At 54.3% G+C, this 70,132-nt stretch overlaps 1 protein-coding gene across 1 annotated transcript; it reads left to right on the top strand.

Moving 5' to 3' along the window:
• The first annotated feature begins 16,269 nt into the window (after window positions 1-16,269).
• On the top strand, window positions 16,270-53,495 carry Kcnj12 (potassium inwardly rectifying channel subfamily J member 12). The gene is made up of 3 exons (XM_046456753.2): window positions 16,270-16,391; window positions 45,231-45,352; window positions 51,366-53,495. Exon 3 carries the CDS (start codon window positions 51,422-51,424, stop codon window positions 52,724-52,726), a length of 1,305 nt encoding a protein of 434 aa, XP_046312709.1. The 5' UTR covers window positions 16,270-16,391; window positions 45,231-45,352; window positions 51,366-51,421; the 3' UTR covers window positions 52,727-53,495.
• The last annotated feature ends 16,637 nt before the right edge of the window (window positions 53,496-70,132 follow it).

The following is a 70,132-nucleotide window of genomic DNA, read 5'->3' on the forward strand; positions in this document are numbered from 1 at the left end:
GATGTCTGGGGCTGGGCCGGTGCCTGGGAAAGGGGAGCCAGATGGAGCTGGATGGAGGATTATTGGGCGGGGGTGGGGTGGGGGGCTCTGGAGCTGGCCTGAGCAGCTTCTCTTCCTCATCTGTGAAATAGAGGAGCTAATTGTCCCTGAGGTCCTGGGGCTGGGTGGAGGCCTCCGGGGAGGGCTGAACCATTATCACAGAGGCTTGGTGGACAGAGCGTGGCTCTTAATGGTCTCAGGGACGGGAGTGGGGGGTGGGGAGTGAGTAGCCCGTGACTCAGAGACTCCTTGAGCCTTCCCACCATCCCTCCCCAGCCTCAGGTGTCCTGGACCTGAGGAAGGAACTCCCTGGCCACTGTCACCAGAGGCTGTAAAAGCCAAGGGTTGCTGCTGGAGACTGAGAGAGAGAGTTCCCAAGGCCCCCTTGGTGGCGGGGGTCATTGTCCCACATATAGGTGAGAAGTGGGTCCCCAGAGGTCTGGACAGAGAAGAAAGAGCAGAGACCCCCCAGCCTCATTCTGTCCCTCCCTCTTTCTTCGATTCCCTCTTCACGTATTTTCAGTTCCCATCACCTGTCCCTCTCACCCTCCCTCTGTCTCCCAATAAGTCCTTCCCCGTCCCCTGACATACGCCAGATCCCATGCTGAATGCTGGGGACCAGCCACCTACAGGCTATCCGGTAGGCATCTCCAGTCACATTCCAGGAACTATGTAAGAGAATCCACCACCACCACCAGCCACCCTGAGGGTCTCGAGGGACTTTCAGGACACTGAAGTCCACGGCACTCCACAAGTTTCTCCTGTTGCCCTTTTGAAATCCATCTCAGCTCAGGTGTCCCCTCTGCTCAAAGCCTTCCAACGATGACTCCCCATTTTCCAGGCCAAAGTTCCTCAAGACTTCCCATGCCTGACCCTGGGTACCTCCCACCCCACTTGCCTTCATTCCCTCTGCCCAACCACACAGGCCTCTGCTGAAACTCACCAGGCAACTTCCACACCAGGACCTTTGCACATGCCGTCCCCTCTACCTGGATCCCTCTTTCCCCGGACGCTCCTGGGCTTCTTCCCTTATCTCCTTCAGCTCTGTCTCAGTGCAGTCTCTGGGTGACCCAACCTAAAATTGCAGTCCCTTCTCTGACCCTGCCTGTTTTGATTTTTCATCTGGACATTCTAATTCCCCACTCATATACACTCTATCGCCTGTACTAGAGCGTCAGTTTTGCAAGGACAGGAAATCTGTCTGTTCTGTTTACTGACCTGTCCCCAACAGCTGGCACAGTGCCTGGCACACGGGGAGTGCCTAATAAATATGGCTTCAATGATTGATTGATGGACAGATTGCCTGCAGGGCACCCTGCCTGCTCCCAGGGAGCCAGCCCTGGGTATGCTGGAGGGCAGGGTGAGCGGGAAGGTGGGTGGCTGCCTTTCCTGCTCCCTGGGGTGCCTGAGCCTGGAGGAGAAGATGAACACCCCACTAAGTCTGAAGTTCAGATTTGATTCTGTCAGCAGAAGTCAGAGGGGGGGTTTACGTAGGGAAAGTTGGGTCAGATGCTAACATTTTAAGTCTTTGGAGAGAGAGAATGGAAGGGTTCGAAAGCTCACGCTGTGATGAAGAAAGGAAAACAGGTGCATGGATGGATGGATAGGTGGATGGATGGACAGACGGAAGGATGGATGGATGGATGGATGGACAGAAGGATGGATGAATGGATGGGTGGCTGGATAAGTGAATGAATGGATAGAGGAGTGAATGGTTGGATGGAGGAATGGATGGATGTGTGGACAGATGGAGAGATGGACAGAAGGATGGATGGAGGGGTGGATCAACGGGTGAGAGGATGGATGGATGAGTGGAGGAATGAGTGAGTGGGTGGATGTGTACATAGATGGAGAGATGGACGGAAGGATGGATGGAGGGATGGATGGATGAGTGGATGGGTGAATGGATGAATGGATGGATGAGAAGATGGATAGACAGACGGACAAGTGGATAGGTGGATAAGTGAATGGATGGATGGGTGTGTGGGTGGATGGAAAGATGAGTGGAAGGGTAGATGGAGGGAGGAGGGGACAGAAGGCCCATAGATGGTGGATCCGTCATTGATGGATGGGTGGACAGATGGAGAGGGTGACCATAATGATGATGATGAATCATTTTCCGAGTGCTATCTGTGTGTCCTGCACTTTGTATCATCGCCCTCCTGCTACAACCTTAGGCTGGAACCATTTCAGTCTCCATTTTTTACAGATGGAAAACCAAAGGCTCAGAGACATGAAATGGCTCACCAAGATGTCACAGCTGAGGAGAAGTGGAGGTCACATTTGCTCTCAGGTAAAGCTGAGTCCCCCTTCTGCTACCCTGAAATTTTGGGGACATTGTCTCTGTCCTGTGAGAGGGTTTATCTTGGGAGCAGGCTTGCCCCCTGGCTGGCCTCTTGGGGAGGTCTGTGAGGTCTAATCTGATGTTGGCAGTCATGTATGGTCCCAGGAGAGTGAGACGGGGGAGACTAACCCACAATCCTCCACGGGACTCTCGGCACTGGTGGCCCCCAGTGGAGAAAGGGTGTGGGTGGGAGAGTGGCTGGCAGGATTCACTGAGGATGAAGACAGCCTGTTCCAGCAAGAATCCTTGGTGCCCAGGCCTCTGAGCACAGCACAGCCACAGTCAGTCCACAGACCCACGGTGTAGGGGGCATCCCACTCCTCAGCTGGCTCAGGGAACACTGTGAACAGATGTGCTTCTCCTACTGGGGACCATCCCACCGGCTCTGCCACATGACCCCCAGGCACAGCGATCCTTCCAGAGTAGTCTGATGTTCCCGCACTCTAAAATGGAGGCGTAGATACCTGACTTGCAGCTTCATTAAGATGATTCCAGTCTTGTTAGCAGAGATTTATTTCCCCAGATTTATTTTCTAGGAGTTAGGGACACAGCAGTCAATCAAACGGACAAATGAGACAGATACAGCAGTGCACACCTGTACCCCCGTGACTAGGGAGGCTGAGGTAGGAGGTTCACTTGAGCCCAAGAGCTCTAGGTCAGCCTGGGCCACATAATGAGACCCATCTCAAAAAAAAAAAAAAATGAAAACGAAACAAAAATCAAAACAGTCAAATATTCCTGCTTTAGGGGATCTGATAATGAACACAACAAATTAAGCAAATTATGCACATGTCATGTGGGGTAGGATAGAGAAAAATAAAACAGGGGAAGGAGGGTGAAGAAAAGGGTACAATTTTAAATAAAATATCTAGAACAGGTATATCCCTGAGAAGAGGCCTTTGAATAGAGACCCCAAATTGATGAAAAAGTGAGCCATACTGAAATCTGGAAGGGGAGAGTATCCATTGGTGGGTGTAGCAGGTGCAAAGGCCCTGGGGTCGGTATGGACCTGGTATGTTCAGGGATAGAAAGGAGGGGTGAGAGGGAGAAGGCTAGGAGCCTAAGACCTGAGAGGTGATGACAGCTTAGAGGTTGTAGCTGAGCTGGAAGGAGGGCTTACAGCCGAGATTCGAGATTCGAACAGGCTCCCCAGGGCTGTCATGTGCGGGGAAGGGGCTGTCTGTCCTCGGTGACGGAGCGTCCCTTCTCCTGGGAACTTGGTGGGGTTGAGCCCTGCCTCCCCCTTCCCCAGTGGAGGTTGCAGGGAGCTGGTCACTGTCTCCACTGGGGTCCAGGCAAAGGTTGACTTTAACTCATGGGGCCCCAACTTGGAGAAGCACCTGAGCCCCCAAACCTGGGCTCCTGACTGCCAAATGCAAGGAGGGTGCCGGGGGCACCCAGATGCGTGCCGGGGGTGGATGCCCTACCCTGTGGTGTGGAGCCTGCATCCCTTTCAGAGCTGCCTTCAGAAACTTGGGGTTTTTAATTTGGAAACAGTCTGTGGCCCGCTTTTCCCGCGGTGGGAACCCCCAAGGGTATGCATGGAACATAAACCCAAATTGTTCAAAAGCAAAAGGATGAAAATCCTTTCTCAAGCTCCCACTGGTGTCCCCAGCTGGTGCTGGGGGTGGGGGTGGGTGGGACTGGGGGGGTCTGATGGAGGGGTGGTGAGGGGTGGAGGGGGAGCCGCCTCACCCCGCAGGAGCTATGTGCTGACACAAAGCCCCAAATTCCGCATCTGGCTTCCCTTCATTGCACTCATTCTGTGCCTAAGCCCTGGCTCAGCGGAAGGCCCAGGGGGGATCCCAGGACAATGGTGTCCAGCCCTGGCTGCTGACCTCATGGTCGTGCCCGGATGGGCTTCATGGCAGTATCCCCCCCAGCCTCCCCCCGCCGACAGGGTGAGCAGAGTAGAGTCTCCCACTCAGGCCTGCCATTCGGGGACAGAGTGTCCCTGCTACTTGCATGCTTCTTGTGCTGTGGGGCTCACTACCTCCCAGGGCAGCCGTGCTTGGCTTTGAGCTGTTAGGATCACAGGAAAAAGCTGTTCTTTCTTCTGTGCCAGCGGTGGAAAGAGGCCGAGTTTGGGGCTTCCAAGGGCGCTAACCATGTGTCCCTCCGGGTTCCCACGGCCAGCCCTCTGTGCCCACTGATCTCCCTGCCCTGAATCCCTTCCCCGCCACCCTCTCCCCTGCTGCAATGTTGGGCCTCTAAGCAGCAGAGGACGGGGTGGGGGTGGGGCTTCAGACCTTGAATGACTTCTTCAGGCAGCGGGTGTGACGGGCCCTCTCTGTCCAAGGCTCCACAACCTTGGGCCCAGCCAATAGCAATTGAAGAATTAAAAAAAAAAAAAAATTGCACCTGTCAGTAGCAGCGGCAAGGCCTGGGATCCCAGTCACTCAGAAGGCGGAGGCAGGAGGACGGGAAGTTCAAGGCCAGCCTGGGCAACTTAGTGAGACCCTGTCTCAAAATTTAAAAAAAAAAAAGTAAAGGGTTGGGGTGCAGCTCAGGGGTGGAGGGCCGGTGGGTTCAATCCCCAGCTCCCCGCACATGCACAAAAGTGTAGCCCACACGGAACCTGTGCAGACGTTTCCCGCAACTGTGCAGCATGACTACCAGGTACACACAGCGTTCCTGTGGTCCTGGGTTTCCCTTCTTTGCAAAATGGCAACATGTTTCCCTTCTTTACAAAAATGGCAAAATGCTTTAGATGAGGGGGTGAGTGTGGCGATCTGGCTATCTGGAGAAATCAGCATGCTGGTGGCCCCGGATGAGCTGATAACCTGGGATTTGGGGACCTCTCTAAGAGGTGGGGGTACTGGGCCTCCTGTTCAGCTCAGCCCCCAGATCTGGGGGAGCAGGGAGGGGCTGCTTTCTCCATGCCACCCTCCTGCCTCATTCTGGAGCCTCTTGCTGTGGACACCCCAGTTCCCTCGCCTCCTTTACCCTGCCCTCAGAAGCCGGATCCTGCAGGGGCTCACCCCATCCTGAGGCTTCTCTTCTCACTCCTCCATTTCCGTAGTTTCTGCCTGGCTGTTCCAGAGGGCTGGAGACGGTGGCGGACTTGCAAGAGATTCTGGGAGGGAGGGAGAGGTGCAGCTGGAGGTGACAGGGCTCTCTGGGCAGACTTGGAAACTGGGGTTGTGGGGTTGAATGCCTGTTGTCTCCCCAGGGCACAAGGTGGGCAGAGGCACCCCAATCCCAGCACGCCTGCCCAGCTCCCCCTAACGCCTGTCAGGACTCAGATACCTGCTGAGCCCCCTGATGGTCACAGAGATGCCTGCTCAGATGGATTTGCAAGGTGCAGACAGAGGATGGGTTGGCTCAGGGTTCTGTGGCCAATGGTGTCAGGGCCAGGACCTGAGCCGTGGAGTGTTGGCTAACAGGGGACCAGCACCACCTGGGGGCCATTCCTCTGGAGGTGGTGCCTAACCTTCTCTGTGCTACAGACCCTTGCTCAGAACCCTGGTCTTAAAGCATCCACTGGTGCACAGAAAGCCAGGCATCAGAGTAGTCAAGAAGCACACTTGTGATCTGGGGAAATGTGCTCCTGCACGGAGATTGAATAGCAGATCAAAGCCTGATAATCATACCTTTGAATCAGAAATGAACTGTTAAAGGACATTTGGAGAAGTCTGTGAGCCTGGAGTGGGCTGTGACAAAGTCTCAGGCTGGGGCTTGTTGTCTCCATTCAGAGTAGAAGGAAAGGCTAAATTTCAGGTGGAGGTTGCTAGAAATAAGGATACTTATTTTTTTTTCTCTCATTCAAATTCATGTGCCCCTAAGTCCCATCCCTTACATGTCTCCTGTTCTAGAACTTCCTGCCAGGAATAGAGCCTCAGCAACATCAGTAAAGTCACATGCAAGAAATGACGGTGACAAAATAATAGCCACTAGTCTTCATTGAGGGCTTGCTCTGTGCCAGACACTAGGCACAGTGCTTCCCTCATCTGATCCTTACATAGATCTGTGAAGCAGCCACTAGTGTAGTCCCTATTGTGCAGAGGAAGAAACTGAGACACAGAGAGGCTAAGTAACTTGCCTAAGGTCACACAGCTCATGAGCAAGGATGTCAGGATTTGAACCCCAGGTTGTCTGACCCAGGGAGCTTGTGCTATTTGATCTCCCACTGCCCACAATAGAATAGTGGGCACACAAGTGGAGTTGAATAGATGTTTGGCCTGTTTCAAGGGTCATCGCCGAATCCTCTGTGTTCACAAAGGGACGTTTTCTGGGCTGGGCTGGGCTCTGTGGATCCACAGTGGTTCCTAAAGTCTTCAGGCCCATTCCTGGGCAGGTTAATGGGTTTTAAATGGAGTCGATATGAGTTGCCCTCATGCTGTGGATGAGGCAGCCTGGCGGGGGGTGGGGAGGGTTTCCTCCAGCTCTGGGACCAAATTTCTGAGCAGGGACCCTCACGGGGACCTACATCACCAATTTAAATAGGCCAGGATGCGAGCAGGGAGGATGCTGGGTAAAAGGGACAGCCTGGGCAAGGGTGCCCTGGTGGGATCTCCTGACCTACTACAGAAACCTCCAGAGTGTCCCTGGTATCAGTAAGCCCTCCTGCTGCAGGGGCATGGAACAAGGCTGTCCCCAAGAAGAGGATGTACCACTCCCTAGAGCTCCTGTGAGATCCAGGCCATCACTGTGTGTTCATTAATCACCTCAGACAGGATGGGGTCGGGCCTGCTGAGCAACTCCACGGGGCATCGGCCCTGGGAGGGAACCCCGTGAGCAAGGAGGCCTTGGGGGGAGGTGGGTTTTGGAGTTCAGCGCAGGAGAGCAGGGGCTGGGGCGTCGGGGCCAGCCTCCTCCCACGGAATGGGGCGGTCTCTCTCTTCTTTTGGCTTTAGCTGTTTTTAAAATTAATTAATTTGGGGGGAGACCACATGGAATCACGGAACATGGTCTAGAGATAAATGACTCGTCTCTCTCTTGTCCTCCCTTAACCTCCTATTTCCCCTCCCAGCAACCAGTTTCTGGTGTCTCCTTCTAGAATATTCTATTAAACACACCCTTGTATGTGTCTATCTTGCTTTTTTTTTTTAAAAAAAAAATCTCAAGGGTGGCACCCAAAGCCTGCTCTTTTGTACTGGTTTTTCCACCATGTCTTATGACACTTCTATGTGAGATGCATCCCACAGACGTTTATGGAGCACCTACTAAGTGCCAGGCAGTGCTGTCACGTGGTCAGGAGGGCAGCCCTGCCCTCAGAGTCCTGGCGGCTGGCTGTTCTGCTCTGCGGCACTGACGCTGTGCCCTGGTGGCCTTCGCCTGGGGGGACACTGTGCCGCTCTGTCCTATCACAGCGTGAGTAAATTTGGATGCACAACTTGCAAGATTATCAGAGGGATAAATTCCTAGGCCTGAATTTTCCAGGATTAAGGGGATGAGTCTGAATGTGGCCAGCTGTGACCAGATTTTGGTTGCAATGTCAGGTGTAGGTTGTGGACAGGGAGGTGTCCCAGGTTGGGGACCCAGGTGACCCTGCGGGAGATGGGGCTGATAGGGATTGAGAGGCACATGCGAGGACTGTGAAGGGATCGTGTGCTGGGGAGGGAGGAGCCCCCGGGGAGCCCTCAGGCTGAGGGAGAGCAGAAGTAGAGAGGGATAATGTCCCTGGAGAGCTGTGATAGAGGAGTCCGGGAGGCTGAGTGTGCCTGGAGGAGGCCTGAGACTCAGCCTGGGCCTCCCTGTGTGCTGTCTTGGGAGCTCTGGGTGGTCCCTCCACTCACCCAGTGAATACTCTGAGTACAGACCTGGCACTACTGCCACTAGTCAGTGCACAGAGCACTGGAGGGGAAGCAGTTCACCTTTGGGGGGAAACATCGTGCCCATTCTGCAGCTCAGGAAACTGAGGTTTGGAAGGAGAAGGCAAAAGCTTTGGTCCCCCACATCCCATCTCCATCCTTCCTGCTTCCCACCCCTGAGAATTGCCTGAGCTGAGGATGCTCCTATAAGTAGGCGCTTCCAGCCCCAGTTGATTCCTGGGATTGGGCTTCAGCTGGCCAGTCCATCCCTCCTGTCCTGCCTATGGCCCCAGATACTGGGGCTGGGCCCCCACAAAATCTGCTCTGGCCTGGCAAGATTTCCAACCCTGGGCTGGGACTGTGGCTCAGCGGTAGAGCGCTCGCCTAGCACAGGCGGGACCCGGGTTCGATCCTCAGCACCACCTAAAAATAAAGGCATTGAGTTGTGTCCATCTACACCTAAAAAATAAATATTAAAAAAATAAATAAATAAGGAAGATTTCCAGCCCTGTTCCCGTGGCTCCACAGCTTCTGAGACAAAGATGTGTGGTTTATCTTCAGCTCCTGCTGGGGTGGGAGGCCCAGCACCTCCTCACCTGACTCTCACAGAGTGATGACCCCTTGGAAGGTCAGACCCGAGCACATGGAGGCCCAGGGCCCAGAAGGCCTTAGCTGGCTGAGCTCTCTGAAGCACAAATTTGTTTTACCCCAGAGAGACCCACTCCCCAGACTCTGCTCAGCCTTAGAGCAGACAAGGATCAAGTCGGCAGTTAGGAAATCTCCCCTGCCCAACAGGACAGCAGATTCCTTTGGGAATCTCAGCCAGCCACCTGGGGCAGGCCCACTTAGATGGTGCTCAGGATGTTCTAGAGTCCAGCCTGACCACAGGGCAAGTGGGAGATCAGAGGCCTCAAAAGACCCAGGAATGGGTGGGTAGGGGCAGAGCTGAGTTCCAACCAGGCTGGATTCCTGTCCTGTTGACCACCATGAAGCCTTATCCCTCCCCATCTTCCAGTTATCCAGCTTATTCCATTCACAGAGTAACTGGACTTAAATTTTTTTTTTAAAAGTGCCTCACACACTCCTCATCACTGAGCAGAGGCCCCCCGGGGTGGGGGTGGGGGTGCTGGGCCTGGAGAGACCTGTCAGTGGCCAGAGAAGCAGTGGGATCCCCACCCTTCCAAATCAGCTGGAGTCTAGAGCCCTCAGAGTCAGGTCTCAGAAATGAATGAGCAGAAGTCCCCTCCTGGGAGGACAAATCACCAACAGTTTTTGGTCTCCAAACTCTCAGATTTCTCCATTTGCTGATGCAAATACATTTGTAGTTTTCTTTTTTTCTTAACATAAATAGGATCACATAGCAGTCCCGAATCTGCTTCTTGATTCCTGTGGGAGGGGGCAGTTTGGGACAATTCACGGACTCAGATGAAACACTGGAGGCCAAGGGCTTTGCCCGCAGCTGAGGAAGGAGGACGAGGGCCAGGGCGAGGAGGGCCAGTCCTGGCTTTGGGGCAGAGTCCCCCGGGGTCTGTGGAGTGATGGCCCCACGTGGGGACCACAGAGGGGGAGGCCGGGAGGGGGGCAGGCAGTGCCCACCAGGGTGGAGAGGGGCTGGGTAATTGGCCGGATTATCCCAGCGGGAAGGCCTCCTTGGGGGACAGCTATTTTTAACTCTGAGAGACTGAAGCCACTTCCCTCCCTCCCATTATTGCCCTTTATTCCTGTCCTCCTGGGGCCTGAAGGCCTGGCCCGCCTTCCTGGAAGCTGTGTCCCTTTAGGGGAGGAGACAGGATGAAGAGGGGGCAGGGAGAGGGGAAAACATCCCTCTGCATGGACCCACATCTCTGGTCCCCACGTGCTTCTGCCCGGGTGCCTCTTCAGCGCCCTGTTCTAGAGCAAGAAAGAGGTTTTGGGGAAGCTTAAGGGATGTTTTTTTGGAGGCCTCGGGCTTTTTACCCTCTGTGGCCTCCACCAGGAGCCCCTCGAGGGTACTGGAAATTTCTTAAATTAAAAACAGGAGGGGGCTGGGGATGTGGCTCAAGCGGTAGCGCGCTTGCCTGGCGTGCGCGGGTCCCTGGGTTCGAGCCTCAGCACCACATACAAATAAAATAATGATGTTGTGTCCACCGAAAACTAAAAAATAAATATTAAAAAAAACCCCAGGATTGTTGGGTTCATAACTAAAGGTCTAGGGGTAGATCTATGGGACTCAAAAGATGGGGCTAGAATCTTGCTTCTCTCAGTATCTCAGCTCTGCTTTCCTCTGAGTGGGTGTCATCGCAGGTGGGTTCACCCAACGTTGGGGTCCCCAGAGGCTCCGTTCCAACACTCTAGCAGCCCTGGGAAGTAAAACGCCTCCTTTTTCTGCAGATCCAACAAAAGTCCTACGGCTGAATCTTGCTGGTTGGCGAATGTATCATTCAACCAATCACTGTGATGCCTACTGTCAGGCCTCGGTCACTTCTTACCCCTGGGCCTGGGGATGGCCCCAAGCCCACAGGAGGTATGGGGTGGAGGGTATGGGGTCGGAGGAGTGGGTGAGATCCCCAAGAGTAAGGTTCTCAGAAGAGGGGGGCCTAAACAATGGCAGGACTTGGGACCCATGATACCTCTGAAAGTTGCCCAGCCTGGACAAAATCCTAAAAATCCAGACCCTCCTGATGCCCAGGAGATGCAGGATGTAGCCCAATGGAAAGTCTTGGCCTTCCACTTGGCCCCCTGCTGCCTGCCTGGCCACTGTGAGAGCATCCTCCTCAAAGCCAGAGCTCCAGGGGAGGAACCGGGGGAGGAGAGGTAGGCTGAGGGACTGTCAGAGCCCAGCACAAGGGAATCAGTCAGCGCCAGCTCCCAGAGCTGATCAATGCCTGCTTCCGGCAGGCGGGGAGGGGCGGGAGGGACTCAGTGTCCTGTTCCCCAGGCTGCCATCATTCCTGAAGTTCTGCACGCCTCAGATCAATGCTTCAGGGTCAGCCTGGGGCCTTCAGGCACCTGGGTGGGGGAGGGGTGGATGTGCATGCCTGTGTGACTGGCTGCAAGGTCCTAGCCACTCCCCACCCCCACCCCACCCCCACAGCATCTCTGGGGACAGGGCCCTTGTCTTCCCTAGGCAATCACTCCCACCTGTGTGTTGCCTAGCACATGCCAAGAGCACAGCTGGCATGGGCCATTGTCACCATCAGTTTTGGTCATTATCATCACAGACTGTCTTGGGACAAATGGTGCTAAGGAAAGAGACCAGGCTGTGGGTAAAGCTACGGGGCCTGGGTTCTGCTTTGTGGCTTCTTGTCCGAGAGAGCTGGGAACCTTTCTTTCCAGCTCAACTGGCCTTTGACACCACCCCCTGGGGTGGGTGGAGCTTAAGTGGAATGCAACCCTGCCCTTCTGGGCTTCCTGCCCTGGGCTCAGAACAGAAATGTGTATTCTGGAACCAGCCAGCACACAGGTCTCTCTGGCAGGGTAAAGCACTGAGAAAGAGGGTAAGGCTCCGACCCTGGCCACCTGCAAGTTTTGTGCTGACAGGTAGACTATGATTTCACACAGGGTCAAGTGCGGGTCTACAATAGTACAGGTGCAGGGAGGCATGGCTGTAAGAACTCAGCAGAGGAGATCCATTCATGCATTCTGCCATTCTCATTCTGTAGACACTTATCACACTTATCACACACCCATGTTGTGCTGAACCCTGGGCGGCACCCAGGGACCTGTCTCTGTCCTCAAAGAGCTGATCGGCCAAGGGGAGAGAGAAATATTAAACTTGACACCTCAGAGTAGTGAGGTGGAAGAGTCCCAGGGGTAGATCTCTTCCGGGGGAGCTGGCTGAACTAGCTGCTCTAAAGGAAGAATGATTCTAAGAAACACCATTCTTTTTTTTTTTTTTTTTTTAGATTTTTTTTTTTTTTGAGAGAGAGAGAGAGAGAGATAATTTTTTAATATTTATTTTTTAGTATTTGGCGGACACAACATCTTTGTTTGTATGTGGTGCTGAGGATCGAACCCGGGCCGCACGCATGCCAGGCGAGCGCGCTACCGCTTGAGCCACATCTCCAGCCCAGAAACACCATTCTTGACCCAGCACAGTCAGTGGGTGCTGAGACCCAGCTGGTAGCCGGCCTGCATGACCAGCCAGTGGGTCTGGAAGAGGGATTCCCAGGGCCCTGGGTGTCCTGAGAGTGGCAGGTCCCCAGCCTGGGAGATTTTGACTTTCAGACCCATTTCGCATTTTGATGGTCTTCTGCTGGCCAGGAGAGGCCCTGAGTGCTGAGTCCAGGCCATGGTCTAGGGCAGGCAGGAGAAATCCTGACATCTCTCTGCAGGAAGCATTCCTGGGGAGCACCAGGTAGGTGCAGCTGTCTGGCTGGCTGAGAAGAGATACCGGACAGGGGTCGTCTGGGTTCGGTATCTCAGTTGATAATAGCGAATGCTTGACTTATGCCTAAAACAAAAGCAGTGGCGTTTTATGAAGATGTGACGACCCTAAGAGCCGGCAGCTAGCCAGGTATGATGGCACATACCTGTAATCCCAGCAACTCGGGAGGCAGAGGCAGGAGGCCAGAGTTGGCAGTTTAATGAGACCCTGTCTCCAAAGAAAATTAAACAATAAAAAGCGCAGTATAGGGTGCTCCTGGGTCCAATCCCCAATATGAAAAAAAAAAAAAGGAAAATAGAAAGAAAGAAAAAGAAAAAGAGAACTGGCAATTGCAGCATAGAGAGCTGAGGCTCCGACCCTGCTGTGCACAGTGCACTCTCTGGGAGCCACTTGGTGAGCCTCACTGTCCTCAAAATGGAGAGATCAAAAATGAAACGAGGGGCTCCTCTGATCTCCCAGACTGTGGCTCTAGGGATGCTCCTCGCCTTGCATACCTTTGTTGCTCACGTACTGAGGACAGGGTTGGGAGGTACCTTGACAACATCCTTGTCCTGGGGCAGCTCCTTCCCTGGAGGGGAAGAATGGGAATTTCACGTTAAGGGACAGTTGGGTACAAGGCAGTGCCACAGGACACCCAGCATAGGCCCATCTCGCTGGCTTCTCCTCTGGTTGTGTCAGGGGGGAGGTTATTATTGTTATTGCTGGGGCTGTTACCACCCCAAGTTTATAGAGGGATGTATCCAAGGGCTGTCTCCTGGGAGTGGCAGTACTAGAGTGTGGGTCCACCTTGGGACACTCCCAAACACTTCTAGCTCAACAGGAAGCAGGCGGCATGCCTCTGCTCTTGCAGGGGGAGGGCATGAGCCCTTCTGCCCACAGGTGGAGCCCACCAGTGCAGGTGTGTGCACTGATTAGAGAGAGGCCTGCCTGTGTGTCTGTCCTCCTGGTCCTCAGTCTCTGCGTCTGGAACATGGGAATGTTCCTCAAAGGGAGGTTGGTGCCCTTATGCCTGGCAGAGGACCCACAATAGCTGTGGGTGATTAAGAATTGAAATCCAACCTTGCAAGTGGGTTGGGAGGAAAGGTGTGAAATCTAAAGGCAGTAGCCTGGACCATTTGGTTTGCTTCTCTCCTGGGGCATTCTCCACTGGCTGACCTTGGGCAAGACACTTGCTCTTTCTGTGAAATGAGTCTGAAAATGGGGCCCAGGAAGAAGACCCCCCACCTGCCTCCCATGGGCCATCTTGGAGAATAACTGATTGGGAGGGGTGTGTGTGTGTATGTGTGTGCGCTCCTGCACGCGGAGATGTGCGTTCATGCATATTGATTATCGAGGCTTGATGACATCCTAGACTCACCCCCTGTCCCAGGAGTTATCAGAATTAGACCCAGAGGAGCCCCTGTAGTGTGTCTGCTCATTTTCTTACCCCCGCCCCCAGCCAAGGGGATGCTATGGGATCCTTTGGGCACCCACAGTGGGACCCTCCCAGAGGGATGACTTAGGCCCCATTCTCCTGGGATAGTTGAGTAGTCTTCTAGAACGCAAATGAGGGACTTTGAGGGCTATTTCTTTTGGCCCCACCTTTGGCCCTCTTCTGGACACTGGGGCAGGGAAGGGTAGGAACTGAGTCATTTCCTTCCTTGGACACTTGGAAGGAGAAGGGAAAAATTGTCCTGAGAGCTTTTGGTCTCTTGAGAGTCTTGTTTCCCAGGAGGAGGAGGAGGAAACCAGGACATGGTGTGGTTGTCCAGGGCAGGTGTGGGGGTGTTGGGGTCAAGTCCCCCCGGATATCTCTTTTCTCTCCACTTGTAAGGCAGGGTCTCAGTTTCTTTGTAAAATGTGGCAATGAAGGTATCTACCCCAGAGGGTCAAAGGGATGGTGTAAAACTAGTCAGGTCCTTTGCACAGAGCTGAGCACCCAATGACCTCAGCCCATTTTACCCAGCCTATCACCATGCTGAGCACTTTATGTATACTGATCTCCATTAGCCCTCACTCCAGCTCCCTAAGACAGGGATTCCCCGTATCTTCACTTGACCATAGGGAAACTGAAGCCCTGAGTGGCAAGTGACTTGCCTCCAACTTGTCAGTGGAAGAAGTGGGATTTTCAAACGCAGCACAGCCTGAGGATGGTGAGTGCTCCAGATGACTGTGGAGCCTGGGTGAAGAGCCTGGGTCAGAGCCCTGGGCTGGGGGAGCCTGCAGACGGCTCTGCACTGAGCTGCCTGCCAGCAATCTGGGCGGAGGCCAGAGAGCCGTCCTCCTTGGTTAGAATCCTGCAGCCAGTCTCCCCGCTGTGCAGACACATAATTATATTTCACATTAAAGGGGAAGCTGGAGGCTGAGGGGGGCCTAGGAGCCCTTTTGAGGTTTGTGCTCTGGGCATAGGCCCTGCCTCCCCAGCCCAATTCTCTGGCCCCTGGGCTGAGCCTGGGGTCCAGGCCAGTGATAAAATGGGGTTTCCCTGGGTCAGGGCCCAGCCAGGCTGGTCTGTCTGCCAGGATGAAAGGCCTGGGCCCTGCAGGAGGCAGAGAGATGTGAGGCTCAGACAATAGGCCCCAGGAGGCTGAGAGGGCAGGGCGCCTGGGGACAGGCTGGGGAGGAAGCCTGAGCCTCCCAGACAGGGGTGGGCAAGAGGAGGGGGTCACACGACGGTCAAGTCAGCCAAGAGAGGGCAGGGGGGAGGAACACAGAGGAGAAAGCAGGAAATGGGAGAAGCCAAACTGAGCACAGGATGGGGAGGGGAGATATGGCATTAAGGGGAGGTGGTGGTATGTGTGTGAATGTGTGTGCTTGGTGTGCAAAGCGAAAGGATTATGTGAAGAGTGCACGAGTTTAGCTATGTGTATGGGTGCACATGTGTAGACACCACCATTTGTGTGCACGTGCAAGTGTGTATGCACCTGTGTACCTGCGACCATCACGCATGTCAGGACATATGTTTTGCGTGTGTGGACGCGATGCCTGGGCTTGTGTGTCTGGCTGTGTGCGCTCCTGTTCAAGATTCCCCTGCCTGTGTGTGCATGCCTGTGTGTGTATGCTCGCCATGCACCTGTGTGTGGTGCGCGTGTCCCCGGGAGGATGTGCCTGTGTGTGTGTGTGTGTGTGTGTGTGTGGTGTGTGTGTGTGCGCGCGCGCGCGCGTCCCAGTGCGCAAGTGGCTGGCGGAGTGTATGTGTGTGTGTGTGGGCAGCCTGGGGCTAGGAGGGGGCGCAGGGCCAGGCCAGGGCCGTGGTGGGCGGGGGCAGCAGCAGCAGCAGCAGCAGCAGCGCGGTGCAGGGCGGGCGTGCTCTCGGCGGAGAGTTAGACGAGTTGCCGAGCTGGGCAACGGTGGCAGCGGGGCGCGGAGCTGGGTGCGCGCCGAGCTTCTGCCTCCCGCCGCCTCCTCGCCTCCATTCCTCGCTCCCCGTCTTCCCCGGGCCACGCCGCCGCTGCCGCCGCTGCGGCCGCCTCCCTGGGAACGGTAGCCGGGGGAGGGGGGCCTGGCGCGGCTGAAGCCCGCGGGAGGTGCAGGACTCCCGGGGCGTAGGGGAGCGCGCCGGGCCCTGCCCGAGATCAGATAACAGCCGGCGGGGGAGGGGGTGGACCGGCCGCGCTCACAGCGGGACTGAGGGACCGACGCCAGCTGCGCTGGCCCGAGAGAGCGCCCCGCGGCCGGGGGCGCCGTCCAGGCGCGCGCCCCCGACCCGTGGCTAGACCCCGGCGATCCGCGTCAGGGACGGCCGCGCCCCTCGGCATGGAGCACCCCCGGGGGCTGCCCTGAGGAGGAGGCGGCGGCGGCGGCGGTGGCGGCGGCGGCGATGCAGCCAGCGCAGCGGCAGCCGGGGCCAGGAACGGCCGCCCGGAGCTCGGAGGACGCGGAGCGCGCCGCGCCCGGGCTACTGACTGAGGTAAGTGTGTGGCCGCGGGCGCACGGACCCCCCCCCCCCCAGGAACCCGGCCCCCAGCTCCCCGCAGGCCGCCTTCCCGGCCCGGTGTGCGCACGAGGCGGTGCAGCAACAGGGAAGGTGGGGCAGGAGGGTTCTTCCTCGCTCTCGTTTTTCATCTTTTTTTTTTTTTTTTTCCTCCCTTGGTGAACCATCGGAGGAAATGCTGACTGCGAGCTTTTCTTCCTCTGCCATGTCTCCGGGCTACTGCCACCAGGGAACTTTGCTCCGGGCTAACCTTCGTCCCGGGGGGCGCTCCGGAAAACTTTGAGGAGCCTCGGCCCCCCTCTGGCCGGTTTGCATGAGGGGGGGCTCAGAAGGGAGCTACTTTGGCGCGCGGCTTTGGTCTCTCCAGGCGTGACCTTCCTAGAGACCCCACCATCAAGGTGGGGCCACTGAGAGGGCGCGTGGGATTTAGGAGCTGGCCTCTGGGATGTTCCCAGCTGGATACCAGCTGGGTCCTTGAAGTCGTTTCTCTTTCCGTCTGTTGTGCTCTAATGGAGTAAAAACATTCTGGAAATGGTTCTCAGCCAGAGGTTCGTTCTGCTTTTGGAGAAGCCCGCAGGGCTTCAGGGCAGAGGGTCCCTCCTGGGTGTGCATGCTTGCTCTAAGTGCCCTGGGGTGGGGGAAAAGCTGGAAGGGGATTCAGCGGCTCAAGGCAAGTGACAACTGGGGTGGGAAGCGCCTTGGGGGGGGGGGCTTCCAATGCGATTGGAGGCCTTGGCAGTGTCTGTGCCTCTGTGCACTTGTCATGTGAGTGTCTTAAAAACCTGTGTTACGAATGGGGTCACAGGAAAGTGTTTCTTTGGTGGTGGCCTCCCCTTCTGGGAGGTTCTACCTCCCTGCAGCCCGGACTTGTGGAGACTTGGAGCCTTCCCCTTCCCGTTTCCCAGGGGGCGTACCCATCCTGGAATGTGGTGCTGTCTGGGGCCATTTCTAGTTTCTTCTTCACTCCCCTGTGCCCAGGTCTGAGCCTTGCTATAAAGCGCTGGGGGACCTCCTGCTCCCCTACATCCGCGTCTCCGAACCGGGGTTCCTAGGCTCTGTCTCCCGGGAGCGCCAAGGCGCCCACACGCCGCTGAAATCGGCAGCCGCCTCCTCGAAGGTGCGAACCCAGAAGGCGTTAGCCTCCGGCCTACCCTTGGCTCCCTCGCTGAGGTGCCAGCAAAGGCCAGCCCCTGGGTGCTGACCCCCCCACCCGGGACCGGACCCCAGCCTCACTTTGCGCTAGGTTGCACGTTGACAGCCCCCTTCTCACCCGAAGCTCCACCCTGGACCGCCGCCATGTGGCAGGAGAGAGACAGCTCAGCACCAGAGACTTGGGGTCTTTTGGACGAGTGCTCCCTCTTGTATTCTCAGAAGAGCCCCCTCCTTGTCTGCCAGGGACCTCCAAAGACACTTCTCATTATAGTCTATATCGCAGTTTTCTGGTGGCCCCTCCCACCAGCTAGGGGACCTCAGGTTGGCTGCCGGGCAGGGGGGGGGGGTACCCTGGAAGGGCTGGCATCAGGTGGGGCCAGGCCTCTTGAGAGAGAGCATGGTGTGAAGGGGGAGGAGCTTGAGCATCCTTGCCCACAAGGAGGTTGGGCTCCAGTGTGCTGGACCACAAGGAAGGGCTCTCTTCTCCTCTAGGGCACTGCTGTGCACATACAGTAGGCACTCTCTAAATGTTGAGAGTTGGCCCAGGCCTAGAAGAAGTGCAATCCAAGTTTCAGATCACCTCCTTGTTCCCCTCCCTGGTGGGAGCATAGTTGAGCTCCTTCCTCAGCTCTGAAGAGAATGAGTCTTCTCTTGGGGAAGGCCTGAGTTTGTCGGGCTATCTCTGGATGCTGGCTGTGCCCAAATGCCATGTCAGATCTCCACAGGGCCACCTCGTGACGGAGGCAGGGGTCCCTCCAGGCGTATACCTGGCGGAGGGATGTTCAGGGGGCTGAGCTGTGCTGGAGAGGCTGTTGCCCAAAAAGCCTTGCAGCAGGTTGGGCTGAAATAAACCTTTAGGTAGCTCTCTCCTGGCCTGGGGCTGCCCTGCCAGCCTTCCTGCCCGGGGGCTACCGTATCCCTTTCCCCAAGTCTGCTCCAAGAAGGACGGGGTGGCACTAGGTGGCCCTGAAGACAGTGAAATAATAACAACAGCAGTGATAATAGTAACCCCAGTATCTGGGGCAGCAGCACCCTGCAGCGCTGCATACAGCACTGGGCCAGCCGGCCTGTGTGCAATTTCCTCTTCTCTGGCCAGGCCTCTGGTGCCCTGGGCCACAGTTGGCAACACCATGCATGGTACCTGGAGGTCTTGGCACAAGGTAGGGGGGCGAAAGTGACTTTGTTGTCACTCCTAGTAACCCTTATGGTTACTTGCTAGGCCTGCAGGCAGGGGCTGCTGCGGCACCTCTATGCTCGCCCAGCGGTCCCCCTCAGCCCCCATGTGCCCAGGAACTCTGGGCTGGGCCCTCCCTTTGACAGGTGCACCTGGTGCCTGTGGCTGAGACTTGGCCAGGGCTTTCCTGTGAGTGACACATGGGCACACCTGCCTGTCCCCTGGGGCCTGCTGCTGGAGCCCTGCCACGGCTGGCACCAGGGAGAGGCTGGGAGGGGGTGCAGCTCGTGGCAGCAGGAGGGGTGGAGGCTGGGCCGGCCGTGCGGAAGGTGTGGTGGGCGTGGGCTCGGCCCCACAGAGGCTGCTGTGGGGGATTGGCAGTGTGGTAGGGAGCCTGCGGAGGGGAAGGCTGCAGATGAAAGCTAGCCGCCTGAAAACTGGGCCGCGGGCAGGGCGGCCGGAGGCTTCAAGAGGAGCCATGGGGTTGGGGGTGGGGGGACTGGGTGGGGGCAGGTGGGTTTTCTGGAGGAGCCGGGCCTCAGGCAGGACCAGAGCCCTTACTGGGCACACTGGCTGAGGGCCCAGCGCTCTGCTAGTTGATTTAATTTCCTAATGGCTTGCCAGTGCAGAGGGTGGCATTAGCTTCATTCTACAGATGGGATTGGAGGCTGAGGAGGCTCTGGAGGGGCCATAAGCTGTGAGCCTCTGACCCAGAGTCCTGGAACTTTCCTAGGCACTGACCTTACTCTTCCTTGCTCAGCAGACACCCCACCCAGGAGTATGTATGTACCAGGCTGGCTTTAGCTACCTGGCCCCCGAGAAAGGTCCCACACAGGCCCTGGGGGCCTGCCATTCCAGCCCCCAGAGAGCTTCATCGTCAGGACCTAATGAAGGCCTGGCATGTAGTAGGTGCTCAGTAAATGTCCAAAGATGCTTCAGTGACTCTGGCTTTGCTGGACTGGCATGAATTGTGGAGGCACGTGCTCTGGGGGTGAGGTGCCCCGTGGTCCCCCGTGCAGTGTGTCCAGCATACACAGAAGTGCTTCATACATGGCTGTTGAATGAATGGCTCTCACTATGTGGGAGGGAGACTCGAGGGAAGCAGTGCCAGGGAGGAGGTGGGGTGAGGGAGATGCACTTCTCTGGGCCTCGCTTCTCTTGGCCTTGGTTTCTTGACCGTGCAGTGGATCTGATGCCCCAGCCACAGGAAGGCCCCTGGGATTACCTGGGATGGGGAAGTAGAAATGTGAGCTTTGGTGTGTGTACCTCCGAGGGCCAGGGGTGGTGGTGTCGGCAGAAATGAGGGTGTGAGGACCTTGCAGACCCTGGCCCGGGCCCCTGCCCTCCCGTGTATAGTAGGTGCTCAGTAAACACATCGGGTGGAATGGGCAGCTTCAGACACGCATCATGCCTAACACCCAGCCAATGCTCAGTAGCCATAGTAGCTAGAATTGCTGCCCATTCTGCAGAGGAGAAGACTGAACCTCAGAAGGATGACATCACTGCTCCAGACTTGTCCAGGGCAGAGCTGAGATTCAGGCCTTTCCTCCGGGCCTTTGGCCTACCGTCTGTTCGGCTACGGGGAGAAGGAGTTGGGTTTATGTCAAGCTTCTCTTCTGGACTGAATTCTTTGTATCGGTGCCCTCACTGTCTGCAAGTTCTGAGCTTCGTCACGTCCCCGGCACCTGGCCTGCTTCCAGCTCATGATGTCCCTGCCCCAACCCTGCGAGAAGGGGCAGAAGCTGTTCCCATTGCAGATCTAAGTGCACTGAGGCCCAGGGAGACGGACCTCTCAACCTTCAGTGGATTTTTTTTTTTTTTTGAATTAGTGAATCTTAGCTTCCTTCCATACAAATCATAAAAATGTATGGAGGCCTCAGGAGGTGGGGTTGGAGGGGGAGGTCTCCATTCCTGGCCCAGTTTAGCATTTTCACACTTCTGGCTGTGTGTGTTTTGTGTCAGTGCACTTGACTTTTATTTTTCAGCCTCTTTTTGGACACACCACCCAGGTTTATATGCACACACACACGTATATGTATATTATAGATGTCTATTAATTTTTTAAAATTGGCACTGATCAACGTTAGCAGCTTCCTAGTTGTCAAGAGACCCAGATGCACACTGGTTAGTTCATATTTGGTGGCCTCTGAAAAGACAGGGCTTGTGTTTCCAACATGAGCCACTTAGTGGTGAGCCACTTAGCTCAGCCAGGTGTGCAGGGACAGGTCACCAGCTCCTGGAGTTCACCTGGACACAGAAGACGGACCAGGAAATGGGAGAACCGGAGCCATTTGCAGCTCTCCGAGTTCCCACCCCTGAATGGGTATCCTGGGGAGTGTATGTGTGACATGACACCTCCCTTGTGAAATGGAGCACCCTGAGGCCAGAGAGGGAGAGCCGCAGCCCAAGGTTGCACAGCTTGTGAGAAGCAAGGTAGGAACTTGACCCTGCTCGGCCTCCTTGCAGCTGTTTGGGGACTTGAAGTGGGGGAGCACATGGAGACAGGGAGGTGCTGGCTGGGCTGTGTGTGACGGGGAGTCACGGAGGCTGAAAGACTGGGGCAAGGGAGGTTGGTTGAGAAGGAGCTGTAGGTCCGGGGCGGGCCCCTCACCCCACCTCCTCCTCCTTCCAGCTGCAGCTTGGGCCCCCCTGAGCCGGCGGCTGCAGCCCTGCCATTCTCCAGCACTTAAAGCAAAAATAAATCGCTGCCGGCAGCTGGCGTTTTGGGTGACAGCAGCAGCGCCACCCCCTGCCCCGACCCTCTGCCTCTGGGCTCCTGGTTCCAGGCCAAGGCCAGACTCCCACTCAGGCTTGTATGGAGCTGTAGAGGGCTGGGGGGGGGGGCTTGGCATCGCCCAAGGAGCAGGGTGGGGGGACCTGATGGGTCACATGGAGGGCAGAGACAGGGTGGACACCTGGGGCTTCAGGGGGTGCTGGAGTCCTGAGGCAGGTGACGAATGCTCATTGGTGGGGCTTCCGAGAGGTCCTGGCTTCAGCCATATGGAAATAGGGCCTAGGTAGGGCTGGGGTGCGGCAAACTCAGGGAACACACCCCTCTTCTAGGCCATCCTCGGGCCCATCTCTGTTCTTTCCGGCCTCTCCCTTCCCTTCCCAGAGAATCCTAGGGATCTTGCCTTATCACATGTCTGTGCTGTGGGGCCCGAGGAGGTCACATCTTAGCATCATTCGTGTTTACAACAAATAGCTCTTGAGATCTTGCTCTGTGCTTCGTCCTTGGCCAGGAGTCACGATGTGGCAGTGCACAAGACGCCCCCCACCCCCAGCTCTCGTGGGGCTGGTATCTCGGTGGGTGAGGGAGGTTCCAATGGACAAGTAAACCAACTCAGGAAGAGTGCCCATATTCCTTTGTCACTTATTACAATTTGTAATTGCAAGAGGGTTGCATGCTCCTGGTTAAGTATCTAGCCATTGGCAGGGTGGAAAGTGAACCCCTCCTTCTCAAATGCTGTTTCTCACTCCCTCCCCCCCCCAAAAAAGCTTCGTGTTCTTGAGGGGACCATCATTAGAGAATGTTCTGGATTTTCTCAGTGGTTGTGCAAATGTTAGTATGCAAAGGAGGCATATAAGCATGCTGATTTCCCTCCTCCCTTCTTTCCTTCCTTCCCATCCATGCCACTGTGTCCCCTGACTGTGTGGTGTCCCAATGCCTGATGGACCCACGGCTCTCATCCCGTCTTCTTTGCATATGGGTTGCGGGCTGAGTCACCGAGTCTCCGGATCACAGAATCCTAGTTGTGGAGTCTTTGAATGCGCGCCGAGCCACTGAGGTTCACGCATCATGGATTCTTTTGTAGAGTTTTAGCAGCTTTGAAGAAACAGGCAACCTGAACTGCAGAATTGGAGCATCTTAGCACCAGGAGAGGTGCTGACTCTTTGCCTAGATACCTCCTTTCTCAGATCCCACTAGCAATTTCGAAGGTCCCCTGGCTCCATTCCTAGAATTCTGGGTTTGGAGGGGCGTCTGGGAGTTCACTTTCTAATTTTGCCCAGTAGCCATTCTTTGCTGCAGTCAAGCCCCCAGGCCCCCAGGGCAGGTCCCATTCCTTTGAGGCTGTGGAATTTATGGGGTGAGTCCAGCTTCCTCTTAGGGCAGAGTGAGCCCCCCACTTGGATTCCCAAGGGGGAGCACCCACTACTTCTCCAGATAGACTCTTTGCTTCTCTGGTGCCCTTGACCTCTCAGAGGGAGAATCGCTGGCTTCTTCACGGTCTTCAGATGAAGATCCTTTGTCCTGAGGAGGGTCACTCCCCGATCTTCTGGGAGACCCGCATCACTGTGCCTCTCTCCTGTTCGGCCACCCTGTCATCCCCGAAGGAATGATTTGAGAAGAATTGGGCTCCTACTTAGGAAGAATCCGATGCCCTGATTCTGGGGGGAGGTGATAATGACCCCCCCTAGTGTTCTTCCTCTTCAAGCTTCAGTTTCTCCATTTGTGAAATGGGCACCAGCCTCCCGCCTGAGTGCGTTGGCTCTGTGGGCAGGGCAGGACAGCGCAGGGCAGGGCGGCTTCCTCTGCTCCCTGCGCCTCTCTGCTGTGTGGCCGGAGGCTCAGCCACGCCATCCCTTTACCCTGCTGGGTCTCAAGCTGTCAAGAGCACCTGCCAGACAGAGCAGCCAGGTCCCTCCGTGGACCATGGGAGATTTGAGGATCATCTCAGGGAGCGTCCCCAGGAACTTGTGCCCAAGCCCCCCTCTGGGGATGCAGTGACAGAGGACTGACACCCTGATGCGTGCCCTCTTCCTTTCCTCTGCTGGGCGTGAGCTGGCCTGGGTCTGATGAGCAGAGCTTCGTCCATTTAGGGGTCTTGGCTCTGACCCCACAGCAGATGCCCTGGCCCGGTAGCACCAGGACCCGATGATGACCAGGCTCTGGGCTTATCCCGACCCTGTTGCCTCCTGGTGGCCTCAGAGCCAGCTGTAGTAGCTAGGTGAGGACACCCCAAGTGGAGCTAGGGTAGACAGGGAGGAAATTGGGAGGACAGGGCAGTGGTGGGGTGCGGGAGTCCTGGGAGCTGTGGCTTGAGGCTGTGCTTTAGTGTGTCACCTGTGAAATGGGAACACGAGAGGAAAATGGGTTGAACAAATTCATATGCCTGATGTTGTGTCTGGGAGAGGGTGGAAAGATCGAGGGGCAGGAGTCTGGAGGGACAGTCAGCCAGGTCCAGGCAGTGACTGCAGGAGCACTCTGGACCCTGTGTCAGTTTTCCTGTGGCTATGTCAGCCATGATGCCACCCTGGGGGCTCAAAACAGAACAAGTTGAGGGCTGGGGTTGTGGCTCAGCGGTAAAGCGCTCGCCTAGCACATGTGAGGCCCTGGGTTTGATCCTCAGCACCACATAAAAATAAATAAATAAAGGTATTGTGTCCAACTACAACTAAAAAAATTAAAAAAAAAGAACAAGTTGAACATCTCTTATCTGAAATGCTGGGATGAGAAGTATTTCAGTTTTTTTTTTTTTTAAAAATTGTAATATATTCATATACATAATGAGATGTCTTGGGGATGGGACCCAAATCTAAGCATGTATCGATGTGTTTCATATACGTCTTAGACTCATGACCTGAAAGTAGGTTTACATAATATCTTCACTAATTTTATTATTATTTAACAAAGTTTCATGGTATGGAATTTTCCACCTGCAGTGTCATGTCAGGGTTCAAAAATGTTGGAGGTTTGAGCATTTGAGATTTTGGATTTTGGGATGAAGGATGCTCAAAAACTGGTGCAAATGTGCCTTCCAGTTTTGGTGGCCCGAAGTTTAGGATCCTGGTGTGGACGTGTTGGTTCCTTCTGTCACCTCTGAGAGGCAGTTGTTCTGGGTCTCTCCTGGCTTTTAGTGTCTGCTGGCCGTCCGCAATGACCCTTGGTTTGTAGCTTCGTGGCTTTCTCCTTAGACTATCTTTCCTTCTCTTAGAAAGGTGCTTGGGTTGGATTTAAGAACCACCCTAATTCCGGGGAGTTCATCTCTGGACCTTTAAGTTATTTACATTTGCAAAAAAAATCCTGTACCTACATAAGGTCACGTTCACAGTTTCCAGGTGGACATATCTTTTGTCGACCCACAACACATGGTCTTACCTGGAAATACCACCCTGTATCTTGATATTTTCTTCTTCAAAGAAAAATAGAGTAGCCAGGTGTGGGTGGCCCGCTCCTGTAATCCCAACTGCTCGGGAGACTGAGGCAGGAGGATTCCAAGTTTGGAGGCCAGCCTGGGCAACTTAGCGAGACACTGTCTGTCTAAAAACAAAGATCATTGTATTGTCATGAGCAGCTAATAAAAAAAAAATTAAAAAAAAGAAAAATCAAAAGAAAGCAATTCACAAAAAGCATGACATTATTTAAATATCGGAAACAAAAATAAACAATGTACATGATCGTAAAAAAATAATAAAAAATAAAAATAAAAAGGGCTGGGGGCGTAGATCAGCGGTAGAGCACTTGCCTAGCTTGTGCAAGGTCCTGGGTTTCATCCCTAGCACTGGGGAAAACAAAGTCTTAAAAAAAAAAAAAAAGAAAAATGTTCTTTTCGGGCAATCTACCTTGGAGACACATACCATTGGGGTTCTGTTTGTTGGTCGGTGCCACTTACCATCTATCTGTATGTCCTTGGGCAGATGACCCAGCTGCTCTGTGTCATGGAGATAGTAATGGCCCTTTCCCTGTGGGGCTGCTAGGAGCAATCAGTTCTCAGGCAGCCCTGGGACAAGGGGAGGGTGTGGGAGACAACGCCTTTTATGATTACAGCAATCAGTAAAATGGCTTTAAAAATCGGACTGGTATTTCCGGAAGAGGCTGAATTTCCGTTTGGTTAACCTGCCTCACTTGTGATGTACTCACTTCTAGGTCTCTATCCAGCCTGGCGGGGAGGCTATTGTTAACATACTGCTGCTGCAATAATGTGACACTTAGGTCCTGGTGCCTGGGCAGTCCCAACAGAAAGTTCTGGAAAAGCGGTCTTGCCAGGTTGAAGGGGCTGTGCCTTTGTGACTTTGTGAGCTGTTACCACTGTGCCCTCCAATGGGGTCGTGCTGGTTTGGGGTTTGTGTGTATGCCTCTGCCACGGCCCACCTCCCAGTTTGCAGACAGGGAGGTCTAACAGGGGAGTGTATTTCTCTTGGTTCAGAGGTGGGACATCTTTCCATGTTAATGTATCTTCTTGAGGTTTCTTCTCTGGCAGGCAGGGTGGGGGGTATTTTCAGACTTCCATATCCACCCCCCCACCATAGGGAGTCAGGTGGGATGTCCCTGCCTCATGGCGCGGGGGGGGGGGGAGACTTCTCACCCTACAGGGGTCTTCGTGGCTGACTTCAGGGACAGGGAGCTGCTGCCCCACTTCACAGAGGACCTGGGCGTGGGCCAGGCTGGCATGGATCTAAGTGGGGGTCACCCACTTGCTGGGTGACCTCATGCTTATTTTCCAGCATCCCTGCCTGTGCCTAGAGTCTAAGGGGTCCAGGGACTTTTGAGTTTCTCCATTAGCTGCAGTCATGGGAGGTGAGGTTGGGTTTTACTCCTTCAGATCCCCTCCCTGGGCCACCAGCCAGGCATGTCCCCCTAGAGGTGGCCTGTGTTTTTTTTTTTTTTTTTTGATGGCTCACTGTGATGCGCTGGCCTGCCGCCTGCCTCTCCCTGGGCTCCTGGCCACCATCAGGATATTTTTGGGGGCTCCAGCACAGCACATGCCTGATGGTGGATTCAGTATGCCGCGGTGTCACTGGGCGCCCTTTACTTCTCAGGAAGTGGTGCGACGTCTCCCTGAGATTTGGCACCCAAATATAATAATGAAAATGACTGTTTACCCCACATCTGCTTGTGCCAGGCGCTGTGCTCAGTCCTTTCCCGAACATTATCTCATTTAATTCTCAAAAATGTCCTGGTTGGACGAGGAAAAGAGACTTGAGAGATGGGAGCTGCTCAGGGAGGCAGGTGGCCAAATCCGATTTCAGCTCAGATCTGGAAGCCCCACAGGAAGAGGCCCAGGGCCATGCTGGGTTCTCCCTTAGTAGGAGGGAGACCCCTGGCCCTAGGATCCTAGGAGATGTCTTGTCCCAGAGAGTGTCTCTGGCTTAGAGTGACCACACTGGGCGTGGGCCAGGCTGGCATGGATTGAAGTGGGGGGGGGGTCACCCACTTGCTGGGTGACCTGAGCAGCCTCTTATTTCCCTACTCTGAGAAACAGGCCTAAACAGGCTCTTATTGTATGGGATATGTTCCAGGGCTTAGGACTGTTTTGGAATTGTAGATGGCAGAGGGCTCTCTGGGTCCTTCCCATGAAGAACAAACCGAGGCCCGGAGAAGGGGAGGGATTGACAGAGCTAATGTCCACCCTGGGTGACCTGTGGCCTTCCATCCCCCTTGTGACCTCAGCCACCAAGTGCAGGCTGGTCCTGTTGACTGCTCTCTTGCCAAATGCCAGGCTAGAAGACAGGCCATTGTCTGAGCCCTTTGGACTCATGTAGGGAGAAGGTGGAGGCCAAAGTCCTTACAAAAACTCTTGGGGAGTGTGTTGCCCCCATAAATTTCTTAGATAGTGACAGGCCTGGCCTTTCCTTCTATTTCATGTCTCCGAGAACCCTCTGCTCACCAGAGCTGGGCTTCCAGGTTCTGTGGAGGTGAAGTGTGGGCCTGTCTGTCTTTCCAGAAATCTGTCTATAAGTAAGTATTACAGGATGCTCCAGGATGTGATGGGGCCGCTTTGTCACTTGGGGGGACAGTTGAGTTGTTGGTTGCTTATGAATTCATCCACGGTTTGACTTGGGGATCCCTAATCCTGTGGGTAAGCAGCTGTCCCCACAGATCCCTGGGTTGAGTAGAAGTCTCTGCAGAGGGCTGGGTATTGAGCAGAGAAGGCTTCCAGGGGAAGGGACTCTGGGTGCTTGCCTTCTGGGGGTTACTGTCACACCTGTGCCCTCCAGAAGAGGCGTGTCCAGCCCCGGGAACCCTCAGAGGGCTTTTCAGAGCCGTCCCTGGGGACTTAGGCCCAGAGGTCTTCAGCCATCTGCCTCTTGGGAGCCCCTAGATACTTGCAAGGGAGCACAAATTAAAAAAATACCAAGCCCTGAGCACGGTCACAGTCCTGGCAGCTAGGGTGGCCCTCTGTGTCACAGACCCCTCTGCTCACTGCCAGGAGGCCTGCTTCTGAGCTTGGGGTGTCATCCTGGACCCTGCCCTTCCCTCCTATTCCAGAACTTGAGCTCCCTTCTGGGGGAACCACCTTCCTGTCTCTTTAAGGTCCCAGACCCTCCGGACAGTGTGACTGTTCCTCTCACTGGGAAAATCAAAGAAGAGACTTTCTACTGGCCGCACCAGGACGGCTCACCTTCTGGGACCCGCCTTTCCCCTCCCTGAAGACGGCTTGTTACCCCGCTGTCTCTCGGGGGCCTGGCACCTCTCACATACCCAAGGCCATCGCTGTGTCCAGGCTCCCTCTTACCGCTGGACCCTTCCCTAGATGCTGGTCAGGAATGATTCCTTGCAGAGGTGACCACTGAGAGCCCACAGGGCCGGCAGGGGGGAGCTGGCATGGCTCCCACTGGCCTCAGGACACTCTAGGGGACAAAACAGAGTTCTGCCCCAGGGAGCTTATGTTCCAAGGGCAAGGACCATATAGACTCCATCTGAGCAGAGACCTGCAGGCAATCAGGGAGGGAGTGGGAGGGGGTCCGAAGGAAGAGGGGCCACGGGAACAGTATTTCTTGCATTCTCTTGTTCTTACAGCAGTGAGCATACCTCCCCCATGGCCTGGTCTAGGGGTTAGCCATGGCTCTGCTCTGCTGAGGACTGTTGGGTTTGGATTTGTCGGGCTGTGATTTTGTTCAACCTTTGTGTGTCTCTTCATCTCCCGTTTTTTTTTTTTGGTCGGGAGTTGAAGTTCATATCATATAAAAGGAACCCTATTAGGCTGGGCATGGTGGCGCACGCCTGTCACCCTAGTGATATAGGAGGCAGAGGCCGAAGGATCCCAAGTTCAAGGTCAGCCTCAGCAACGTATGGAGACCCTCGGCAATTTAGCAAGAGCCCGTCTCAGAATGAAAGCTAAAAAGGTCTGGGGATCTAGATGCGTGGTAAGGCTTCTGTGGGTTCCATCTCTGTTACCAAAAAGAAAGAAAGAAAGAAAGAAAAAAAAAAAGGTCAAATGAACCATTTTGAAGTGAACATTTCAGGAGCAGGGAGGGCACTCAAGATGTTGTGCATTGACCGCTTCTGTCTAGTCCCCCAAGACATTTCCTAACCCCAATAGTAAACCCCGTAGCCATCTGCAGTTCCTCTTCATTCCCTCCCTGCAATCACCAGGCTGCTTTCTGTATCTGGATTTTCCCAATCAGGACATTTCATGGAGCATGTGGCTCTTGGTGCCTGGCTTCTTTCATGTAGCGTCCTGGTTTCAAGGTTCACCCGTGTTGCAGTGTGTGTCCGAATGCTGGACAGCACACCACTGTGTGGACAGACCCCACAGAATTTTTGTCCGCGTGTCACTTGATGGACACCAGGGTTATTTCCACCTTTTGGCGGTTGGGACCGAGGCTGCGGTGCACAGTCGCGTGCATGGCTTTGTTTGAACACCTGTCTCGATTGTCTTGCTGTATACCCAGGAGTGGCATTGAAGGGGCAGGTGGTAGCTGTGATTCACTTTTGAGGATCAGTCTTTGAAAGCTGTCTCCCGGCTCGAGAGCCTGTGCTCTTGACCTTCCTCTGGCCTCTGCCTCGTCTCTGGGCTCCCTCTGCCCACAGAACTCCTCTCTGGGGTTCCTTTGCTTACCCCAACTTCTTTTCTTGACCTTCGCCACTTCGATGTCTCTGAAAATATTCACAACAGGGTCTTGGTGCTCTGGGGTGTCACCTGGGCCTGCCTTATTGTTCACCCCGTGGCTCTGTGAAAGCCTCCTGGCCTGGAAGCCTGGCTCTCTGACCCTCCATCCCCTTCTTCCCACTCCTTCCCCAGGGCTCAGGCCTCTTCTTATCCACACTCCTTCCCCTGCACCCCTTGGCCAGCCCTGGGCTCTGCACCCTGGGATCATCTCTAGCCCAGATTTTACTTGCCATAGTGACCCCTCCCCTGGAGGTCAGCACTGGCTCTGACCTCTGAACCTCCACCCTTCCCTGGAAGTTGGGGCTGCTGCGTGCTGAGCGACCTCAGTGGGATGCTTACAGTCACCGTCCAGGCCTGGCTTGCTCTGGTTAGTGGGTGGGGAGGGCTGAGCTTGGGGCCCATGGTTGGGGTTGGCTGGGCGGCTCCCAGCTGTGGCATTACTGTGGCTGTGGGGTCTGGGCACTCCTCACCTGAGAAACAGCACAGGGACTGTAGTCTCCCTACTAGGGTTGTGGTTACCGTGACCCAGGCTGACTTGTGCCCGGGGCTGTCTCTTCCTGAGTTGCTGTGACTTCTCCGGGTCATGCCACCAGCGCCCCCAGGTGTAAGCTGCCCATCCAAGTCCCAGTGTTATCGTGTGTCTGGGGGTTCCCCCAGGTCTGGCACGGAGTTGGCGATCCGTGTGTGTTTACTTGGGGTCACAGTCTGTTGGCTGGGACCCACCAGGGAAGGACCAGTCTAGTTGCTCGAAAGGGTCACCAAGCAGACAGATGCCCCCAACAGGAGCCCTCTCCCTTTGTGTTGCACCCCCAAGCTGCAGCTGCTCGAGGCGGGGGGCACAGTCGCAGCAGATCCCCCACCCCCTAATCAGCCTGTCAGCATTGAGGCCTGGCAGGAGCCCCCACTGGGGCTGTGCCCGAAGGCTATATTTGGAGGGGCTCCAAGCCAGCTGCTCCCCTCAGTCTGGGGTTCTTCTGCTGTGTGTAGTGGGGGTTTCGTGGGCCCCGACCCTTCTTGCGAGTGAAGGAGGCTTTCTCAGCCAGTGAAGCCCAGGCAAGTGGGTTCAGGAGATGGGGCCCAGGGTGGATCGTGTAGACCAGGTTTGGCTGTCTACACTGCAGATGGTATAGATGTTGGTCGCTACAGCACTGGGGCAGTGTGGGCAGATGTGGGTTGTGAAGATAGCTGGAAAGGCTGACGGTGTGAGCAGCACTGAAGTGCGGCCTTAGTTGTGTGGGCTCTGGGACCATGGGGAGGACCTGGGCAGCGTCCACCTGCCTGAACTTTGCAGGCACAGCGAGTGGCGTGCTGCGTAGACACCTGTGCGTGGACAGTCACAAGTAGGGAGGGCATTTGTGGACAACCTGGGGCCCCAGGTCCCACGGACCTATCGCTCCCTTGCACTCTGTGTTCTGAACCTTAGGAACTTCTGTCCCCTCCTGTGCAGCCCGCTGCCCCGGGAGGGGTCACTCCTCCCACTGCAGAGTTGAAATCTCAAACCCACACGTGTCTCCTGTGACGTCCCTGGCGAGGCTGCCTCTGTTGTACCCCCTGCCCGCCCACCTTGGCTGCTGGGGCTTGTAGAAGCACATGGGTCAGAGGCTCACGTAGCTTGAAAGTTTAACTGGTGTTGGAACCTCGATGTCACATAATAGCCTTGGAAAGTGTTAGGGTTCTTATTCTCCACTGTGTGGATGAGGACCCCGAGGGATTTGGGGAGGGGGTGCTCCTGATGCTTCCCTGAGCTATAATCAAAGGATCCAGCCCTCAGAAGCCCAGCTTCGGGACCCTCCCAAATGATCTGTACCCGTGGCTGGATGTGCCCCCCCCCAGCTGGCCCTGCTACCCCCCTGTTCCTCGGCTTCTGCAGCCCCTTGAGGGCCCCTCCACCATGTCCTTGAGCACCCACTCTCTCCAGCACGTGGTCTTGTTGCACTTAGACCCCCTAAGGTCCAGCTCCCTGCTTTCTGTTCCTGTATTAGGGATTGGACCCAGGGGCTCCCACAGGCTAGGCAGAGGCTCAATCACCAAGCTGCCTCCCCAGCCCTTTTTATTTTATTTTGAGACCGGGTCTTGATAAGTTTCTCAGGCTGACCTCGAGCTTGCGATCCTCCTGCCTCAGCCTCTCAGTGGCTGGGATTACAGGCGTGTGCCTCCATACCTGGCTCCCAAGGCCCGTATTAGACCCAGAGTGCACAATTGGATCTCGTAGATCAGCTGTCATACCCGTAATCCCCTGCCACCTAGCCCCCCACCCTGAGCATTGGGGCATACGCCTGGCCCATGGTCCGAGGCTGGGAACATCCTCCCCGGGCCACTTAGCTGTGCTTGTGCTCCTCAGAATGTGGCTTCTCCAAGCTCAGATTTATGAGGGTGCGACGGTGGGCACCGTCCCTCTGTAGGGCACTAGTGCTAGGTTTTTCCTTTCCCACCCACTGAGCTGGGTGAGGCCACAGAGGATGTGCTGGAACAGACGGGGTGCTGGGGTCTGAGCAGTGGTCCACTTGAGTCTCCAGTGTTTGCAGGTCCCCTCCCTGTGCCTCATCTGTAGAGTTAGACCATCTGACTCCCAGGTCTCCTACGAGGTTTCAACGAGAATCCAACTATAGTACCTGGGGTCGGCGTCTGACGCCCGGCAGATGCTCCCTAAGTGTAAGCTCCCACGATCGATTTTTGTTGTGCAAATGGACGTGGAGCCCCTTGCTCTGTGCCCACCCCGCCCTGGGGGGGGGAACGCAGTGATTTCAGAGAGGACTGGAGGCTCAGACTGAGGCTAAGGGGGTGGGGAGAGGGAGGACAGTGACTGCCGTGACAGAGCAACCCTGGTGCTGCGCATCCTGGGGAGAAGAACAGCTGGGGAAAGACCCGGAGGTGGGAACTCCTGGGAATTCAGCATTGAAGGACCCCCGAGGCTCTACCAAGCGTGGACACAACCGTAACTACCTGGTGTGGTCAATATGGGGGTGGATGGGCTACTTCCTGTTCGACCCCTGGTTTCTGGCACGGAAATGATGACCGCAGAGTTAATGATAGGAATACTTCTTGATGCTAGTCCTGACTCTACGGTCTTCGTGAGCTTGGTGATCCACACGAGAATCATGTTGTGTTGACCCATGTTACAGGTGGGAAGACGGAGGTGAAGCTGCCTGCCCAAGGGCTTTCAGTGACCGAGCTGCTGCTGATCTCCAGGGAAGGTTGTGCACTGGCCTGGGGCGAGGGGGAGGGTGTGTGTTTGGGGTTTAGGTGAGACCAGGGAGGAGCCTCTGTGCTTGGTGGGCAGGGCCATTTTCAGAGTGTGGTCTGGCCCGGCTTGCTGTGTGATCCAGGCCGTCTCTGGGCCCTGGGGCCTCTGTAGCCTGCCTGGGCTGTCCCCTGATTTCTCAGCTGGGCCACAGTCCTACTGTACCTGGGTCCCGGTGAGGTCTGGCACCGTGGCCACACTGGGCCCTCAGAGCGTGGGCAGGGGACAGGGGACACTCAGAAGTGCCAGCTGTCTTGGCTTGGAGTCAGAATGTAGGGGTGAAGGCCTCGATGACAATGGAGCTGAGGGCCGTACAAATCTGGAGTCTTGTCGTCCTGGAGTCCTGTGAGAAGTCTCCAGGTGACAGGCGGGAAAACTGAGGCCCGGAGGGGGTGGCAGGGTACCTGCTGGTACATAGACAGGGAGTCAGGGGGCCATCGCGCTGCTGGGCCTACCAGGTGCCCTGCCAGGTGCCCAGTCTGCAGACAGCATGTGGGATGGCCATAGCTACATCTGCTGGGTGTGACTTGGTGATGGCCTCGTGCTGGGGCCTGGTCCCCGATGCCCACCTCAGCCCTTGGAGGGGCTATTGGTGCCCACTGATGTGGACACTGAGGCCCGGGCAGAGCCTTGCTGGGCAGAGGCTGGCCTTCTTATAGCTCAGAGGAAGCAGTGGTTGTGGGATACCCTGGGGGGTAGACAGGGGTCCCCGGCCAGTGTTGACAGGATAGGCCTGTCCTAGCCGGGGTGCGGGGCTTCTCTGAGGGTGACAGGGAGAGGTTGGTGCTGGGATTCAAGGGCCGATTCAAGGGCCCATTCCACGTGTCATGTCCTGCAGTCACAGAGCTGGCCAGGCTGGGCCTCCATGTGGTGTCTGGAGGTGGGATGGGCATTGAGACAGATGTCCCCAGCAGGTGAGGGGACCCTGTTTGGCTGCATCTTCTTCTGCCCCAGACCATTCTCACTTCCTCCAGAGCTGCTCCCTGGGCCCAGGTGTTTGGGAGGCTGTGGCCAGGGGTCCGTCCAGGGGTCTCACCCAGAACCTGGACAGGAGCACATTGTCCGTCAAGGCCATGTCTGATTTCCATTCTTGGCTGTGTGACCCCAGGCAAGTCTCTAGCTCTCTGGGCCTCAGTTTCCTCGTCCGCGTGAAACAGGCATCATAATGTGCCTAACCGGTGAGGCTACTCTTGAGACTAAATCGGGGACGCCAAATGCTGTGGCATTAAAGGCACAGGCTCTGGATATGCCTGTCAGCGTGGGCCTGCCCAGCTCTGCCTCTTGCAGGCTGTGTGGCCTTGGGTGAATCACTTGACCTCTCTGAATGTCAGTTCCCTCATGTGTCAGATAGGATAATAGCTGAATCTGCCCTGTAGGGCTTTCTCAGGGCACTGCAGGGCAGTCCAGGTAGCTGTGACCAAAGTTCCTGCCATGGGCTCTGGAGTAAGGGCCATCTCAGAGAAAACAGGAAACCTTAGCTATTCAGGCTGGAGAGCAAGAGTCCACATCCTCGCCACCGCCCGAGTGGGGGTTGTAGGCTCCCGCTGCCTGCAGGGAGCGGATCACCGGCAGTTTCATCCCCGAGCACTCTTGTCTGATGAAATATAAATAGCATGCAATGTTTTCGAGCATGGATAGGAAAACGTCTGTGGGTCGGGCCCTTCCTCCCTGCCCTCCCTCCCTCCCTCCCTCCCCTCCCTGCCCAGCAAAGGTACCTGAGGCCGATGAGCTGGCCGCGGGGATGAGCAAGAGAAGGGAGCTCGTGAATTAATCATCACATGATCTGGGCTAATGCACTGGCCACGGGCAGTGTGTGCAATTAGTGCATTAATTGTCCAGAGAGGGCAACTTTTGTATGGGTGCGGCCCAGCATCCCCAGGTTTGCAGAGTGCCTGGTGTCTGGGGTGCCTGTTTCTGGGGCTCTGTATTTTTGGGAGTGGGCACCTCCAGGGTATTTCTCTCCTGCTGACTGTGCCTTGAGTGGGCTCCCCAAGACTCTGAAGGGACCCATTCCTGGAGTTCAGCCAAGTCAGCTTGATGTGGATCCTTGGACCAGCACCCCTGCTCTGGCAGCCCTCTGCTGGGGCAAAGACAAACAGGCCAGGGGGGATCAGGAGCTGCGAGCACAGCAGGGGACTTAGCCGTGCCCACTCCCAGCTCCTTTATTTCACCTAGTCTCTTTGTGTTCAGTGTTTGGGTTTTTTTTTTTTTTCTTCCCTGCTTTTGAACCAAGGCTGTCCCAGACTAGCCTCTTCCTGCCCTGTTGCCAAGGTGACCAAAGTGGCTCTGCCGCCCTGTGGCCATTGCCAGGGTTGGGCGAGGGACCATGGGGTGTGCACATGTGCGTAGCCATGGACATGGATGCGTGTGCGTGCTTGCCTGTGTGTACACGTGTGTGAGAGCAGATTCAGGGGGACGCCTCCAGGTGGGCAGCTGCATGTGGACACGCACAGATCCAGGGTCCGGGGAAGGACACAGGCCCCTGCGCATGCACAGGAGTGCACACGTAGGTGGGTTGCACACTCAACACGGTACCTGTGTGTGAGGCGGGAGCTGCTGGCTGACTGCTCCCTTCTCAGACCAGGGGCTTCCTTCAGCACCAGGCTCTGCCCAGCGCCTTCTCTGGCCGATCCAGTAGCCGGCACGAGTGGCCATAGGAGTGAATGTGCTGCTCTCAGCCCTTGGCAGCTAGGGTGCCTGACACCAGGCCACCTCACAGCCCTGCCACTCACAGCACCCTGGGGTGTCCTCCAGGGGCTTCCTTTCCCACCAGGGGGATAACCTAGGAGTGCCCAGGGCACTGATGTCTGGCTGTCCAAGTGGTCATCACTCACCAGTGCTGGCTGCCCGTCTTTCCTGTCTCATATCCCCTTAGGGTGCTTTCTGGGGTCACCTCCCAAAATAGACATCTTGTTCCCAAATCCTTGACTCAAGGTCTGTCTCTGGGGAAAGGCTAGGAAAGCACGAGTCCCTCCCCAGGCTGCGTGCCGGGCACACTCAGGGACACGCCACCAGTAAGGGTTCCGTGCAGCGCTCTCGTCACCTGCAGGCCGCCTGCCGTGTGCTGGGCCCTGTTCTGGGCGCCGAGCAGAGACTGATGCCATGAACCCTTCACAGCTGCCCCAGGGAGGGTCACAGACGAGGCCCACTTTATAGATGTGGAAACTGAGGCAAGGATCAACGATGGCAGCCCGGGCCTGGAGGGCGGAGGCGGAGGCTCGGTGTGGTGGTGGGAGCCTGCAGAGACCTGGGAGGCTAGGCAAGAGGTTGGTCCGTTGGAGAGCAGCCTGTGCAGCTTCGCGAGACTGTCTCAAAATAAAAAGTAAAAAGGGCTGGAGATGGAGCTCAGTGGTAGAGCACCCCTGGGCTCAGTTCCCAGTCCCACCATCGGGGGGGAGAAAGAAAAGGAGGAGGACAAGATAGAGCTGGCCGAGGCTGGGACCAGCTGTAGACAGAACTCGCCCGCCAGCTTGACACCTGCCCTGCGGCGGGGGGTGGAGCCAGCGCGGTGGGTGGAGCCAGAGGGGGTGGAGCCAGAGGGGGTGGAGCCAGAGGGTGGTGCCAGAGGGGGTGGATCCAGAAAGTGTATCCAGAGGGGTGGAGCCAGAGGGGGTGGAGCCAGCAGAGACCTGCTGGTTGTGCCCTAGCTCCCCCAAACTGACCTCGTCCTCCTAGGGCCAGCTTTGGTGAGAGGCACCAGCTCAAGGTCACAGAGCAGCAGGGCCCAACAGGAGGTAGATGTTAGGTCCCTGCCCCGCTAGCTCTAGGCTCTGCCATTACCGGCCTTCTCAGGCACTAGTTTGCCGCCACCCAAGCATTGGGGGCCACATAATCAGAGAAAGCTTCCTGGCAGGAAGGTGATTCTAACCCAGGTGTGTGGCTGTGAGTTCTATTGGAGACACTAGAGCCAACATCGTGGGTCTCTGCAAAGTCCTGAATTCTCACTTCTACCTGCCATGAACTTTGTGCTAGGGCTTTGTGGCCTTGGGCAGGAAACTTGCCCTCTCTGAGCCCCAGTTTTATACCTCTGTAAGAAGAAACAATAGCATGAAGGAAATGGTGTGTGTCATGGTGTGAGGTGTTCCTCACACACAGAAGGCATGCAGAACCAGTTTGTTGGGGTTGGAAAAGCATGAGTGGCATTAAGAGGTTGGTGCCAGGCGGCACTGGGGTCAGAATGGCCTTAAGGAACCTGTTCACCGCACTCTGGCTCTGGGGTGCCTCAGTCTCCTCATTGTGAGGTGGAGCTATTGAGAGCTGTACCTCACCCAGGACCAAGATGAGGTGATACCTGGGAGGCCAATGCTGTGGACACCTCCGTCCTGCCTTCTGGAAACTTCCTCAGTTTCATGCTCCTGGCTTGGGCCTCCAGCCCCCGTGACTGTGGGTTTGACCTGGGAGATGGGAGGTGGGACAACAAGAGGAAACTTGAGGGTGGGAGGGTCAAGTTCTGGGTTGGCCCTGCCCAGACCTCTGAGCTGCCCTTCCCACCCCCAAACTCTGTCCTATCTCACTTCCCTTCCTTGACTTGGCTCCTTATTCTGGCCTCAGGGCCTTTGCACTTGCTGTACCTCTCCTTGAAGCCCTGCTTCCTGTTTTAAGACCTGACTGTCTCGCAGTCAACCTCGAATCTCACCTCCCTGGGTGGCCAAACTGCACTTCCTGCAACCTTCTACATTATCATTTATTTTCTCCTGGCATGTCTGACTGTCTCTCTGTTAGGAGCACTGAGGGGCAGGGCGTACGCAATGGTACCTGGCCCTCTCATTTTATTTTGAGACAGGGTCTCACTAAATTACCTAGATTGGACTTGGGATCCTCCTGTCTCAGCTTTCAGAGTTGCGGGGATTAACAAGCGTGTACCACCATGCCTGGCTTCGGGATGACATTTTCTGCACGCATGAGAGAACCCACCTAGGACTACAAAGGAAACCAGAAATGTTGTGTTGCTTATCAAGACAGTATCTCTAAATGTGCGATGTAGTAATTAGCATGCAGCCGCCTGATGAGCGCCTACAACCATCCAGACCTGGTTGCAGCTGCACTGGAGGCGGGGGGGGGGGGGGGGGGGGTTGCAGGTGCAGCCACAGTGTCTGCAGCGCGGTCTGTGTCATGGCCGTGCCTAGGCGGAGGCCAGGCGCCGCAGGGAACTGTACAGCCTGCAGTTTGCAGAGAGGCTGGGGGAGACGAAATTGCCAAAATCGCCACTGGTTCCTCATCGAGTTCCCAGACCCGACTTGGAACCTTTGGAGCTCCATGAGGAAGACAGGGGACCTTGTAAGGGGCCAGTAGCACCTTTTCTGTGCTCCTCAAGGGGGTCTCAGTTTTCTATCATCAGCAATGTCATTGGAGTCCCTTTGTTAGACGCCAGATCCCGTCAAAGGGTCAAAATGACAAAATTTAGTTTAAATATCTTTGATGGCTTTATTTTTCGATTCTAGAATCAGGCAACACTTTATTCCGTAAAACAGAATAAAAGTGTTCCAATTGAACCCAGCAGAGGAGGTTGATGTTACAGGCAGAGAAAGGCTGCAGAAAGCAGAGCCCAAACAAAAACAGATTGGGAAGCGACTTGCCTTGTAGAGGGAAGGCGGGGTGGGCAGAGGAGACAGAACAATGAAAAAATAACTGGTTAGTTAACATCATATATATATATATATATATATATATATATATATTTTTTTTTTTTTTTTTTTTTTGTGTGTGTGTGTGAAAGGATTAAGGCCGAGAGAACTTCATCGTCATGCAGATTAAAACTGGGTGACTGGGGAAAAAAAAGTGGGAAGAATCTCTCATATTCCTGGTTTCTTGGAAGCTCAGATAAAAAGCTTGGTTTCAGATTGCGGACATTGAGCTTTGGCAGGAGTGACTCCATTTTGGTTTTTAGTCTGGTCTCGGAGGGTCAGTGCAGGAGCTGAGTCCCAAAACGATGGCCTCCTGTGATGTTTACCCAACACCTGGGTTCCATCCAGAGCCCTTCTGGACCATGCTGGGTTGTTACAAGGACCATAGAGCCTGCCCTTGCCCTTCATTGGGTCCTTGTCTCCTTGGGCAGGCTTCCTGTGGGTCTGGGGAGCAAGAGAGTATCCTGTGACCTGGGCTTTAGTTTCCTGGCCATGGTGGGAGAACAAGGGCCAGGGATCAGCTGCATCACCAGAACTACTCATGTGGCCATTAGAGATGCCCAAGCCAGGCCTCGGGAGAGTCCCGGCAGGGTCACAGGGACAGGAGGAACCCCCCTTCGCCTCACTTCTGGGCTTGGCTCGGAGCCCCCCTTGGCTGGCCTGGCAGAAAGCTGACATTTCCTGTCCTGAGGGACAAGCTCAGCTGGTGCCCTGAGGATGACAGCTCTGTGCCCTCCTGCTGAGGTGGCCCTGCTGGGACCGGTTAATAAGGGGTGTGTGTGTGTGTGTGTGTGTGTGTGTGTGTGTGACCGCCCCGCCTCCAGGTCTGAGGCTTCTCCCTGTGACAAGGTCAACAGCATTCTGAGGGGTATCTCAATTGGCCGTCAGGAAAACTGAGACCACAGGGTGGCAGTGTCAGAGAGGGTCCCTAGAGGGGGAGGTGTCTTGGGACTGGCTGCAGCTCTACCTGCTGTCTTTCCATGTAGGCCTCAGGGCACTTTGAGGGGCTCAGAAGCAGACTCCTCGGTCCTAATTCCCTTCTCTGCCTCTTCCAGGAACCTGACCCTGTGCTGAAGGGTCCCTCTGGGAACTCCAGACCCAGGTGGGGGGGTGGAACTCAGAGGGATAGGTAATGGGGAATTGAAAGTGGGCGTTGAAGGATGTGTAGGAGTTTGAGGGCAAATGGAGAAGAAAGATCTTCCCGTAGGGGATCTGTCCTGTGCAAGGGGAGGGTGCACAGGCCAGATCTGCCCAAGTTGTCTGTGTGTCCTCTGTGGAGCCTTCTCTGCCCGCCCTCCCCTCTCCCTGGTACGCTCAGCTCCAGTCCCCGGTCACCCGTCTGGCACCTGGAGTCCCAGCCCAGCCTCAGGGGCTTTATCTGCTGTTCCCATTTCCACTAATACTCGGTTCTCACATTTTTTTTTCTCATTAAGGTGTCCAGTCCAACACTTCCTCCTCAGAAGCCTCTGGAGTGGTCCCACTGGTCCCTGAAGTCACCCTGGTTCTGTCTTCTCAGTGCATTTTGCCAGTCTTGCGCCACCCCAGGTGTTGGCCCCAGCATTAGAATCTGCCCAGAGCAGGGACTCCCCCATGTGAAGGCCGAGTGGGACCCGCTGCAGCAGGTGGAGAGGTGGGGCATGCCTGGGCCCAGGCCTGGGCTGTACTCTCAGTTCCCTGCAGTAAAAGGGGGCGTGGTGATGGGCCCTCTGGGAGTCACCCTTTCTTCCTGGCCACCTCATCTCAAAACTCAGCCTCCTGTCCATGCCAGATGGACCCCAGGGCTCCCGGTCGTCTGTCAGGCCTTCCCAGGGGATATTCTACTCCGGAAATAAGGCCAGATTTTAAAATGGGGAGGAAGGGAGGGAGGAAAAAAAAAGAGAAGCTAAGAAAGCCACCATCTCTGTGTTCTGTCAGCAGAGTGGGTTGGATTTTGGAGGCTGTAGCCCTGATCCTGCAGGTTTTAGGTTGGTACAGCTCATTGGGGAATAAACTCAGCCCCCAAACTGGGGCCTACCTTGCTGAGAGCCAGGTGGGCCCCAGGGGATCTTGGTGAGTGGGGGCTGGAGCACAGAGGGGCCAGGGACAGATGGTAGGCCTTGCTCGGTGGCTCATAGATTGGTGACCTGGGACATGGCTCCTCTACGCAGCTAATTTCCTGCCGTCAAACATGCTGGTGCCATCCCTCTTGAACTCTCTCTGAGAAAATGAGCTGAAGCCAGGGATTCAGTTCCAGGGGCCCAGGAAGGTACTAAAGGAGGAACAACAGAGAAACCTTGACAGGCTTCACGGGAGGAGCATCCTTTGAGGTTTCTAAAGCGTACCTTGAGTTCTGAAAGGCAGAGAAACGCATTTCAGGGCGAGGGGGCTGGCTTGTCCTGAGGCCCTGAGGTGTGGATGTTCCTGAGATGTTGAGTGTCACGTCAAAGAAGAGTCCTTCTTTAGCTCTCTGCTCATCCCCACTGTCCTTTTCTTGTTGATTCATAAGAACTCTTTGCATATGCGTACATGAATCCTTTTTTTTTTTATCACAAAAGATTTATCATTTGCCTTTTATTTTATTTATGATGGGTTTTTGGTAAGCCACACCATAAACATTTTTATTTTGGCAAAATTTCCAGTCTTTTCTTCAGCAGTCTTTCTGGATCCAGGTTGCCGCTTGTCTCTTTGATCTCGAGTCCCCTGCTCTTCGGTGCACGTGCAGAAAATATCTGAGAACTTGAATTAAGTGGACATTGGAAAGATGACAGCTGTGTGAAAAACAGAAGCTCTGAGATCTTTGCCCACCTGGGTCACAGATCCCTTTGGGGTTCCTTCCCATCATGACTATCTGCTCACTCCTTCCTGCCGGAAGTGGGGGTCCAACTGAGGCCCCGATCTCTGGAGTGAGGCAGGGTCTCAGATGACAACAGGGGTAGGCTGGGAGACGGGAAGTTTCCGCAGGGGAATCACAATATACTGACTCATTGCAACCTCGTGAGATAGTATTAACTTGATTTAGTCTGATTTTTTACGGGTGAGAAAATCGGGGTCCAGAGAGGTAATGGGATTTACCCAAGGCCACGCAGAAAGGAGCACAGATAGGACTTGGATCCAGGACCTTCTGTGGCAGAACTCTCTTACGGCTCTCGAGCCCCTTGGGATCAAGTTCAAGCTTGCTAATAGGATACCCAGTGCTTTGGGGGACCTTGGTTTCTTTCTGCTGTCAGTGTGACACCTTGGGCCCCGTGCCTGCACACAGTAGGCATTCAGGAGTGTTCCCCTTCCCTGTTAGGATGACAGTGATGTACCCCTGCCTGTTTCTGTGCACCCTCACTCCAGGACCCAATCCCTTAGGGTGCTGGGGTGTTGCGATGGCCCCCCCCCCCGATTTGCAGACTAGAGCAGGGAAGCTCAGAGGTGGAGAGAGCCTTCCCCAGACGCAGCGTGTGAGGAGCTGAGCCAGAATCTGCTCCCAGATCTGAGGGACTCTGAGGGCCCTTCCGAGACCCAGGGTGACCTGAGTGGCTCTTGGCTCCTCCCCTGGGCTGCGGTGGGGCTCAGTCTGGGCTCTCTCTGTTCCTGCTCACTGCTCCTGGGGTCACTGACCTTCCTCCAGGAAGCCTTCCTGACGTCTCCCCACTGGGCTAGACACCTCCCCTGGGCTCCCGAGGGCTCTGACGTGGCTCTGACCAGCTGCGCCGTGACCGCTAATTTCCTTGCTGTCTGCCCTGCTAGGCAGGGAGTCCCGCGAAGGCGGGTGCCTGCTGGTTCCTCTTCAAGTCCCCAGTGCCCAGAGCTGAACTTGGCATTGAGCAGGCCTTCGGGAAGGGTTAGACAGAGAGAGGCCAGAGAGGGGCAGAGACATGTCCCAGATCACCCAACAAGATGGAGCCCCACGAAACCCCCCAAAAGCCTTTAGGTGCCCCCCGCTCCTAGGATTCAACAAAAGCCCAGGAAAGATGACTGCAGTAATCATCCCAGAGAGGGCACAGAGGGACCTCTGTCCTCTGTTGCTCCCAGGGGCCTGGGGCCAAGGACACCCTATCTCCCCTGCCCCCACCCTCTGCAAAGGATGTTCTCAAGATAAAAATACAACCAGAAACATTCTCTGGTGTCTGGTGATGTGACTGTCATCCACTTTGATGGGGCCAGAACCTCTTGCCCTGGCCTCACCTCAGGGCTCATGGGGTGGGTGTCCATCTCTCCTGGCCCCTTGGTGCAAGGCTGTCCAAGAGGTCAGTGGATCCAGCCCCTGTCTCCGGACTATAGATTGCAAAGATCCCTTGCCTTTTCTGCAACCAGCACTTACTGAGCCCCGTCTGTGAGCTGGGTATGTTCTGGGCACTGAGGAGGTTGGCAGCCTGGTTCCTGCCCCCATGAAACCTTGGGACGGGGTCCTCTGGGGGAGGGTCAGGCACATGTCAGCTGTCTGTCAGGTTGGGCCCTCTGTTTCTTCTCTCAGCTGTCACATCCCAGCATTCCCCACTTCTTAGGAACCTGCACTTATTGTGTGTTTGCTGTGTGCCAGACACCAGGGACATGTCTTGGTGGATCCCTGATGAGAGCCTCCTGAGGTGAATGGGGTCTTCCCATTTTTTTTTTTGTTTTGGCTGGTGAGCTGGAGGCTCAGGGAGGTGCCCCGGTAATCTGGGGGTGTCATGCCTCTCCAGGGTGACTTGTTGATGATGATGGTGGCTGCCTCCTGAGCCCTGCTGATGTCAGGTCCTGTCCCTGGCCTTGGGCCTCCCGACACCACATTCAATTTCGTGGGCATATCCTCTGGGAAACCAGGCAGGCGGCGGCCTCATCCCCATTTTGGGAGGAGGAAGCTGAGCCTCAGGAAGGGGAAGTGCCTTGCCCTGTCCCCTGGGTGGTTTCAGCTTTGGTCTCCGCTGCCAGGTTTGGCACAGAGGGAGGTTCGGGATCAGTCCCGCCCTGCCCTCGCTTGCTGGAAACCGCAGGCCAGGCCAGCCTGTCTGGCCCTCTGTCCAGTGGAAGCACTGCCCCCCACCCCCAGGTCTAGCCTCCCTCATCCGGGGTGGTGATCATGACCCAGGAAAGAATTTGGTGAACTTGGGAAGGTTCGCTCACTGTGTGGGTTGTGTGGCCACTGCACACTTTGTGTGGACAAAGAAAATCCCGGACGAGGTGTCTAGAGACCGGGGTTTTTAGGACACTACTTTGCTGGCTCTGCTCTGAGCCTCAGGGCTCCTCTGTGGAACTCACAAGATGAGGAGGTTAGGGCTGGAGTTTTAAGTCTGGAGGAAGCTCCTTCCAGGAAACAGAGGGAGTCAGGAATGAGGTCTTGAGAGCTGGAACTCTGTGGAGGTGGGCTGTTGCCACAGGGCAATAGGGAGCCAAAGAAGGTTCGGGAGGAAGGGCAGGGGTGAGAGGTAGGTCCTCTTCATTTGCTGTTCGTTATTTGGCCTGTCCTAGGCTCTCAGTGACCAGGGGCAAGTGACTTGCCTCTCTGGGCCTTTTTTTCCTCATGTGTTCAGTGGGCAGAATGATCCTCCCGTGAGGGTTTGAATAACTGGTGTCAGTGGCCGAGCACACAGCCCAGGCCGGGTGCAATGTGGGCTTACTCCCTGGAAGGGCGTGGGATCTCAGCCCTGGCCCAAGTCCCCACCATGGGTTCCCAGCTGTGTGACGTTGGTCTGTGGTACAGCCTCCATGAGCCTCATCAGTTTTGAGGGTGAAAGGGCCGGGAGTAATGGGGGGTGGGGGTGTGGGGAATCAGGAAGCCGAGGGCTGTGGGAGGCTTCAGGGGGGTGAAATGACTCACTTGGAGTCACGCAGCGTGTGAGGGGCAGAACTGGGATTTGAACGCATGCCTGGGCACCTCTAAAACCTACCACCGTCACACCTGCCTAGAGGCTTATATGATATGGAGGTGAGTCACCAACCGTTCCCTTAATCCCTAGCCAGAAAAGCCAGTGTGGGACAGTGTGACAAACAAGACATGACTGTTCCCTTGGATGGGGCAGGGCATATGGACCCAGTGCCTGGGAGGAGGGGAAGATTGGAAGTAGCTCAAGGAAGCTGACCTCTTCAAAGTCACAGGGTCCCTTCCCACCATCTACCCTTGATCCTCACAGCATGCTGGAGGAGCGGGGGAAGGCAAGGGGCCCCTTTGACCAAGGGCCACGTTGATTCTAGGGGATTGCTGACACCACGTGGTAGGTGTGCATGCCCAACGGAAGTCCCTGGAAAGTGTCCGTCCGTTCGTATAGCTGTTCACGCTCTGATGTCACCTGAGCACCACCTCATCCATCCATTCCTCTGTCAATCCAGCCCCCCCCACCCCCCATTAATTCATCCATTCACATGCCCACCCTTCCAGCTGTCCACAGCTGGCCCCAGGATGGCATGGGGAAGGCTCAGCAGGTGATGGCCAGGAGCACAGGCTGGGGACCTTTGGAATACTAGGAGAATCGCCCCATTACCTGCCTCTCTAGAATGGGAACAGAGACAGTGCCAACCTTGTGGGGTCGTGAGGATTCCGTGTGTAAAATATCTATGCCCGTGTCTCGCCTGCAGGGGGCGCTGATATTGGCAGCTGTTACTTTTCTCTGAAGACCCATCTCGTTCTGCCCTTGTCTGGCTCTTCGTGCAGGGGGTTGTGGACAGTGCCTGAAGGCTGTGAAAGTGTGGGGGCATCAGAGGCCCAGGCTGGGGGGGCTCCTCCACCTCTCCTGGGGGTCTTGAGTGAAGTGAAGAGTAGTGTAGGTTTGTGTGAAAAGTTCTGACTCTCCCTTTGGGGAGAGCATTGGCCCGAGCAGTAACTTGGGTTTTCCTTGTTCACTTTAGGGTCTTCTAGTGACCGGCTCCTCTCCAGCTGGTGCCTGGGAAATGGCAGCTGCTGCTCATCCAGCCCTGAAGAGTGTCACTTGTCCGCTTAGCACCATTACTTAGAAGATAGAGTTCAAGAGGTAAGATGAGGGTTACTGAGGCAAACCTGTCCGGCTCATCATCCGTCCACCAAAGGCTGATTGGTGGTCCCCTCACCCACTTCTCTGTCTCTTCTTCTGCCCATCCACCCACCTCTCTGACCTCTCATTTACCCTTTATCCATCCAGTAGTTCGACTGATGCACCCACCTCGCTATCCGTCCACACATCCATCCATCATCTATTCATCCATTCACTGACCTGCCCATTTATCCGTCCACTCACTAATCCATCCATACACCCGCCCATCCTATCATTTTCTTACTCATTTTCCCCCACCCATTCCTCTGCTTGACTATCCATCCACCCACTTCTCCACCCACCTAACCCATACGTGTATCTGGTCACCCTATCCGTCCACCTACCCATCTGTCAGCCCGATTTATCCGTCCATCTGCTTGACCACCCACCTGTGCATATGTCTGTCTCTCATTCATGGCTCTGTCACCTCCTCATCCCTCCCTCTATTCTCTGCTTTATACCTTCAGTCTTTCCTCTGGGCAGGGACCATTTCTTGGGTGCCTCCTCTGTGCCGGGCAGGCCCTGGCGCCACCCCTCTGGGCCTCTGGGGTGGTGTCAGAGATGGGGTCTGGGCAAGATGAACCCTCACACAAGGTAGAAAGTAGCTTTGGGCCCTAACAGGGCTAGAGAACCCTAAAAAAGGCTTAATAGAGGAGGGGAGAGGAAGAGGCGGGGCAAGGGCAAGAGTCTGAGAAGCAGACTGGCCTCGGTATGGACAGCCAAGAGGGGAAGAGTCTTTGCCACCTGAGGCCCTGTGAGCAGGAACCCGGGAGAGGGAAGTTCCAGTGTAAGTCATGGGGAGGTGAATTCAGGAAGAGAAGGGACCACGAAAGGGTGTGTTGTTGTCATGGTTACCGCTTGGGAAGTTGGAATTCAGTCCGGCTGGGGACTCCAGGGGAGGCACCCTGGAACACACCCTCAGAGTGATCCATCCAAGGGGCAGGGAGCAGGGGGTCTTCAGCCATCTGATCCTGGCCCCCACTGGCTGTGCACAGGCCAGAGAAAGTGGCCGGAGAAAGCTTTTGAGCAAAAAGACACCGGTGTTGGCTGTTGGAATGGGTAGGTCGACCTTGAAGTGGTGACTCTGGTACTGACCCCCCGGTCCGCAGCACTGGCACACACTGTCCTATCATGGCTGATTCTCTCCTCAGGCCCTGCGTGGGCTTGGTGCAGAGAGCCTCCACTGCATAGATCCCAGATGTCTGCAGGCCATGGGCCAGCACCAAGGGCAGAGGCTGCTGGAGTACCTGTAGAGGAGTCTGTCTGGAAAGGTGATTGGGCACAAGAGAGATCCCTTTCTTTAGATTGGGAGGAAAAAAAAAATGGCAGGTCCCTCCCAATTCTCCATCCCCCTCCACACCCATGCACTGCTCTTACCCGCCAGCCCCCAGCCTCTTCTCTGGCCCCTGGCTCCTAGCTCTGGCCATGCCCCCACAGGGATGTGGAACCCTTGCTATTCCATTCTTTGAGCAAGACCTGGCACAAGAGAGAACTCTGCAGCCCCCAGCCTCTCAGGTCCTGTGGAACTGACCAAGGAACTCCTCTCAGAGCTTCTCATGCTAAGCCTGATGGATAGTGACTGGATTAGAAAGATTTTGCGGCAGCCCAGCACTTGGTGGACCAAAGTTCTGTGATTGATTGGTGATGACCGTGGGTGCTAGCTATCGGGAGAGGTATACAGCAAGCCATCACTGGCCTTCCCTGCATGGACTTGGGGGCTTCCTCATGAGGTTGTGAGTACTTTGTCCCTGGACTTTCAAAGAGAGGGCAAATGGCCACGGGTCCGTGCTGGTGAGGATGTGTAAAAATCTCCACTTTACGGTGTAGGTTCGGGCAGTTTGTCTGTCTTAATCGTCAAACAGATTTTGCAGGGGATTGGGTGACTTGAGACTGGACTGCAGCATTGCCATCATCAGGACTTACAACCTTGGGTGTTGGTCTCACCTGTGTTCCCCAGATTGGAAGTACCACTCCTTAAAGGCTGTGTGACCCTCAATGAGTGACTCGATCTCTCGGAACTTTAGTTTCATCCCGGGAAATTGGGGGGCTAATAGCCATAGTGTTATTAGAGGGATGAAATGAGTGAGGTTATTAGAACTTTTATTTTTTTAAAGTTTTTTTATTGGTACATTATAATTATACAGAATAGTGGGAGTCATTGTGACATGGTCATACACGCACATGACATAATTGAATTAATCTTAACTTTTAGAAGACTGTCTAGCAGATGAATGGTGAATATTTGATAAATTTTGACCATTTACTCCTAACTCTGAAGGGGTCCCTCCCCAACTAGGGTTCTCTGAAGGAGGAATTCTGCTGGTGTTCTCTTTCTGGGACCCCATGTCTTTGCGTGGGCCATGTGGGTCCTTCTACCATCCCCCTCCAGTCTGTGCTTCTCTGTCACCTGGGAATGTGGGCCCGGGCCTTGTCCTGGTTCCTCCCGGATGTTACCGAAACCTGAGGTGCCCAGAGCCTCAGGGACTGGGCATGGGGTGTCCTACTCCATCCGGAGACACCTCCCGGTGACTCTGAGGCCCCACCCTTGGGTCGGGTAGCAGCTGCTGTCTGGTGTCCTCTCTAAAAGCTCCAGCCTGGGTCCTGAGAGGCTGCATCTACAGGAGCCTAGCTGGCAGGAAGCAGGTTGCATGGCTGCGGGTCCTGGGGCAGCTTCACCACCTCTCGCATGGTCTGTGCCCCCTGTCCTCTGCCTGCTGAATTTGCTTCGAACGCCGCCTGTCTGGTTTGAATCGCCTTGTCTGGCTCAGGTAGCAACCCCAGCGCCTCTCCCCGTGGCCCCCATCATTGAGGCCTGGAACTCGTCTGCTGTGTCTGGAGCACCTCCTCCTGGCTCAAGCATTCCTCTGTAACCTCTTTTTTCTCCTTTGGCCTTTGTTTTCCTCCGTATGACACACGGAGCGAGCCTCGTTGCTTGCTGAGGTCTCTTCCAGAAAAAAAAAAAAAAAGAAACAAATTCTCTGGCTTTCTTTGCTTATTTGTTTTTACCATATGCACCCCATTCAACGAGAGTCAGACAGGCCTGCCTACCTCGGGCTGAGGGTTCTGTCCTACATTTCTTAAATTGAGTCCTTAAAGGCTGCAGAGTTTTGTAACCTTGCCGCCACGCCTGTGTTTGTGTGGGGAGTGTTCCATTGGGCATTTGGCAAGTGTGCGGTACCAGGTTCCTACTCCTGAGCCTCTTCTGGGTCTTTCTTGTGATTCTGTGTTCACTAAATACTCAGCCAGGGGACTCTCCACATCTCTAGGAGTCTGTCTCTGATACACAGGCGTGTGCAAGTGCACGCACGCACACACAGACACACAGACAGACGCACACACACACACACACACACACACACAGAGTAAAACAAGATCCCAAGAAGCTAAGGGCTGACACCCTGGGGGTTCCAACTCTTTCTCTACTTGGTTTTGGGGTGTTTCTTTTTGGACAAGAGACTTTGTTCCAAGTCAGTTTCTGGCTCTGAGAAATGGGGAAGCCGTTGTGAACTTGACCTTGCGGATTTTTCTCTGTGTGGTTTTTTTAGGAGGAACATCAACTGAAGTGGGAGTTCCCAGGCCTGTATGACACTGTCTAGGTGGGTCTCAGGTGCCCAGCCCTGGCAGAAATGCCAGGAGCCATTTGTAGCACCCTTGCCTGCCCGGTAGCTGGCCAGAGGCAAAGCCGCTGGCCACTGGGAGCAGGGGCCAGGCTGTGTCTGCCTGGCCTTTGATTCTCTGCGATTCTGTTTCCTGCAGGCCTCCATCTGCTCAGGGCACTAGCTGGAGCAGCCATGACTCGATGGACATCCCTCCAGGCCTCCAGGCCACTCAAACCTGCCCCCTGTGATCTGGCGGCCCCCCGCCGGCGTCTGAGTGCCCCGACCCTGGCCACCTCCCCCTGGAGGGTCCGGGAATCTGGGGCTGAATCATCTCTCCAGAACAGCCCCGGGGCTCCCCACCCCTGCCAACTCCCCTCCTCCTGGCCCAGGCAGAAGGAGCATCTACCAGTATGGCCTCAGGCCTCAGCTCCTCAGACCCAGGGTGAGGTGGTCAGCTGGAGCAGCTGTGGGGGAAGGACAGAGGAGGACAGGTGTTCTCCCGCAGAGCCTTGTTCCGTGGTGGAGCACTTTGCATTAGACGCGAGGGGTTTGAATCTCAGCTCTGCTGCTTGCTGGCTTGGTGGCTTGAGGGCAATCACTTAACCTCTCTGAACCTCCATTCAGGGAGTAGATGTGACAATGGTAGTTACCTCCGTAGGTTGTCAGAAGATGATCTGAGGGCATTAGCTGTGTCTGGTCTCAAGGTACCAAGCTGTTCAGCTCTTGCTGAGGTTTTTCAAGCCTCTATAGCTCTGAGCATCTTATACCCAACAGGCCACAGGGCTCAGCAGCACCGGTCCAGCACAGACCCTGAGGGTGCTTTCTGATGTACCTAGTAGTGTGGCCTTCCTCCTTACCTGAGGTTGGAGGCTGTACCTGGCTCCTGTGGTCTTGGTCGGGAGCTGCGTGGCACAGATGGGCTGAATCCTGGCATTACCACCTTGGGCCTGGTGTCCATAGTGGGTGCTCAGCCATCTGGGACCTTCTGGACACCTCAGTGCCTTTCTGGTTCTGTGGAGGCAGGTATTAGAGGCTCTGTCTGGCTCTGACCTTGTGGCATGACCAGGTGAGGATTGGGGTACACAGGGCCTCCATAGTAGGCCCAGCAGGTCCCAGCTCTCTCCTTTGTCCAGCTCAGCCTAGCAAGACAGACGACTGTACTCCAGATGACATCAGCGGCCATAGGACTAGGCAATGCTTTGACTCCTAGAATGACACCAATTGGCCTGTGTGGCACTGTGGGGCGAGGGGCAAGGGTGGCCCAGCCTGTGCATCCCGGGCCTGAGAGCAGGTTGTTCTGCTGTCCAGGTACCATGAGGTGCCGCAGGGCCTGCTCTGGGAGGGCCTCTATTGTATGCATGATGGCATGTGGCAGGTGGCTCAGAGCTAGGGTCCCCTTCCGAGTGGGCCAAGGGTGGTGAAAGGAGCAGGTGACACTTGTAAGCACTCCCACAGCGCAGGGTAAGGGCCCCGTGGTCCTCATTTCGGAAAGCAGGGCATGGAGAGGCTCCTGGGCTGAGGTCCGGGATAACCCTAAGTTATTCCTGTCTGGATGGCTACCCCTCAGTGCTGCCCATGAGGAGATCCCAGGTGTGGCCTGTGGGGGCCTGAGTGGGCGCCATAGGCAAGGTACACAGGTGTCCGAGGAGTGCTTAAGGTGTCTGAAGTGAGGGGTGCAGACAGTGGGACTGGCAGGTGCTGTGCTAGGCCCTGGGGTGGGTGAGAGAGCAGTAAACAAGGTAGAAAGGGGCCTTGCTGTCAGGGAGCAGGCGGTCTTTGGTGGGGACACTGGGTCAGCACAACCCCGTCTGCAACATTTTGCTATTATTGCCTTTGTTGTCCCATCAGAGGGTCCATTCTGTGGAGTGACAGCTGGGATGGGGGCATCCAGTCCTCCTGGGGTGTGCGGAGGCCTCTGGAGATGAGGGGGGCGTGTAGCAGGGGGACGTCTGGTGGGAGGGCACCCAGCCAGGCAGGTGAAGCGGGGGTTCGAGTGAGGTCGGCCAGGTCAAGGGATGCAGAGCATTCAACAGCATCCTCAGACTCCCCACGGCCACCACAGGGTTTGAGGGATTTGGGCAGCGACCAGGAGGCAGCCCCTGCACGGTCCAGGAGGGTGATGATGGGGACTGAGGCCGTGAAGGTGGGAGGAAGCTTTGGATCTTAAACATATTTTGAAAGCAGGTCTCTCAGTGTCGGGGTCAGAGGAGTTAAGATGAGTCCAAGAGTTTGGGGGGAGGTCAAGGGAGGCCAAGGGAGTGGGCTTAGGATAGGAGGGCAGAGGGGGCTCAGTTGGAGGGGAAGTGGGGAAGCCCTGGTGGGGACAGTGGAGGGGACAGGGCCAGCCACACACCCAACTGTCCTTTTCGTTGCAGGAGCTCTCCCACCTGGAGGCAGCCGGGGGGCGGGTCAGGGCCCCCCCAACCCCGGAATGACCGCGGCCAGCCGGGCCAACCCCTACAGCATCGTGTCGTCGGAGGAGGACGGTCTGCACCTGGTCACCATGTCGGGCGCCAATGGCTTCGGCAACGGCAAGGTCCACACGCGGCGCCGGTGCCGCAACCGCTTTGTCAAGAAGAACGGCCAGTGCAACATTGAGTTCGCCAACATGGACGAGAAGTCGCAGCGCTACCTGGCGGACATGTTCACCACCTGCGTGGACATCCGCTGGCGCTACATGCTCCTCATCTTCTCGCTGGCCTTCCTGGCTTCCTGGCTGCTCTTTGGCGTCATCTTCTGGGTCATCGCCGTGGCCCACGGCGACCTGGAGCCGGCCGAGGGCCGTGGGCGCACCCCGTGCGTGCTGCAGGTGCACGGCTTCATGGCGGCCTTCCTCTTCTCCATCGAGACGCAGACCACCATCGGCTATGGGCTGCGCTGTGTGACTGAGGAGTGCCCCGTGGCCGTCTTCATGGTGGTGGCCCAGTCCATCGTGGGCTGCATCATCGACTCCTTCATGATCGGCGCCATCATGGCCAAGATGGCACGTCCCAAGAAGCGGGCGCAGACGCTGCTGTTCAGCCACAATGCCGTGGTGGCTCTGCGCGACGGCAAGCTCTGCCTCATGTGGCGGGTGGGCAACCTGCGCAAGAGTCACATCGTGGAGGCCCACGTGCGGGCGCAGCTCATTAAGCCCAGGGTCACAGAGGAGGGTGAGTACATCCCGCTGGATCAGATTGACATCGATGTGGGCTTCGACAAGGGCCTGGACCGTATCTTCCTGGTGTCACCCATCACCATCCTGCACGAGATCGACGAGGCCAGCCCGCTGTTCGGCATCAGCCGGCAGGACTTGGAGACCGACGACTTTGAGATCGTGGTCATTCTGGAGGGCATGGTGGAGGCCACGGCCATGACCACGCAGGCCCGCAGCTCCTACCTGGCCAACGAGATCCTGTGGGGCCACCGCTTTGAGCCAGTGCTCTTTGAGGAGAAGAATCAGTATAAGATTGACTACTCCCACTTCCATAAGACCTACGAGGTGCCCTCCACACCCCGCTGTAGTGCCAAGGAGCTGGTGGAGAACAAGTTCCTCTTGCCCAGCGCCAACTCCTTCTGCTATGAGAATGAGCTGGCCTTCCTGAGCCGGGATGAGGAGGACGAGGCGGACGGAGACCAGGATGGCCGCAGTCGAGATGGCCTCAGCCCCCAGCCCCGGCATGACTTTGACAGGCTCCAGCCCGGCGGTGGTGGTGCCCTTGAACAGCGGCCGTACAGAAGGGAGTCAGAGATCTGAGCCACTTTGGGCCTAGGTGCAGCACCCACCCACCCCGCCAGGGAGAGGCCTGGCGTCCTTGGAGGGCTCTGGGTTTTGAGCAGAATGGGCCAGGTGCCCCGGGTTGCAGACTCAGTAGTGTTTTAGTTGTTTTATGTTTCTTCGCAATAGTCTTGGAAGGTTGGCGGGAGAGTGGGCGGCCAGATTGGGCAGCCCCCAGCCTCAGAGGCTGACCAGGCACAGACAGGGCAGGGAGGTGGTCTCCTGCGGTGGGGGGTGGGGAGGGCCCGGCCATAAGAGCCAGGTCCTCTGCCTGAAGATGGAGCTGGGTAGCCTGCCTAGAAGTGGCTCAGCAGTGGGCCCCGCCTCTGTGGTCAAAGGCCGGCAGGCTGCAGTGCACCTTGCTGGTTTTTAACTTGGGGAGAAACACCGGATTTTGGCTTTCTCGATCTTAGCTTGAGTAAGACTGTTTACAAAACAAAAACAAAAAGAAAAACCATCAACATGCAATTGAAACAAAATTCTTTTTTTTTTTTTTTTAAATTTGTGGGGAGGGGAAGAGGACAATTGGAATCCCATTGGCCTGCCAGGATGCAGGTGGTTGGATGGAAGCTCTAGAAGGTTCCCCAAGGTTGGACTGGCCTCTCCCTGTGTTTGGTGGTGGTGGTGGGGGGAGGCCCAAGCAAGCACAGTACTCCAGGCTCAGTCTATAGTGCTTAGGGGTGAATTCAGGTCATGTTTGTGATAGAAGAACCATGTTAATCATCACAATAAAAGCTTTCAAATGTCACTGGTGTGGGGTGGGGGGGGGGAGGCTGGCAGGAAGCCGGTTTGATCTTTCTGAGCTTGACTTTGTACCTCGGAGGTGCGTTTCAGGGCTGGGTACAGGATGGGCCCTTGAGGGTTCACAGCCCCCACCTATTCATTTCTGCTGGCGGTGGGGGGGGAGCGTCCACCCCTGGCACAGGGGAGGGGCAATTGGGAAACGCCAGAGTGGACGGGCTTCTTGTTGGGAAGCCAGATTCCCCACCCTGAGAAGGAAGCAGATCTGTCCCCATCCCCCCCCCCCCCCCCCCCCCCCGGGGCCCACAGTGTGAGTCGTGCCTTAGAGACTTCGGGTTGTCCCACTCGAGTTGTTTCTGTTTTTATTGGACTTGCCTGTCCTCCTCTGCGGTCCCTGTCTCCCCTTCTGAAGTCCCCCACCAGCCCCTCTTGTCCGCCCTGGGAAGGTGGTGGCAGAGGCTGTGCCCACCAGGCCCATGGCTACAATCCTGCCTGCCCTTTCCTCCCCGCGACCTGGGGCTGGACAGGGGAACCCAGGAAGGGTCCCCCCACCCCACCACCAGGCTGTGGTAGGCTGCTTCATGCGAGTTTAGGAAAGGATAGGAGTGGTCATCCTCCTCTTATCCGCTGAGATGGCTAAAGCCAGGTTGAGACATTGGCCGTGAAACAAAGAAATCCTTCTCTGGCTTCAGAGCCTCCACCCTCTTCATCCTCCCCGAGGACAGAGCAATGAAGGGGGTCTAACTGGCTTGGTGCCTGGGGTCGGGGGGTGCTCAGGGACACCCCAGCTCCCGTGCCCTGACATAGGCCTGCCACCATGCGTCCTTATCCTTCATCAGGAAGAGGCTTGAGGCCCCTGGTCACTGGCATTGGTGCTGCCAGCCCTGTCTGGTTCCTACCGCTGGCAGGAAGAAGCGCCCTCCTTCTTGAGCTTCCCCAGGACGGCGGAGGAAGGCCATCCTCCCCGGGCCTCGTCCCTCAGGGAGGCGATCATTAGAAAGCGGGTGTCTCCCCTGCCCTGACTGCCCAGATTGCTCCAACCCCCTGTGCCCCACAAGACCAGCTGGGAGCCAGAAAGCACCGGGAACTCTCTGGCCCAAGTGGGGAAACTGAGGCAGAGAGTGGCAAGGGTGGTGTGCAGTGGGTGGGGGGGTAGGAGGCCGGGGGAAGGCCAAGGCCCTGTGGTAGGGGCTCCTGCCTCTTCTCTCCACTTTCGAGCCACCGAGGGTTGGAACACTGGCTACCACTTCTCTGCAAGGTGCCTGGGGCAGGAGGCAGAGACACCCAGCGCCTCACCCCTCCACCACCTGGAGGTAAGCCTGACTCCAGGCACTCCCCCCGAGCCTCTGACCTTACCCTAACTTCTGGCCTGGAAGCTTCAGCCCCAGACTGTTTTTTTAATATATTTTTTTCCCTCTCAGGATCTGCTGGAGCAACCTCAGCTCTTTCTGGACTCCTGGGCTTGGCCCCTGTCTCCAAAGCCTGGCTTTTCTAAGCCTTGGCTTTGGGGGGGTCTTGAGGGTGGAGTTGGCATGAGAGTGCTTGGTTCTCACCACTCCTGCTCAGATTGCCAGGCTGAGAGATGAGAGGGACAAGGGTGGCCCCTGGGCACTGGGTGCCTGCCTAGAGTCTGTGCCCTGCTTTGTCCTTCTGGGCCAGGAACGGGGGCTCCTACTCCCCGCCTCCAGACCGGAACCCAAGGTCTCTGCGTCCCCCCAGGGTCTGTTCTCCAGCCATCCCTGAGGTGTGGTCATCTGCCTCTTAGGCCCGTCCTCCCAGGTCCACCACACTGGGCCTGAATGGTCAGCCTCCAGCCCCTGCAGGAGAGCAGCCCAGTGCTGTCTTTCATCTCTCACCAAAGGCAAGGCAGATCCATGTTTTTCAAATGCTTCTGCCCTCTTCCCGGTCCCTGTATTTATTTATTTATTTATTTATTTATTGCTTGTGCTAAAGACCAAAATAGTCCCCTCTTTAGTGCACTGGATGCGGGAGGCAGGATGTGGGGAGCCTTGTACGTGTGTGGGGTCCGGGAGACTGGCCTCCCGGGGAGTGTGTGGGGAAAGGAGGTGTGTGTGTGTGTGTGTGTGTGTGTGTGCAGTGCACATGTGGGCGTGTGTGCGCATGTGCATGACTGTCTCCACATGTGTCTCTGGAGTGACAACATGGATCTGTTAGTGTGTGCGTGTGTCTACCCACCGGTTGGTGTGCATGCTGGTATCATGTTGAGGCTGGGAGCCCACTGGTCAGATTGGACCCTGACCTCAGATTGTTGGTACAATCCAACCTGATGGTTCCCGATTCTCTGATACAGTCTGTGGACGGGCGTGTGTGCCACCGTGGGGCATTGCAGGAGAGCATCTGTGTCTGGATTATGTGTTGGAGGCTGTGGGTGTGTGTGTCCATGCGAACACATGTCCATGCATGTGTGTGTGAGTGTGTGGGTCCTGGAGGCGTGTGAGTGTGTGCGGGTCCTGGAGGTGTGTGTTTGTGTCAGTGGGGTGGTGAATCCTTGTGCAGCCTGTGTGGTTGCTGCTCAGAACACAGGCAGCCACCCCCCGAAACCCTGCTGGTGCTGTGCCGCCCCGGTCCCCGCCCAACCAAGGGTTCTGGGGCGGCGGGCGGGAAGGAGCCACCGTCAGGAGGCCCCTGTACGGGGTGTCTGCCCTGCGTGAGGTCAATAGAATGTCAAATCTATTTTAAATGGTGAAACCGGAGAATTTTCATGTTATTTTCAATACATAGCGGTATCTAAAGATGTAGGCAACGAGACTAGATCACATTAAATGCATTTTGATCTCTTTGAGTGCCACTGTGTCGAGATGTGTGTCTGACTGTCCCCTGCCTGGCTGCACTGAGTGCTGGGCGTTTGCTGCCTCCTCAATGCCCGAGGAGGGGCCACAGGGGCTCCCAGAGCCTATTTTCAGGGCTGGATTTGGGACATAGCAGCACCAGGGTGAAGGGACAGAACGCGGCCTCCCTGAACTCTCTCCCACGGACATCACACCTCCCTGCCCATCTTCCTTCCTTCTGCAGACATGTGCTGTGCCCAGCAGACCCTCCCAGGGCTCCCTCAGAAGGGGGCAGCTGCCCCTGATATGGGCAACACTGTTCCCATGGAAAGAAAGGAGAGGAGGGTCTTGGGGTCTCAAGTGGGACTGGGGGTGCCATGGTACACCTGCTCAGATGATGCAAAGAGGAGGGCGTGGGGCTGGGGGTGGAGGACTGACCCTTGCAGACAAGTGTTGCCAGCAGGGGACATGCATGGCACATTTTCGGGAAACCAGACTCCTGTGTGCCAAGGGGCTGGAACTCTAGAATCTCCATATTCTATAGGAGAATCCTTTCCTTTGTCCAATCTATTTCCACCTGTCAGTTCTCTACTCCTCTGCCTCAGTGAGGGACCTCAGGGGATCCTCATTCTGTAAGATTTAGATATTGATCCCAGGTGACCCAATAAAAGGCCCCTGGTCATTCCTAGGTCATGAGGACATGTTCTAGGGTCCACGGGGTGGGGTTTTTGTGGGGCTGGGGCAGTTCTGGTCATAGAGGCTTCTTGGAGGAACTTCCCTCGGATGAGACCTTAGAGCTTGTGGCTTGGTCTGGTGAGGGATCCCTTCCCTTGGCTCTGAAGCTCCTCTGGGACCCCAAATTGCACAATCTAAGCCGATCGGAGTCAGAGCATTGTGGCCTTGTTCTGTCCTCTCATCCCAAAGATATTCCCACAGTACTGACCATTAGGCACGGGTCCCCAGGAGCATAAAAATATGGCCCCTGTTAGTACCACATATTATTTAAATTTGTGCCATCTGAACTCACAGCCTCTTGTCCCCTGTCTCCTGGCTATGCTGAAACCCCAGGGGACCCCTGGGTCAGATTCCAAGCCACTGGCTTGCTGGGATACCCAGAGGGATTCCTTTCCCCTTAGCCCTGTCAATGTCCCTATCAATAAAAAGCCTATTTGTAACAATTGCTCACAGATTTGGTGACAGTGGGTAGGGCCAGCTCAAGGTCACAGCCAGGAAGATAGTGCCCAGGCCTATCCCAGCCCTGCATGGGGCCGGAGCCAGCCCTCTTCCCTCGCTGTCCTGCCTCCCTAGAGATGAAATGAACCTACCTCACACCTTGCTTTCCGACAGGCAGAACCGGGATGCGGTTGGGGGGTGAGGGGATGAGGTTAATTGAGCACCTGCTGGCTCGAGCCCTGAATCCTAAAAGCACTTCTGTTGATCCTGGACTTACTCCTGCCAGGCAGGTCCCGGAGATACTGTTACTGCGTTTTGGAGGCAATTGGTTGTGGGGCATTAGAACCTGGCCCAAGGTTACCAAGAGGGTCGTTGTCTGTGCTGGGCTCTGAGCCAGACCTCAAGCCCCACCTGTCCTGTGGCTCTCTTGTTGGGTCAAGTGACCCAGCTGTCCCAGTGGCATATTTACTCATATAAATATGGTAGGCAGAGGGGCCTCTGCCTACCAGGGACAGGGCTAGAGCTAGAGTCTAAGCCAGCAGAGGGAGGGGCCAGGTCCCGACTCTGGACTGGACCCACCCTGTTTGTCTGCAGCGGAGGCCCCTACAACTTAGTTGGGGGCGGGGGAAGCACCCATGGGTGTCGCCTTGCCACCAAGGGACCAGATCTGCCTATTTGCTTCCTGGCCATGTGGGGACCTCCAAGGACACTCCCCCCCATCTTCCTCTAGTCCACCGCCACTCCAGCACCAGAGAAGTCTCAAAATCCAAATTAAGCCTTGTAACACCCCTGCCTGAAACCTTCTCTCGCTTCCTGTCACACTGAAAATAAGATCCCAACCCTGCCTTGGCCCTGGGGTCTCCGGGCTAAATGGGGGACATTATGTGCTCCTGGTGTACTTGGGGGATGGAGTGCAGTGCCTGTGGGTTTCCACCTCCCAACAGGGTTCCAGGGTCCTGCAATCCTCATCAACCTGGAGATCCCCTTTCCCTGACCCAGTCTGGACAGCATCTGGTCATCAGCCACACGAAGGAGATACCAGCCCCGCCTGAGGTCAAAGGCTACAGAAACTGGGAACTCGGAGCAGAGGAGGGTGGAGGGCCCTAGGCTGGAGGGGACTTGGTTCCTAGGAAGGCTCTGGGTCCCCCACCTACTTTCTTTCTCTGCGCTGCCAAGAAAGTACAGAAGGGGGCCCTCTTCACCCAAGGTTGGGCTGAGACCTGGAAGGCCTGAATCCTGGATTCCTTCCCCTCCTGAAGTCATGTTATAAGTGCTCCCATCTGGGCCTGTTTGGGGAAATGAGAGCTCCATCCATCCCTTGATATGTGATGAGCTGCCACTTTGTGTGGAAGGTGGCTGGGCGTTGGGGGCATAGTGAGAAGCCAGACCAGCTTGGCTTCTGCTCTCAGGGGCTTTCAGTCGGCAGGCCAGAGGCCAGATGACAGGGACTTGCTCTGAGTCCCCTACAAGTGGGGATTCTGGTGCACAGGACTGGCCAAGGGAGCATATTCCAGGGAAGCAGGGAGGGAGACAGCATGGGTAGGAAGGGTGGAGAGTGATGTGTGTCTACCTGGAATCCAGTGAGACGAGCACGGAGGGGCCATCCCGCATTAAGGCAAGGGGGCTTGGATTTGTACCCTTCACCAGTCAGTTCTTGGCGGAGGCCACCCTGAGAATGGGGGGAGGTGCTATGCCATTTCTGAACAAGATGGCTCCTATCCACCCAGGAGATTCTTCCAAGAAAACTAACCGGGGATGGGTGCTTCTCCCAGTGACAGGGTCCCTGCTTGGCACCACAGAGCTATAACAGTAAGTAACAGTGAGATCCCCAGGTTAGAATGGGACACATCCAGGGTGCTGTGGGGGCAGGCAGAGGGAGGCCTGGATGGCTGGAGGGACCGGTGGGCTTTTCTGGGAAGCATGCTTCCTCGGAGGTCTGAGTGCTAAGCTGGGTATATGCCAGGTGCAGGGGGAGATGCTGCCCAGGAAGAGGGATCAGCACAAGCAAAGGCCCTGAGGTGGGAGAGAGTAAAAGGAGGTGGCGTGACTGGGCCCAGGTGGGGCAGATCACAAAGAGCCCGATGGACTGTGCACAGAGGTCATGGACGCCAGGCAGGGCCAGCCTTCATTTCCTAGGCCTCTGCTGCAGCATCGTCCTCTCCTGAATGTCATCCTCAAGATGACATTTTTTTTTTTTCGTGGCTGTGTCCCAATACTCAGAAGAGCAAACACCTGGTGCCCAGTAGGTGCTCAATAAATCCTTGTCTGCTCCAACCAGATAGAAAAGAACCAGAGGAGGTAAAAGGTCTGCACTGTTTCTTGTCCTTGGGAGGAACCTGGGCTCTGCTGCAGGGTTGGGGAGGGCAGTGTCCACTGGTGACTTGGAACAAAAACGGGTAAGACCCACAGAGGTCCAACAAGCCTCTTTTGTGAAGCCAGCAGCTCCTAGCTGCCTTGGATGATCAGGGAATCCACTACCGGGTTTTTTTTTTTTTTTTTAAAAATGCCCTGTGCCGTGTGTGATCTTCTTTCAGGATAACATTTTGAAAAGATAGAACATAGAAGAAAATACATAGGGCTTCAAAGGAAATGCATTCTATTGAAATGCAGTTATTCCAATATGAATAAATACATTTGTGATATATGAATAGCTGTGTTTCTTCACTGGCCGGCAGGGCCCATCTACCCTGACCCTTGCTGCTCTTCCAAGGGGTCCCTACAGGGTACAGTGGGGCACACCTGTAATCCCAGCAACGCTAAAGGTTGAGTCAAGAGGACAGCAAGACTGAGGCCATTTGGGAAACTTAAGTAAGACCCTGTCTCAAAATATAAAAAAATAATAAAAAAGGACTGGGTAGGTAGACCATTGATAAAGCATCCCCCAGTTCAATTTCTAGTACTTAAAAAAAATTGTGTCCTGACAAGGTGCAGATATACCTCCTGCTCAGAGAGGGACAGAACTGTAGTCACCATGGCTGCCACGGATTGCTTTCGTCCATGAGGGCAGGAAAGAAACTTCCCTGAGTTTTATCCCTGGACTCTGAGGCCATTTCAGAGTACAGGGACTGGACTAGGCTGAGGTCATTTCTGGAACCCTCCATTGAACTTCAGAGGCAGAGTGGCCCCTATGTCTCTGTCCCACCAGATAGAGATGGCTTCATGGAACTATGAGAAAGTCCAAGTGCCCCCCCCCTCCCCCCCAAACTCACTCCAGCACTTGTTCCGAGGCAGGGAAAGTGCTGCCAGGGTTTTGTTCAATGGTATTCAGAGGACTCCTCTTCCATGTGCTGCCCAGAAGATGGTGGAGAACAAGGGCAGTGTAGATGGGGTGGGGGTGGGGAGAGAGGGCTCAGGAGAGGGAGTCTTCATGCCAGCCTGGAAGCCACCCAGAGACGGTGCCTGAGGTCTCTGGATCCAGGAGTGACTCTGGCTCCTCCTCTCCCCAACTTTGTGCCCTTGCCCGGTGAGCTCATTTCTATGAGCCTCAGTTTTCTCCTCTGTGAAATGGGAGGGGAGGAAATCACATAGCAGCATGTGAGGATTAAATGAGAAAGAATCAGAGAAACTTTTAGTAACAGAGCCTGGCACACAGAGAGGCCACCTAAGTATAAACTCTAACCCTATAGATTAGATGATCTGGAGGCAAGCACCCCAGGCAGTGTGCCTCTGGGTAACTTAAGATGCCAAAAAAAAAAAAAAAAAGAAAAGACCCAGCTACCTTGAAAACCAGGTTGGCAGTGTTTTTATTATTTTTTATTTTTTTTGATACTGGATATTGAACCCAGGGACTTGCTCATGCTAAGCACATGCTCTACCACTGAGCTACACCCTCAGTCTGCAGTTTATTAGTAAAGTCACACACACTTTGCAGGCGATCCAGCCATTCCGTAACCAGGTGCAAAACTTATGCGAAATGACAACTTTTATGTTCGCACAAAAACTTGTAAGTGGGTGTTTAGAGCAGCTTTATCTGTAATCACCAAGACCAAGAAGCAATGCCAATGCCTCTCACCTGGTGAATGGACGTCGCAGGGGATGCTCATAGTGAGCCATCACTGGTCTAAAGTGGGGTTATTGGATGAGTCTAAGAATCAAATGAGCACACGACTGTTGAACACAGAGAAAAGCATCCGAGTTATTTTATTTTTGTTTCATTTTTTTTTTTTTTGTGGTGCTGGGGATGGAACCCATAATCCTGCACATGCTAGGCAGGGGCTCTACCACTGAGCCACATCTCCAGCCCAAGCATCCAAGTTTTATTAATTCTACATGTACAGAGACCCTCACAAGAGAGGGAAAGACACTGTTGGAACAAGATACTTTCACACTTTGTAGACAATGAACAATGACAGAACAAAGAGATTTCAGATCTAGAGGAAACAGATTTCAGGGGAGTGACTAAGATATATGGAGGTATGAAGCTATGGAGGATAAGGGTTATAGCAGCAAATTTATGTATTAAGATCCACTGCAGCCCCAATTCCCAGTCTCTAGTGAAAATGATTCTTCTCTCATTCTAGTGTGAGGTAAGCAGCCCTCTTTAAAAAAGGGATCCTTACAGCCCGTGCATGTAGGGAAAGGATGACTCTCTCTGCAACTATAGTGTCTCCAATGTTTTCAGCTCAAAAGAATCAGTATACCAAGTCAGGATAGTTTACACTAGCAGGTCCTTAACGCCTTCATGGGTAACCAAATGGTGGTCCCATGATGGAATCCCACTGAGCGATGAGAAGGAATGGGTACAATAAGAAAGCTCTCAAAGGCATCAAGCTGAATGGGAGAAGCCAGACCCAATAGGCTTCCTGCTGGGGGAATCCAATAACGTGACCTTCATAGAACATTCTGGAAACGGCAGTGCCATAGGCAAAGGAGAACTCATCCAAGGGTATGGGGTAGAGGACTGTTGGACCACAGGAGGCAAGAGGGAATTCAGGAGTGGATAACAGTTACTGCATCTTGATTGGAAGGATGGTTAGTTACGTGGATGTATGTGCGTTGGGTTAGAACTGGCAGGACTGCGTACAATAAGGGATGGATATAAGTAAATTATACCTTATTTTATGAAATGGGGAAAGAAAAAGAAGTTGCTGATAAAGTTCACATGCCAAGACAGTGGTGTGTATGGATTTCAGAGAAGAGATCAGGTCTGAGGCTGGGGGCTGGGAAGTCAAAGATGTGGATGGGACTGATTGATCAGGAGATGTTAAAGACCTCATTAAGATGTCCAGCCGGACAAGCAACAAGGAGTGGGAGGGTCTAGGCATTGGGGACCAGCAGCACAGCAGCTGGAGTTGGGGGTGGTCCAGATGAGGTATCTGGGGGCAGAGCTGAGTTCAGGGTCAATGCATCTGCCTCTGGATTCCTCACTCACAACTGTGGCTCCCCCTCTCCCAACTACGCTTCTTGCCTACACCTAGACACACACACACCCAGACCATGAAAACCACAGCCCTTGTAATCTTGGTCCTTCCAATGGCTTTTGGCAGAGTCAAGTTCTGTAATTGTTGAGCCAAGCCCTAAGCCCTGCCCCTGGGTTTCTGTCACCACCACCTTGAGACCATATCCTGCCCCCCCCCAACCCCATCTGCCTTCCAGCTGGGTCTGGCTGGGGGTGAGTGGAGTGGGATGTTTCAGGGGGTGGAGTGAAGTTGTGGCTGCGGTGGAGGTGCAGCCTGGTGCCCTGGGAGAGTGAAAGAGAAAGGTCACGACTCCAGAGAAGCTAGGCCTCTGATATGTGAGGCTTTTAGACCCTGGGGAGCAAATTCTAGGGACTCCTGCTGAACACACGAGGTGCCTGGGGGAACAGCATCTCTGGGTCACCCCAAGGTCGGGAAAGCTGGTGCCACAGGGGCTATATCTCCCAGCCCCAAGATGTTGCTTCAGGGCAAAGGGGGTCAATTCTGTTGGAGGGACTGCAGAGTGGAGGGGATGGGGCCCAGGGATCTCAGTCAGGGTCAGAATCATCCAGAGCTCCTGGAAAAAGTCCAAAGATCAGAGACTAGGCTCTGGCCACCTCCCCTAGCATCCCTTGGAGACACTTTGAAGGAGACTGAAAGATGAGGGTGGTCAAATCAGTCACTGTTCCAGCCAGGGCCCTTTGCACATGAAAGAATGCATGACTGATAATGTTGACATGGGACTACCCAGGCAGACCAACTGTGTATCACCCAGGCTGCTCAGGCAGTGTGGGGGCCTTCCCAACCGGGCTCCTTCTCCTGCTACACCCCATCTCTGCAGACAGCACACAAGCCACTGAGTAGTGTCCCATAGGTTAGGATTTGGATATGAGGTGTCCCCCCCCCCCAAAGCTCCTGTTCATACAGAAATATTCAGAGATAAAATGATTAGATTCTGAGAGCTGTAACCTAGTTGGTCCATCCTAGTTTGAATGGACTGGCTGCCTGGTATCTCTAGGAAGGTGGGGTGTGTCTGGAGGAGGTGGATCACTGGGAGTGTGCCTGGAAGTGTGTATCTTCCCTTCAGCTCCCCCCAACCCTTGCTGCTTTCCTGTCTACCATGAGATGAGCTGCTTTCTTCTTCTGGGCCTTTAGGCCGTGATAGTCCTGCCTCATCTTGGACCCAGAATAATGGAATTGGCTGTCTAAGGACTGAGGCTTCTGAAATGGTGAGCTTCAAATAAACTTTTCCTCCTAAAGTTGTTCTTGTTGGTCATAACAACGAAAAAGCTAACTAAAACACACTCCAACATCGCTAAACAGAGCCCTGCAAACATAGAACAGAGAGAGAGAGAGAGACAGTTGGACACATATCTAGACAGAAGACTAACAAATGGATTATATGAAAACAGACAGCGGAACGATGGAGAGATAGACAAACAGATGGAAAGGTGGACAGACAGGCAGACATAAAGACAGAAATGAGTGCAGAGAAGTGGACAGAAGGACGGCAAGACCAACAGCTTGTGAGACAGGTGCACAGACACAGACAGAAGACAGACTGGCAGGCAGACAGATAGATGGACAGGTGTCTGCTTAAAAGGCACATCCTGATTTTTTTTTTTTCCCCTCCAGTGCTTTTGGATCTATGTTGCCTGGCGTTGACTGAACCTAGACTCTGCTTGATTAAGTTACAGCCAAACCTGTCCTGGGGGGGGGGTGGGACCCGGGAGAGCAGGGTGGGCTGGCATCACCTGTGTACCCTCCCTGAGCTGGACACAGGGCCCTCTCCAGGTGGGCGTGTGTACATATAAAATCAGTAGAGGGGTTCTGAAGTCCAGCTGTCGTGTGGTGTGGGGAACGTGAACAGGCGTGTGGAGCAGGGCTGACAGCAAGCCGCTCTTTAAACCTTATGTGATGAAGGAAAAACCTTCATGGGTTATGGATTAAGGGTTCGTGTTCACTGTATTTTCATTAAAATGCACAAAACGAATAGTAGAAAAAAAATTTAACTGATGTTAAATTTAAAGACTCTGTTGACTTTTAAAACTACCTTGATTTAGGTAAAGCAGAAAGAAGTAGCTGTCCACCCCCAGCCCCCTCCAGTCCCTAAAAGCCACTGACTGGCCCTTGGTTGAAAAAGACCCAGATAATGAACCCTCCTATCTTTTACTAATAGCGTGAGGAGATTGAACAGTGAAGGTCTGGGTATTTTTATTTTATTTTTTCAGTACTAGGGACTGAACTCAGGAACACTCTACCACTGAACTCAGTCAACTACCACTGAGCTACCTTGCCATCCCTTTAAAAAAATTACTCTTTTGAGACAGAGAGTTGCATTCAGTTGCCTAGGCTGGCCTCAGATTGGCCATCCTTCTGCCTCAGCCTCCTGGGAAGCTGGGATTACAGGTGTGCGCCACCTCATCTGGAAAGGGCCGAGTATCTTCTTAGGGACAAGAAGTAGAAATGTGCACATAAAATAGAAAACCTCTGAGCCCGAGTCCCAGACCTGGTCAGTTTCATCAGCTGTTTGTCCAACTCATTCTGCAAGTTACCATCCCCATCCCTCCTTTGGGGAGGCTGGACCGTGCAGAGGGAGGCATGCTGTGTGGAGCCTGATTAGCAGGCGTGGTCATCAGCACATCTGTCCACAGCTGCAGATACCCTAAGAAGGAATGCACTCGGGGTAGCAGATCAACCACAGAGAGAAGGGTCTGGAGAAAGGAACTCGAAGTCCCAGGCCACAGATAACTCTGAGCCCTGAGTCAGTACTGAGTGAGTCTGGGGTAGGTGGTCCTGAAGCTGTTCTGTGTCATGTGTGTGTGTGTGTTTGTGTTTGTTTTACCAGTTTATGAACTAACAAAAGCTCCCTGATGTCAGCAGGGAAAATCCTGGTGCTTACACGTACAAAAATCAAATAAAAAGCGTTTGAAAGATGAAGACATCGTCAGGCTTATGTTTGGATGTGTGGCATATTTACATTTTTTTCCGTGTTAGCAAAGGGCGCATTTTTTTTTCCGCCTTAGCAAAGGGTTTCTCTGTGAGGGCTTGCAGATGTGGCTCTGTTCAGAAACTGGCACGGAGGACGTCATTCCTCAGAGTAGTCATTATCCAACTCTACTTTTAACCATGAATTTAAGGTTCTGGGCAAAACATTGCAGTTTTTGACGACTTTCAAATGATCTAAAGGGCCAGAATACTTTCTGCCCCTTGACTGTTTTACTAAGAGTACACATCAAGCTTTTCATTCTTTCATTTATTTTATTTTTATTGGTTTTGTATTTAAGGGGAAAACTCTCATCAAAATTCTACCCTGAAGCCATTGTCCTGGCTTGTCCTAAACAAGGGATTCTAGTTGGAGCCAGTAGGGGGCAGAAAAACATCAGTCACTGGAAAATGTTGCTCAGCCTGTGGACAGTAATAAACTCTGGGCATTCTGATGTCCTTGATTCTGCTACGTTTGCTTATTAACGTAACTCTGGGACCTGTAGCGGGTCCATACATTCTTAACCAGCACAGCTAACTCTTTTGATTTTCATCAGCACTAGACATCCGAATATCTCTTTTTCACCAATAAGACGGCAGAGGACACAGGGTAGAAAAATAACAAAAATCCCCTTGAAATTATTTCCGTGGAAGGTACCAGGGATCAGATGAGATTGTCAATATCAATGAAGAATGAATATTTTTCTGGGTTTAGCAATTTTAAGCTTGTCTTTTTTTTTGCCTTTGTATTGTATTCTTTACTAATTCTACAGTCACGGGAATATTTTGCCGATCAAAGAGAATGGCATTTGGAAAATAAGTGATCAAAACTGGGTCTCCATTATTTTCCGTCGTGATAATGTTAGCAGTGATGTGGCTCTTTCCTTCAGCTGCTGGCAAAAATCAAATCTCTGTTCATCAGTATCTAACATGCAAGAATAAAACTGTCACCTCAGATGATATACTTATATATAGGTAAATATTTCAAGATGCATCCTTAATTTTTAAGACTCCAAATTAAGTAGGAATATACCAATATGTATGAATCAGATAAAGAACCGTTGTTTTGGAACAAAGGAACTTAAATTATCAGAAGCATTCCCACTGAAATGAGTGAGGAGGCAAGGCCTGAATTCATAAGGTGCTGGAGCACTAATGAAAATAAAAGCTTAAGGCACAAACAGAAGGAATCAAAGCATTTGTGATGAGCAGATAACACAGTTCTTTGGGGGGTAAAAGGAAGCTTCCCTTTTGTATTCTTAATGAAGCATAATATTCATGATGCATGAAAATGATACAAATCCCAAATGTCAGTGTCCCTTGGAACACAACCACAGTTATCCTTTTATGGATTTTCAGTGGCTGCTTTTGTACAATTATGGCAGGATTTAGTATTTGTGATAGAAACCACATGACCTGCACAGCTTAAAATATTTAATATCTTACCATTTATAGCAAAAGTTTTAGTAACTCTGATGTAAGCTCTGAAAAGCAGCCAGCTTTGTCTATTTTGTACACGGGTGCGTTCTAACTCACAAGGAAGGCACTCGCTGAATTTATACGTAATGAATGGACGGAGGGATGGATTTACGGATGGATGGGTGGATGGATGTAGGGATGGATGAGTGAGTGGGTGTAGGTATGGATGAGCATATCGATGAATGGGTGGGGGTGGTTGGATGAGTGGATGGTTGCATGCATGGATAGATGGATGGAGAAAAATACTATTTGTAAGTCAAGGAAATGCCTGATATGGCAGTAGGTCCGTGGCAGATGGATTGCATTATATCACTTCCAGGGTGGACGGGCAAGATGTTCTCACTGGAGAGAGACATCTGGATACAGATTTATTTCCCTTGCTCATACTTCTTCCAATGAGTTACCACCTCTGACTCATAGATGACTTGTTCGTCCTTTTGGCAGTCCACCCAACACTGCTCTGATCAAGGGAGCCACCTTGTGTGAAAGGAAGCATGGCAGTGGCTAAAGCTCGTGAAGTTCACGGGTGTCCCCAGGTTCTCTGTCTTCCAAAATGTTGGAAGGGAGAGTTTGCTTTCTGAGGCCAAGGGAAAAAAATGCTACCTTTACTGGACTGTGAGTTTTTCTCAGTAGACACATTGTCGTGGCGACTACTTCAGTCACTGATACAGACGTACGATAAACCAACTGTCCTTGCCAACACCGCCAAGTAAGATCAGAGGAAGGCACATTGTGGTCAGCTCCAGAAATAGCCAGATCCTCTTTCTTGGGACCTGTGAGTTATGCAGATGGACCTCAGTGTGATCACAGCTGTCTTTCTAAGAGGGAGTTAGAGGGAGATTTTACTGTGAACAGAGAAAGAGAAGGCAAAGTGACGAGGGAGGGGGTCAGTTGAGTTGATGTGGCCACAAGCTAAGCTAAACCAGCAACCACCAGAAGTTGGAAGAGGCAAGAATTGAACCCTCCACTAGACCCTCCCCAGGGAAATACAGCCCTGCCCAATGCCTTGATTTCAGCCAGGGGAACTGATTTAGGACTTTTGGCTTCCAGGACCATGAGAGAATAAATTTGTATTGTTTTCAGCCACCACATTTGAGGTAATTTTCTATAGCAATTACAGGAATCTAATATGCACATGTCAAAATTAATGAATTATTTTCTATATTCTTTTCCAATATTAAAATAAAACTAAGTGCTTCTCTTCTTCATGTGTTCAGTAACTGTTAAAAGGGATAATAAGTAGCTCAATGGTAGAGTTCTTGCCTGACATACAAGAAATAACTTGCACCAAATGGGAAAACTGGTATTTTTAAATACATTTTCTTCAAATGATACCCTTTTTGGGGTATGGAAGAAATGAGAATTCAAAAAAGAATACAAATATGTTTTTATTCCTCCCTTTATTGCCAAAATTTAGGCACAAAAATGAACATCCAAAAGTACATTAAGGTAGTTTTGGAGGAGGACAAATAGAAGCCATAGTGTGACAGGCAGAATTCTACGAGGACATTCAACAGTCCTTGCCCTACTTCAATCTCCTCACTGTGGTGGAGCCTCGGATAGAAAGCAATATCAGGGGCTGGGGTTGTGGCTCAGTGGTGGAGTGCTTGCCTAGCACATGTGAGGAACTGGGTTTGATCCTCAGCACCACATAAAAACAAATAAATAAAAATAAATGTATTAAAAATTAAATAAAGGGCTGGGATCATGGCTCAGCGGTAGAGCGCATGCCTAGCACATGCGAAGCCCTGGGTTCGATCCTCAGCACCACATAAAAATAAATAAATAAAATAAAGATATTGTGTCCAACTACAACTAAAAAATAAATATTAAAAAAAATTAAATAGAAGCAACGTCACTCCCAAGATTATGCTATAGGACATGGCAAAAGCAATCTCTGTAGATACAGTTAATGTTATTAATCTGCTGACTTTGGGTTAACCAACAGGCAGTGAATTGGATGGCCTAAATAGCAAAATAAAAAGGGCTGGGGTTGTAGTCTGGCGGTAAAGTGTCCCTGGGTTCAATCCCCATTCCAAAAAGAAAAGAAAATAGTAGCTATCCCAGTAGGTGCAAAGTGCTATCTCACTGTGCTTTTGATTTGCATTTCTCCAAAAAATGACTAATAATTTTGAGCATCTGGTGACCCTGAGGGGTGGGGGGGGGGCCTGCTGGGCTCAGGTGGCTGAGAAGGGGCCTTGGGTTTATCTGTCTCCTTTGTCCCTGCCTGGATGCTCAAGACCCCTTTGTGATTGTCCTATAATCTATGATTCGGGCCTGGAACTCTAGTCTGGTGAGCACATCTTTGCTTCATTGCATGAGACAGGTGTGTTTTTCAGATGATGGAAAACTTAGGTTGGATTTGTCTGCACTTGAGTGAGCCCTGAGCTTGTAGTCCCATCTCGTTTTAGTTGTGTGGACCTAGGAAGCATCTTTCTGACATGTCACAGCACTCAGTGGTGTTCATATTTCCCAATTTTTTTTTTTGGAAAAATGTGGACACAAATCAGGTAATAGAACCCAAGATAGAATAATAGAAGTGGCCCACCTGGAGAAGTCTAATAAAGAAAAAGACTCTTGTCTTCCTTTTCCAATTTCCCCTCCTTTTAAACCTATTGGAATGGAGAAACCTCAGGGATGGGAATTCTCTGGGGACTTGGACATCATCGATTTAGAACAGGTTTGGTAGAACAAAAAAGAGGCAGGAAGGATGAGGGTTTTTATTCAAGAATCACAGCCCTTTTACCCATGCGAGGTGAAAAGTTTCAGGGAAGGATCCTAAACAACCTGGCTCAGGCCTGTGGGTTGACCTCTTAAGAAAG

This window comes from Marmota monax, unplaced genomic scaffold (genome assembly GCF_021218885.2).
Source record: "Marmota monax isolate L192 unplaced genomic scaffold, Marmota_monax_Labrador192_F-V1.1 WCK01_AAM20220418_F8-fsc00291, whole genome shotgun sequence".
Taxonomy (NCBI): Eukaryota; Metazoa; Chordata; class Mammalia; order Rodentia; family Sciuridae; genus Marmota; species Marmota monax.

Bases quoted from the DNA above. Each gene is read 5' to 3' on its own strand.
- Kcnj12 (XM_046456753.2), top strand. From the start codon at position 51,422: ATGACCGCGGCCAGCCGGGCCAACCCCTACAGCATCGTGTCGTCGGAG.